At 42.7% G+C, this 72,089-nt stretch overlaps 1 long non-coding RNA gene across 2 annotated transcripts; it reads left to right on the top strand.

Moving 5' to 3' along the window:
• The first annotated feature begins 51,081 nt into the window (after positions 1 to 51,081).
• On the top strand, positions 51,082 to 61,970 carry LOC309537885. Of its 2 annotated transcripts, XR_014222034.1 has the most exons (4): positions 51,082 to 51,373; positions 58,896 to 58,997; positions 60,353 to 60,458; positions 61,824 to 61,970. It is a non-coding gene; the product is annotated as an uncharacterized lncRNA (long non-coding RNA). The 2 variants fall into 2 exon arrangements; XR_014222035.1 differs by lacking the exon at positions 61,824 to 61,970 and having other exon boundaries at positions 60,353 to 60,890.
• The last annotated feature ends 10,119 nt before the right edge of the window (positions 61,971 to 72,089 follow it).

Genomic DNA, 72,089 nt, shown 5'->3' with positions numbered 1-72,089 from the left:
GCCTAAGATTTCAGATTAAAACTGCAGGGGACCTTTTCCTGCTTCCCTACTTCCAGCTACTCAGAAGACCGGAGAAGATACCCTCTTAAGAATATTAGGGGTGTGGGAGGGACTAGACCATGTGAAAAATGAACGTATTTTACCTGCAGTTCATTCATTTTCAGCTTTGTATTCTTGTTACAGCGTGCCTAGACATTCTGTTGTTGTGCCTATAACCTAGGTTTAAGGTGCCATTTAGCTCCTAGCTTTCATATCTCAATTTCTAACACTGCTTCCAGGTGCAAAGATTCAGGCCCACTGACCATTTCCCCTTCCTTCTGATCCATGTGGGCACAAAGGATACTGCCAGACATACCCTTCAAAGTATTGCAAGGGACTATGAGACTCTTAAAAGAGGTCTGCATGAAAATTCATAAGCATTTTGAGCAAATTTCTTCTAATATACACATGTTTATATTCAATTTTAGTCTAATATAAACATTTTTACAAAGCTGTTTCTCCTAATATAATGCACCTTTCTGTATGTTATTTTCACTAAATATGCATTCGTAGGCAATAGTTAATATATCCATTTATGTATACATTGCTTGGCTAGAAACTGCACTGAAAAAAACTGGAAGACTGTGAATTTCAAAGGCTAGCTGAGTTTTGGTTTGTATATTCAATTCCGTTCACCTTTAAATGTGAACCGAATTTAACTTCTCCCCCACCCAGAGCTGACAGACAGCAATTACCTCCAGGATTTCACAGCTGAATGGGAATTTGAACTCAGCTCTTCCAGCAGAGGTTAAGCAGGCCTCCTCACTTTTGACTTCCTGGCCTTTTCCCTGCTGACAGGCCTTTACAGCTGTTTAATTTTTCCCTTGAAAACCTTAATGATTATCTGTATTTTTATCTGTGCCTTTTGTTTTAACATTGTAAACCACCCAAATATTTTATGATATGGCATAAAAATTGACTTAGTTTTGTTTGTTTGAAAATAAACAATCCAAACCAGAAGTGTACTTTTGCAAATTGCTTCTTGCTGCTGTGCTGGAGGATGGGTGACAGAGACCGTGTGAGCTAGGCTCATTCTCGTAACACTAAACTATGGTTTGGTGTTACATTCAAACCCTGGAGCTGCCAGGAGCAGATCAGCAATAAATCATTCGGTGTCAGCGAAGTTAACTCTTTATTCAAGGAATCAAGGTTGACTCAGGAGGCTAGGCCTAGTAAGCACAGCACCTTGTCCTGGTAGATCTTGCCCCTATGAGGCAATTGTGGGGAATGAAGATCCCCACAAAGTGCCTTCCCAAAGTGTCCCCTTCCCCAATTCCTTCCCAAGCAATCTGAGGCTCCATTGTTGTGCCTGTCTTTGCTCCTTCCTCTTCATACCTCTTCTGATTCTGGGAGATCAGTGGGGAGGGGAGCTGGCTTCTTCATCAGCCTGCCTCATCTCTGCCTCTTGGCCCCTCTCCTCTCCTCTCCTCTCCTCTGCCTCTGCTTCTTGACTTGTCTCTGCTATAGCTTCTTCCTGCTCACTAAACACTGTTACTTCATCAGCTTCCAACACCTCCTCCTCCCAGGCTTCTCCCTCTGACTACTCATTGTTGTCCCACCACCAATCCCCGGGCTCTGAGCCTTCTTCTCTTAGGGGTTCTCACTACACCACTGGATCCAGCCTGTCCATGACATCAGCCCTTTAAAATGCTTCTCAAGGAACAACAGGCAACCAGTGAAATTGCTGTGTGCTCCCAAGAGAAACTAGTGTGTGTGTGTATAAGAATTGATATTAAAAGCCCTCAGAAGATAAAATGAAAAACGAGGGAAGAAGGAAACATTTCCACTCGTTTTATTGTGGTTTCTTCCCATCCTGAACCTCCTTAGATATTCACTCAACCTCAGTCACATTGTATGATACCCTTGTAGATTTCTAGGAAATGTTTTTCTTCAGAGTGAAAGGGTTGTTAAAGAGGAAGGGAAAACAGAAGCGACAAAGAAGACGGTGATGGAGACGAAAACGGCACAGCCAGCTACAGCCCCGTCATCCGTGATGCAGCTTGATAGCACCTGAAGCTGATAGTCATGAAGACCAAATACAATCTAACCAAATTGCCCTGAGCTACTGCCACTAGAGAAATCTCCTTCTTTTCTTCACTGGCAACCTTCTCTTTTGAGTATAGCTATTAAGGCAGAGCTAGGAGGGGAAAAAAACGGTGTTTCATTTCAGAGCTTTCAGTCTGAGAAAGGCTGTTTAATATTTATATAAAGCTCATGTGTAGCTTATGCACCTGTCAACATGCTAAATTATATGATCGTGATTGCAAAATGAGCTATTTATCAGATGAAAGGGTGTGCTGGGGAGGGGGTGAGCGAGCGAGAAAGAGACAGAAGATGTTACTTCTCAAAGCTAGGGCCAGATCCAGAATTGATGGGAATTTTGTCAAGTTGAAGACAATGTCCACTGGGATGAGGGGATGTCTAAGAATGCCATCCTATAAGAGCATTTTGCAAAGTTTAACGTAAGTACACAAGAAGAGGCTGCTGGATCAGGCCAATGGCCTATCTAGTCCTGCGTCCTGTTCTCTCCGTTGATGCCTGTGGGAAACTCGCAAGCAGGAGCCGAGCAACTGTGGAGGCAGAATATAGCCATCATGGCTAGTAACCATCAAGAACCCTCTTTAAAGCCATCTAAGTTGAGGCCATCATTGCTTACTTAGGAACATAGGGACAGGATGACAGGTACCTGCACTATACTGAGCCAAGCCAATGATTCATCTAGCTCAGTATTGTCAACATTGGAACCCTTTGCTCCAATTGGGGTGGAAGCACTTCTAGAATAGATCTAGAACCCACCAATGGCAGGCTTTCACCTGTGAACTTGAACATATATGGTAGGCCTAGCACAGCCTGATAACATTCCTGCATGCTTTATATGAGCCAAGGATTTCAGTGCAGCACAGTAGTGCTATCCTTACCACCACACTGTGACTTCTGAGGTGGGGGCAAGTCTAGTGTGGAGAAGTTTCCCAAGCCACCTTAGAAGTTTCCTCAAATATAATGCATTTTTTGCACGCTATTTTCACAAATATATGCATTTTATGCAGTACACGCCTTTTGTGCCCATTATTTGGTGTTGCAAAGTTAGGATGGGTGCTTTTCAATTCTTGCATTGTTTTGGGAAATGTGAATCATGTATGCTTGCCTTCAAATGTGAACTGAATTAAATCTCTCCCCCATTCCTAGCTAGAGGACAGCAGCTAATCTCAAGGGTTTCACAGAGGAGTGGGGATTTGAACCCAGCTCTTCCAACCCAAGTGTACCACTTATCAGTCCATTATATCCTTCTGAAAATGAAGATCCAAGAACAGCGTTCCACCAACAAACTCAAGCTGGAATTACCCAAAGTAAAACAGAGGAACCAGAGAAAATGCATGTTCTTCAAGCATGTCAGATGTGTTTTTAAAAGGCTCATGAATTTAAAAGCCCTTTCCTAAGAGACTTTTATGCCAAAGTTATATTAAAATGTATTAGGTTAATTTACAGGTAGTTTTACACGGCATGCTCATTCTAGGAACTTAAATGACATTGCCAATATTCAGGGAGCAGAAAGACTCGCAAGCATTTGTTTTGATTCCTCTCATTGGATAATGAATTACTACCCTCCTGTTATACCTCTGCTAAAAATGTAATGCAGTGCATGTATAATTATGGCCTGATGTGAATGTGAATTATAACTCCTTGTGATACTTTCTCCTGTGATTTGCTGGAATATAAATAACTGTGATTTATTCCTGTTTTACCTACTGCTCTATCAGTGATGGATCATAAGAGCAGATCATGATAATTATGGAATCAGAAAGGAGCCGGTATCCCCCCCACAACCTGCTGAAACACACGGACTATGATTCTATTGTAACTCTTCCACTGAGATGGCTTTTGAACCAGAATTCATCTATTTTGTTATAAAAAAGGGGGAGACAAATTATTTTTGCACTTATCCTTTTCTAATAGAAGGATCAGATTTTTTAAAAAATTTCAAAATCTGGAATCTTAGGTGAAATTATGTATCAGTTTGGTGGACAGCTATAGCTCAGTGGTAGATCTTCTCCCTTAGCATACAGAAGGTCCCAGGTTCAGACCCCAGCATCTCCAGATAGTGCCGTGAATGTCCCTTGCCTGAAGCCCAGGAGAGTCACTGTCAGTCAGTGTGGACAATGTGGATCCATGGAATGACTCAGTATAAGGCAGATCCCTACATTCCTAATTTGAAATTTGCTTGTCCAGTCCAGAGCCTTGTCAACTGTGCAAATAAGTGCACTTGCCCTGTTCTTCAGAAGGAAAATACAGGGTGCACGTCAAGTGTTGGATCAACATCTTAGCTAAACTTAGCCACAGACCAGAGCTCTCTGCTGTGTTTTACCTGTCTAGAACTCTCCTGGTTAAAGACAGAAGGCTGCCTGAAAAGAAATGTTTTTGCTTGACACCTAAAAGTAGCCAGTCATGGCATCAGTCATGCGTTCCTGGGGAGAGCATTCCAGAAGCAGGGAGCCACCACTGAAAAGGCCTATTCTTGCCACTGTATGGACCTCCCTTGAAGAAGGCACATGGAGAAGGACCTCTGGTGATGAATGCAGCACCACTGATTTGTCTAAGAAGCCAAGGGATCCAATATGAAATCGCTGCCCAACAAAAATGTCTAATTGTCTGTGATCTAGTATGGAAAAACCAATGCTTGAAAGACTTCAGAGGAAGGAGGATGTGCAACACGATATGACGAAGGTTGCATTTAGGCTGTCTGAAATGTAGTTTTCCTGAATTTCCCCCCAAAAGAACCCTTTTTAGGTTGTTAGTTTGCCACAATTTGCAGATGTTCATTTCACTGATTGCTGGCACGGATGAAGTGTGTTTTTGAATTAATTCCTATTAAAGTTTCCTTTTGGATTTTGTTGCATTCTGTTTTGCTCTGAACAGGATCCTGCTTTAATGCACATATAAAGTTGTTTATATTGCATTTTTGATTAAATAATTGAATAACTGCCAGATGAATAATTCCCAACTGCTTGAGATGTATTTTGGAACCAAACTTTAACGAACCTTAGAATCCAAGGGAAATAAATGAATAACAAGCACAAGGAAGGGAGGGGAAAGTTTTTCCTTCCCTAAAAACAAAAGGCTGATTTTATGTGCATCTAAACACAGTGTAAAAAGGCTTATGTCTTGCAACTGAATAAATAACTATTTGAGCAATAATTTGTTTGCATGCTGTTAATTAGAAGCATAATTAATTTCTGTAAATTATAAATAATGGGACACAAAATGCCATTCCCAGTGGATCAAATGGCAACAATATTAAACAGCTTTAAAGAGACAAGAAGGGTGCTCAGTGCAACTTATTTAAATGGGTTGTGATTATTTTTTCCTGAAGTCTTGTTATTAATGAAAGCCATGAATTTGCAGCTGAAGTTAATAATTTATTGGCAAAAGTGTGAGACTTCGTTAATTATTCCTCTCGTTCTTTTTGCTTGGCACATATGGAGGCAAAATCTCTCTGTTTATCACTGCTTCAAATAAACAGTAGCATAACTAGATTATTCCCAGCAGAAAGATTTACCCCATGCCCTAATCTCAGAGCAATCATTCACTGATCTAAATGAGCAGTTACTTAAACAGCTAAGAAGGGATGGTAATTAGCCAAGGAAAACTAGGCAAGAGTATTTAATTTTCCCCAAAATAATATTTTTCCACTGCCTTCTAACATTTTGCATATATCAGCTTCAAAGATCTCCCCCTCTCTTTTCTCCATTTCTGTTCCATAATACAGTGCTAGAAGCCAGCCAGAAGGGGATAACCTATCAGGGTTGAAACATGATACGTTGGGATTCCATTTCAAGGTAGCCACAAGGGGCAGTGGTTAGCAATTATTTGTAGTGACCTTTGGAAGACTTGGGCCATGTTTTCGTGCGGTTTAGTTGGGTGGAAGAATAGTTGAAGGACTCTACAGAAAAGTGATGGAAACATCCTATATTGGTGGGAGATAAATGAAAATATTCACAATGGACAGATACTTATTAACACCCCACTCTCCATGTTGCTCTTTAGACATCTTGGTTTGGCTCAGTTTCAAAGCAATCATATAGTATCGAATCTCTTGCTTTTATGATGTCATTCTCCACCTGCACTGCACTAATGGTAGGAATTTAGGCAACATGGTGAGGGAATGAAGTCTGCATTCGCATGTTCATAAGTATGCACAGAGACATCTCTGCATTCCAACTCCCCCCCCCCCAGCAAAGTTTGCTCTTGAATCTATTTGTCCCTTCAATCATTAGTGGATCTTCACGCTTGTTATATGTCAGCCAGCCTGGCCCTAACATTGTCTTTACTATATATCTGGATGAAAATCCTACCTTGGAGATGAAATAGTCACCCCATATTCTGCTCTGCAGTTTTGCTTTTCTTCGAAACCTGTTTGGTCCCTTTTCAAGAAATAAAAATACCTCTTGTTTGGTTTTAATCTATGAACCAGGGCAGGCTCCAGTTTCTGACTCAGGAATTGGGCTCAGAAACAACAATGCAGAGAAAGCCCTTTATGCTTCTCTTTTAGCGTGTTCCTTTATAGTGCCGTGTTTGGAGGTTATTTCCGAACCATCTCCCTTCACTTTATATTTTCCCTGGGACCTCTTGAAGAGACTTCAAACTGGGCTAGGAAGAGGGTCTCATTTCTATAAAAAAGACTATTTTGGTTCTGACCAAGCTGTATGATGGAAAATTTCTGGCTTAATGTGCCCCACTTGCCTCTAACATTATGATCTAAACATATCTGTGATGTATTTTACCAAGGGTAGTTCTCTGTTTCAAGGCATCTTCTATTTTTGAAGGGCTATCTGATCCAAATCTGGATAAAAGATAAAGAACCTGAAGAAGGGACATCTGTGAGAGCCTTGAAGTTGGCCATCCATAGTTAGAATTAGGATAGCAGCCTGAGCAGGCAAACAGGACACCTGGAGCTCAGCTACATTAGTAAAGAAACAATGATTCGAATGCGCTATAAACATGCAACACCAGATAGCGCAAGAGAGCAGAAAAAATTTATATGCAATTTTCCATAGGGTTTCCCCCCCTTTAGTTATAAAGACATAATTTATGACTTATTTATAGTGTTCTTCCCCCCTGTGTGTAGATCCACCCCTGGTTACAGTCTTCGCCACTAAGATAAGGTGTATTGCATTTCTATTTAACTATATCCTAGCTTTGCATTCATGCAGATAAATGAGCATATGCAAATCTGTGTTCCTTTTTTTGGCAACTTATTCATCAATAGCAGCTCCCTGGGAAGAAGAACTGATTGTTAAACCACTCTGGAATGGTAGCTCAAAGGGGAATAGGGGCCCTCAACAATTCTCAGCTCCCAGAATTCTTTGCAGGACATCAGGGCTGTTTAAACTGGCATTCTGTTGCTTCAAATGTATGGTGTGAGTGTGTGGCACGGCAGGTGCATCACTATTGGGGGAGGGGTGTCCAGTGACCAAATTCTGCTCTCTCCTCATGCACTCACTGACACCACAGGAGGGATTGAGATAGTTCTATTCTGTTCCTTACGTCCCTGATACCAGGCCCTTGCTTTCCTGATCTCCACATCCACGAAAAGAATTATAGGCAAAAGCTGTGTAAACACTTTATCATATATATATATATATATATATATATATATATATATATATATATCCTTCCAAATGCCGCGGATGAGGCAGAGATACCAGGGAGCTGTGAGGCATCATCACAAGAGTGTGCAAACGCCTCCATCGTGACTAAAAATGTTGGATGTTGTAGGAGGTGTACAAATTTGCTTCTGACCTTTTATGAGAGATAGAAATGCTGACTCATTCCTTTCAGTGCCTCGGAGACACACATTCCTGCTGACTCATTTTTTTTTGCTTGAAACCCTGTTCTTCTCTCATCTACTCACTAATGACATTCTCCTAGATTTGTGTCAACTTAAACTTTTCTTTCCTTTTCTTTAGAAGCTCGCCGTATGAGGAGAAAGTGGGTTACTTAAGGGACACGAATGGGATCAGTCTAGTGTTTGATAATTCAGTCAATAGGGGCATAAGAAGAGCCCTGATGGATCAGATCGCAGGCATATCTAGTCAAGCATGCATCAGATGCCTATGGGAAGTCTAGAAGCAGGACACATACACTGCTGTCCTCTTCCACTGCTGTCCCCCAGTGACTGCTATTCAGAGGCTATACTACTTCTGATCCTGGATGCAATTTGTAGCTTTTGCACTATTTCAGTTCAGTTTATTCAGATGTCTATCATCCAGTGCTAGCTTCCATGGATTTGTCTAATTCCCTTTTAAAACCAGCTAAGCTGGTAGCCATCGACACACACTCTTCTAATCACCCTACGCTGGAGATGAGACAATAGGAATAATGTTGCAAATGCCTTAACTAGTTCATTTAGCTTTTCTCTGATAGGTCATTTGCTTTGGTTGTTAAATTTGCATACCCTGGTTCTTGGCAGTTTTTCAGCTTCTGAAAATGTTTAGAGCAAGCAATCCCCATATTCCCCCCCCCCCCAAAAAAGGAAACATTCCAGGCATACGCAATGGCAATGATAGAGCCAAACATTAAGCGGGTTCATAGAATAGTTTAGAGGTGATTATATCAGCTAAGCAGATTATAACTGTTTCTGTCCAGCCACAGTAGGGTTGGCCCATCCCATTTTGCCACCTGAGGCAAAACGGGAAGGTGCAGCCACTACCCCCTGCCCTGTAGCCTTGCTTATTGGGGTTGCTCGATGGAGGCAGCTTCCGGCGATATCTCATGAGACTTCCATGAGATCTTGCTGGAAGCAGTCGCTGCAGGCACACAACTCCACAGGATTCTGCCACCCAAGGTGGCTGCTTTACCCCAGCTCATGGGAAGGCTGGCACTGATCCATAGAAACAGCTTTTCCATTGATCTGCAGAGTCTTTTGACTCCTGACACTGTGTTCTGCAGCAGCCCATGTTACAGTCTCTCTTACATTAAGGAGAGCGTGTTATCCAGAGCATACTGCTGCACTGGCATAGATGGGACCATTGAAATGAATAGTACCCAAAGACTCCAGTGTATTGAGGCATAAATGTCCAACCAGTGGCCTGAAGCCACTTTATCTGGCTCCCAGAAGCCCCAGCAAACTCCAATAGAGATGTAAAAATGATGTCATTTGCAAGGCTAAGAAGCAACAAATGCTTTCTGTGTGTATTTCACTGTACATTATTACTGGATCGCTGTAAGGGTGTGTGTGTGTGTGTGTGTGTGTTCATCCACAACCTCTTCATGTGTTGAAAGGTGTTGTCTATTCAGGAAATAATTTCTTCCATCTCCTTTCTTTGTCATATAAGCAAAAGGCAACAGGCTTTCTCCAGACTCAGGAGAATGTGTAGATTACTTGCCTGGCAGAGAGACAGAGTGCCACAGCAGGAGAGAAAAATAAAGAAGGCTCCATCTCATTCCATTCTTTATCCAGCCCAGGTGTGGTTGTGTTAATGAAACTGGAGGGCTGTGATGGTGGTGGTTGGGGTAGTATAGTCAAAAATTATATCTGTGTGTGTTTTTTTGATACTGAAGAGTTTGGCAGTTCACAGGAAGCAGGAGAGATCTCATTTTGCAGGTGTTTAGAATAAAATATTCAAGGGGAGGTGGGGGAAATTAAGGCAATTGGCACACTCTGTTGATCATGAAAGTGGTGCATGCAGGCAGAAAGGGATGTTTGGATCAATGAGAGAACTGATCGTTGGATCAATATATCTTGCAATGTATTCCCAATATATCGGGCAAGGGATGACTATAAACTGTATCTCAGTGACTTGGTTGTTCCTCTGGCAAGACTGCAACTGAGATTTGGGAGTGGGGAGGGAGTACATGTGAACATATAGGGGTCCAGAGTGGCTGTCCTGCAACTGGGGACCATCGTCATCCATCTCCACGCACCTACAAACACAGAGGAAGTCTAGATGCTAATAGCACACTGAACCCAAGAGATCCTGGCATCAGAGTCTTTACTTTTGGGACAGAAAAGAGGGGAGGATGCTAATAGATCTTTCAGTCCATTACAGAAATGTCATTGTGATGATCTAAAGCAGGAGTGGAGATCTTCTTTTCCAGTTCAAGGGCCACATTTCTTCTAGGAGAACCTTCAAGGGACTGGATAACAGTGGTGGGCATGCCCAAAGGCAAAGGGGGCAGAATGATGGACATGACCCTGACAATAGGCTCCAATCCAGCCCCACAACCCACAAAACGTTCTTCACACACACCACATACATATTTGCCTTCTCTATCTAAGCACGCGAGGGACATTATCACAGTTCAAGGACACCTTCCAGCAGCAGAAAGCACTCAAGGAGGGTGAAGAGCAGAGCCAGTAGCCTGAAGAGAAGGTATGGACAGGGAGAATCCTGAGAACAAGATAGAGAGGCCATTGGGGGCCACATTTGGCTCCTGGGCCTGAGGTTCCTCAATTCTGATTTAAAGGTAACACAAGGTTTTGGGGTTGTTGAGCTGTGAGACAAAAAAGAGCTGAAAAGTGAAGAGCTTTAGCAAACAGTTGAGGCTCTGCTTCCACAGCAAATAGGAAATAATTCTATTATGGTGTTTTTATTGCCTCGTTAAGATGGGGTAAACTTCAGTGCTGCCTTTTTATTGGTGCCATCTGCTTCCTTCCTGGCAACCATCAGCAATGGTTATCACCTGGTGCAATTAAAATAAAAGAGTTGCTTCTACGTTAGGTATACAGTATTCAAAACTTGGATTCCTGGAAGGAAAACTTTTCACTCTGAAGGTCACAGGTAGCCAAAGAAAGCAGTGCATTCAGGTCATTTGATTTTTCTGGTTTGGGTCCCTGGTAAACTGCTCCTCTGCAGTCATTCCTATGTGGAGGAAAATGGGAAATGCCTCTTGACAATTCTGCATGACAATTCTGCAACCTTTTCAGAGTTCTGTTCCACTACCATAGCCCATAGATGCAGCACTGAAGTTCACTGGTAGAACATACAAGTTTCAGGCAGAAGGACCTGTGTTCCACCTCCAGTAGCAGGTGATGTTAAAGACCTGTGCCTGAGAGTTCTGGAAAACTGCTGTCCATCAGAGTAGATGACAGTGGATTTGATAGAAATTACCTTGTATAAGTACTTGATATCTTCCTTGTATAAGGCAACTACCAATGTTTCCATAGGCCTCAAAATGAACACATCAGCCCCTTGGGATCAAAAGGAGAGCCTCTGCTTTGGGTGATAGATGTTCTTGGAAGCATCATGGGAAGCTACCACATACCAGGTGAGACTACTGGTCCATGTAGCCTAGTTCTGTCTGTATCAGGGGAGCCAATGTGGGGGTTATCCAGATGTGGTTAGACTTGCATTATACTTGGCCATTGGGGCTGGGGTTGATGGGAGTTGGAATCCAAGAACATCGAGAGCCCCATGGGTACCCTACTACTGCCTTACAGAAGGCAAGGCACCTACCCAGATATTTCCACTGATATATCCTACCCACTGAAGCTCCCCCTGGAAAGCTTTTCCTGAGGGTTAGGGGGCCATCTGGAGCAATATGTGATACAGTGCAGAAGGAAGACCAGAGAAATCTGTCTTACACTGAGTTGGGTGCTGGTCCATCAAACCCAGTTTTGTCTATGCTGACCTGCAGCCGCCCACCAGGATTTCAGAGAGGGGTCTCTCCCAGCCCTACCTGGAGATGCTGGGGACTGAAACATTGACCTTCAGCATGCAAAGCAGACACTCCATCCCTGAGCTACAACCCTCTCCCCCAGCTTAAAGGGAATCAGCAAAAACCAGGCTGAGTGGACTGCTCTTCCAACGGTGGAAACCAACCCATAATTTTATTTGTTTAATCCAAGAGGGATACTCACAAATGAGCTTCTCTGAATCAGAGATGGATTATTAGCATCTGCAACCATGTGCAAATATAGATATATATTTTAAAAAAACCCACTTTAATCTTATTTTTGTGAAAGCTTTCAAAATCGTTTGTGTGTAAGAGTGAGAGGGCTTGCTTCTGTGTGTGTGTGTGTGTGAGAGAGAGAGAGAGAGAGAGAGAGAGAGAGCTTTGTTTTTTAATTTCACTAGCACTGCTGGAGCAATATAAATGGTTGGCTTTCTTTGTTGCACATTGACAAGGCTTTTTCCAGCTTTAAAAAATCTGACACAGTTCCAACTTCACCTCTCCTCTCCCTCCCCCTCCCTCTCTGCCAGGGTTTCATGTTACTTGAATGAGAAGGATATATGATGGCCGAGTGTTCTGTATTCAGCTGTTAATCTGACAGCTTTTTCTTCTGCCATGAGAAAAGCTTTCAGCAATTTGGATGTGGTGCTGCGCTTGCCCCCACCCCCCCTTCCCTGTCACTGCCAAGAACAATGCTTCTGTTCAAAGGTATAGAATTGCTCTGTGTTTGACCTCTGCCTCTGCATAATGGATAGTGTGCATCGCAAACAGTCTATTTGGGTGCGTGCAGCTCAAGTCAAAGCAGTCGTGTAAATTACAAGAGTGTGCTAGTCAAGTGGGATGCAATTTGAGGCCAAGACGAGTCACGGCTGGGCCGGGCTGGATTGGTGGGTTCTTTGATTTTTTTTAACCTAATAATAGCTCTTCCTTGTGAAGGGAGAGCTCATGTAGTATGGGTGCTATATAGGAGCTAGTGTGGTGTAGTGGTTAGAGTGTCGGACTAGGGCCTGGAAGACCGGCGTTCGAATCTGCACTTGGCATTAAAGCTCACTGGGTGACCTCGGGCCAGTCACTGCCTCTCAGCCTAACCCACCTCACAGCGTTATTGTTTTTTTTTTTGGGGGGGGGGGCGGAAACCATGGCTCCTTGAGCTCCTTGGAAGAAAAAGTGGAATTCAAATGCAATAAAATAAGTAAGTGTAAACTGGGAAGTCACTCGCTCCAATCTTACCTCTGTCACAAGCCCACTTAGGAGACCTTAGTCAAGCCAACTTTCTTCTGGCATCTGTATTTCATATGGAAACAGCCCAGAAAATAGGCTGATAAGTGGAAGCTGGTCCATTAGGGCAAAAGGGAAAGTGCCCCACCAAACTCAGCCAGGCCCACCTTCTTACAACCAGTCCAGGGTCTGGTGCTGACTGTCAACTTCCTCCTTGTTAATCTCAGTGTTGCCCTTGCAAAACTCAGCAGGACAATACTTGAATTCATTGGCTCAACCTTTCATTGACTTTAATACCACCTATTGTCCCTCTCTCTGCCTTCTGCCCTATCAGTCCCATTGTGCACCAGCCACCACTGAATGTATGGGTAACCAAAAGCATGGTTTTACCACATTTCCACTGTCAACTGAAGGATAATTTCCAACTGTCCCCATTTACTGCAGACAACACCTTTTTGCTTGTGCCAGTGCACAATAAAATAAAGACTGTGGTTGAGATCTCTGGCCAACTTCTGGGTAGGTTGCTGGTTGTTGAAATTATTTCTGAAGAATCCTAGACTAGGTGGACCTCCATCTGATTCAGAAGGGCATTCCTTGTGCCCTAAAGTAGTCTTCCCCAACCTGGTGCATTTTATACATTTTGAATTGCAATTTCCATCATCCCTTAGCATTGGCCATGTTGGTATGATGGGATTTGAGTCCCCAAACTTATGGAAGGTCAGGAGAACATTTAGCCCTCACGATGTTGCTGAACTAAAGCTCCCATCACCCAGGCCATTGGCCATGCTTATCCCCATGGTAGTGAATGTGAGACAGCTGTAAAGCAGGACAGGGAGGAACCTGTGGCCCTTCAGATGCTTTTTGGGATGTGAGGGCGATCTGGCTGCAACATCTGTCACCCCATTGATCACCAGGGTTGATTTGGCTGATCTGGCTGGCTAGGTGGGTGTCTCCTTCCTCCCTCACCACTCCATGTGTGTCCCTCCTGAAGCTGCGTGCTCGGTGGAAGAGGACGATCATCCCAGATAGGAGTGTACCATTCCTCGATCAAGGGTATACGATAGCTGCACTCCCCTGCTAGAACCTCCAAACAAGTTCAAGGTCCAGATGCTTTTTGGACTCCATCTCCCATCAGCCCCAGCAATTGGGGCCCATGATCAGAGATGGTGGTAGTTGCAGTCCAACAGCATCTGTAGGGCTTCCCCACTCCTCTTCTAGACCATCTTAATTGGATGTGGGTTGTTGGAAATGGAGAAGCAAAGGAATCACACTCCCTTTACATCCATGAAACTTACTGGATTAACCCAGTGGTGTAGCGTGGGGGGGGGTGCAGGGGGGGCGGGCTGCACCGGGCACAACATCTGGGGGTTAGGGTTAGGGGGTGCAAATCCACGGGTTAGGGGGCGCAAATTACTTGCCTTGCCCCGGGTGCTGACAACCCACGCTACGCCACTGGATGAACCAGGTATTTGGTCAAGCTTAAGTGTGGTTTGCAAACACTATTCTGCAAATAGGGGAAAAGAATTTGTGCCTTGCAAAACAATCAGTGAAAAAGTATTTACGGCTGCTTGCTTCAAACAAATAAAGTAACAATAATAGCAGACTTTATGCTATCACCAGAGGCAAGGACGTTTTGTCCTCATGCTGGTAAATATCCATATCTGTTTTTGGAAGACTGTCTTAAATGCTTTGTTTATTTTCAGGCAACAGTCTTCCCCCGCACTCCTTCCGCCAGTTGATGAACTTTGTTAGTGTGATAACAGTAAAATCAGAATGTTTCTCTCCCCCACCCCAATAAAGATACAATACCCCACAAAACCTCAGCCCTCAGCTTTAAATTTACTTCAAAAACAAAGCACTTTATAGTCTTTATCCATCTGATGATCTGCTGGGGTTTGTGTGGATGATGTGTGCTGACATCCCAGTAATCTGTAGGGTTGCTGATGGCTATTTCCAGAGGTTTGCGCCCTGCCTAGCTTATTTCCCTTCCCTGAAAAAAAAAAAAAACTTAAGCAGAATAGTAAAAGAAAACCTGTGGAATTAAATGTGCAAAATTGGAGCAGTGGCACAGAATGAATTCAGGTTGCAGACCTGGGTGTGGTGCCTTTATTTTTGTAGTGCACTGTATACACAACCTTGCCCATGTCTTTAAAATGTTCCTCAGTCTTTCTGGGTCAAATAAATGACATGTCTGCTTTTCCAGCACCCATTTGTCAGCTATACGGCTGTTTTCTGGAGCTGGACAAACTCTACCCACCAGGACTGACCACTGGATCCTTCTGGACAGGAGAGAGTATAAAAAGCTTCCTGTTCCAGCTAGGTGGCTTCATTTGAGCAACAAGGCCTTTCTGAGCTATGGTGTCCCAAAATCTTTGGTTCTGACTTGTGGCTTATCCTATGACTTCTGGTTCACCAATTGGGTATTTGACCTAGCTAATCTACATCTGCCTTCTTGCTTACATCCAGCCCAGAGGGTGGCACTAGTTGGTGGTTTTCGTCTCCTTACTCTCAGTGTTACTCTTGCAGAACTCTGCAGGAAAAAGGATGGAGACAAAACTAGACTTGGCTCCACCTGCCATTGGCTCTGGCACCATCTACTGTTGGGCTCCCTGCCTTCTGCCCTACCAGTCTCTCTGGGCACCAACCACCACTGGATTGAATATGGAACATTTTACATACAAATTTTGGGCTCTTACCATTCTGCTCGGCCACTGCTGAGGTCCGTCTTCTAAAAGGATGGGAGACTGCACAGAGTCCTCTATCTAATAATTTTTGTAGGCTGCAGTGCTTCGTTGCTTATACAACACAGGCCTTTTACAGAACTCAGCATGATGAACGCCTTTAAGAGATGAGATGCAATATTTGATTCCTGAGTCTCTGGTGAAGGATGTGAAACCCCAGCAGCCTCTGAGACCAACTCAACCCCTCACTGCTTTCATCATAATCCTGGGGAAAAAGAAATCAGGAATCCTGGGATAGGGATTTTTAGATTTAAAAGAAGCCCTGCCTAGATGCATCTACTTTCTCCCAAAGATATCTAATCCCTTACTGAGAAAGCAATAGACTTAGGAGCTTAAAGTCACGTACCTGAGGGCTGGCAGTTCCTTTCAATATCTTAGACTAAATGAAGTGTGCAATATTTGTTTTATTAGGGAGCAGAGGGGGGCTTTAGCTTACTTGAGGAGTTTTCTATATCAGAGCTGTGTAGGCTCGCTTTGGGCAGGGGGGAATTTGCCAAAACAACATGGTGGTTGGAGGAAAACAAGCATCCCACTCTTTGTTCCCTTTATGCACCAGACTTGGGAGCAAGCAAATGGGTTCTCAAGGCTTCTCAGTCTGTCCCTTGGGACGCTTCCCAGACCACCTGCCTCAATGGCCCTTGCCTTGCACCTTGAATGTTTCTGTCTGGTTCGAAAGTGCCCTTGAACTCTGATAATGCCACTTGCTTGCCTGGATGGAGGGCAGAGAGGGGCAGACAAGTGCATAGAAACTAGCCTCTTTTACAAAGGTAAAACATACACTTCTTGCTCCACCCAGTTTTGCCTCTGGTCCTGCTCACCATAGTCATGTGACCCTCAAAAGGTTGTCCAGAAGGGAATATGGCCCTCATCTGAAAAGTGGCTCTCAGAGGGGTTTAGCAATTGAATTGTCTGCCTAGGGAACTATGAGAACGGTAAAAGTAAAGTAAAACATATATATCCCCTGAACAGTTAAGTCCAGTTGAATTTGACTATGGGGTCCCCTCATGGGAGAGGAATAGGGGTCTCCTGTTGTCAGCACCCTTAACAAACCACAGTTCCCATGATTCTTTGGGATGAAGCCATGACTATTTAAAGAGGTATACAGTGGTACCTCAGGTTACATACATACGCTTCAGGTTACAGACTCCGCTAACCCAGAAATAGTACCTCGGGTTAAGAACTTTGCTTCAGGATGAGAACAGAAATCGTGCAGCGGCAGCAGGAGGCCCCATTAGCTAAAGTAGTGCTTCAGGTTAAGAACAGTTTCAGGTTAAGAACAGACCTCCAGAACGAATTAAATACTTAACCCGAGGTAACGCTGTAATACTGTTTTGAATATATAGTGCAGACGGGATCTTACAATCCACTCATGCTGATGCCACTGATCCAAACTTCAGGTTTCCCTTCCTCCAGTCTGAATATTCACTGATTCTATGAATACCAATTCGATGAAGTTGTGGTCCCTCCCCGCCTTCTCCTTGTTTAAAATCTCCCACAACAGCTGCACAGGAAACTTCCTATTCATCTTTTAAAATTTATCTTGACCCTAGCTCCCCATATCAGCTAGTTTGTAGCTGCTTGTTGACTATTATCTCATGTGCTTTCCTGCACAAGATACTCGGGGAGTAATTAAAATAACATCACTTTCTACTTTTGATGCCTACCACCTGTACTCTTTTACTTCTGGGATTTCTCTCAGAGGAAGAAGAGAGAAAAAGATTCACCTTTTGTAAAAAAAAAAAAAAAAAAGCACTGGAAAAGAAAATGTCTATAGTTTTGGACAGAATAAATATATCAGTTCATTTCTTGACCATAGACCTCCCCACATTTAATATGCAAACGCTGGCATTTAGGGGGATCTTTGCTCATACTTTGGCTGATGGGCATTGGAGTCCAACAACATCTGGGGGGGGCACAGGATCCTTCAGCGCTGGTCTAAAGCAGGGCTGGAGAATGTCCTGCAGACCTCCTTCCTGCAAGCAGAAATAAGAACATTTGGGAGGGGTTTCCTGGGTGTAGTTGCTTTAATTATTGTTGTTACTGTAGTTGGCAGGGTTGCTCTTGTTGTTTTGCTTTCGTGGGGGTGGGCATTTGAAAAACTCATACCTACCTGCGCTTTGTAAGTGCCACCATCATGCCTGCATCTTTTTACTCTTAAGAACAGAAGGATGTCTGGGTTTCCCATTCTGGCATCCAAGGAAATGTGGACATGTTTAAGGGGGCGTGTTCAGTGTAAGAAAGACGGAGCCGATGTAAACAGGAACTGAGCAGGAACAGCAAACAATCCCTTGTGCAAAGCAGATGATGATGATGATGATGATGATTACATTTATATCCAGTGCTGGTACTCACCATGAAGTTATTACAGTAATTGCCACACCTTTAACCAGTGCTTTTCTTCTTGGGGGGGGGGAGAAGGTGCTGGTACTGCATACCCTTGAGTGTCCTCAGTAAAATAGCATGGTTTATATGCTACCTTTCTTCCAAGGAACTTAAGGCGGTTGCACAATTCTCCTTCTCCTTGTTATATCCTCACAACAACTCCGTGAGGTAGGTTAATGTGAGAGGTGGTGACTGGTCTAAGATGAGCTTCATGCCAAGTGGGGATTTGAATCTGGTTCAGAGCTCTAACCATCTTTTTTTGAGGGGATGTTTCCTGCGGCCTTTTGTAGGCCCTCTTTTTTCCAATGGGCACAAAACATTCCAGGCTACATAGCGCACAGTTTTCACTGGGCTTTTTAAAAGCTTGCTTAAATTTCCAATTTTAATATTTTTGGGTTCCCCTGAGCATGCTGGTCCTGTTTCTCAGTGGCCCAGTTTGGGCTACAATCCTGTCTGCACTCTGCACCTGGGATTGCTATTATACGGAGTCATGATAGAAGAGGGGAAAAGAAAAGGCCTTTTAAGCAAAATGTTTCCCATATATTTTCATGAAAATGCCAAAACGGTTTTTAAAAAACACAACAAAGCAGAAGGTACATTTAGTTCTCTCAGTATTTATCCCCTTTCCTTTTTTGCGATATCTCAACTGTGCTTTTCTGCTTGTGTTGTTTACATCGCAGTTTCTTCTGAGAAATGTATAATTTAGATAATGACAAATACAGTCTTCTCTAGCCACAGGTCCTAGAAGAGAGAAAACATACATTTTAATGCATTCTGTGCTAGTGCATTATCTTTCGTAAATAAGGCCGTCTGCTTGCGGGAATTGTAATTATTTGCTCGTTCAGAATGTTGATATGGAAAATAATGTCTTTTACTCCTGGGTCATATGCCAAAAACTGTAATTCTCTCTCTCTCTCCCCCCCCCTTTCCTGTTCTATTCATTTTTGGCTGGTGGGGGTGGCGGAAGGTATAAAAACCATTGAATCTTAAATAACAGCCTCTCTCATCTAATTGTGTTGGGGGAGTATCAAGAGCTGCCTGTATTTCTTTTGGCAGTTGCAAACTTGTAAACAAGGTGGACAGGTCCCTATTATCAAGAACAAGAAAGCACAAAGCAAACTTTATGAAACATTTAGTTGTGCAACAAAGTTGCGGTGCTCATGGGTCTGACCTTGGTGCTTTAGAAAGGGGAATTGATTCACTGGAACAAGTACAAAGCTAGTTTTTGGTGCTAAATGTAAAATGTGTGTGTGTGTGTGTTTGTGTTGAAGGAGGAGAAGAAAGAAAGAAAGAAAGAAAGAAAGAAAGAAAGAAAGGGGAAAGAGAGAGAGAGAGAAGAAGCCAGCACTGAATAACATCTGCCTTGTAGTATGCCTTAATCAGCAAAGTGAAAAATGAAAGTTTAACGATCGACTACAGTGGCTTCTAAGTGAAGGATAAACAAAGGATGAAAGAATTTCCTTGCATGGTTTGTAACTGATGGCAGGAAAAATGTCAAGAACCATCTGCCTCAGACTTATCCAAACTGTCATCAAGTATTCTAATCCAGTCAAACAAGATACAACTAGGACGGACCTATGTAACTTGCTGAAGGCTTATCAAAAGAGTTGTAAATAAAGAAGGAAGAAGAGGGAGCAGGGAGGGAAAGACACACACACAGAGGCCCTATCAACTGAATAACCACAGATTGCCGCCAGATTGCCGACGGCTTTGAAATTCAGTCCCATTTCTCAAGTCTGACAAACTGTACTAAATGGTAAAATGGATTTTTATTGCTTTTAGCCATTTTCATCCCAGCTGCTACCGGTGGGTGGGGACCTTTCCCCCCACCTCGTCCAATGCGTGAGAAGATTCCTTGACTTGCCCCTTCTCCTCACCCCCCCTCCACTTATTTGTCAATTTCAATAATGCACAATCACAAATTATAGACACTGTAATGAGGCTTAAAAGGGGGATTTCCATCCTGATGGGGTGGAGAGAAGGAGGGAGCAATGGGGTTTCTCTCCTCCCTTTCCATCAGGTTCCCAAAACAGTTGCTAAATTTACCCATGACTAGATACAACTTTATAATAGGAATGGATTATAGCAAGATTTCAGATGCATCTCTCAAAGAAAAACAAATAGATATTCTCCATTTTGTTTTCTTGAATCTGTACAAAGTAATTATTGGTTACGTATTTGGCTGGATGTGGCCTTCTAAACATCTCTGCTTGGCTCCCAAGACACTTCTTTGATTGTGCTTTGCACTTTCCTTGAGTGTTTTGGGCTGACTAGAATGTGTCCTTGAACTCTCACAATGCCTCTTGTCTGCATGGTTGGAGGACAAAGATATGTGTGGAGAAACTAACCTACCACACAAAGGTAAGATTTCCTTGCTCTGCCCACTTTAATCTGTGGTCCTGCCTGCCATGTGTGGCCTCCCAGAAAGTGAATATCACCTGGCAAAGTTTCCTCAACCTGGAATATGAGTGAATATGACCTGGCAAAGTTTCCTCAACCTGGCAAAGTTTCCTCAAACCCACTTTATTGGGTTAGCTCAGTGTCGGTGCAACTGCTTGCATGCAAATAATCAACCAATGGTGTCTTCAGCTAAGAGGGTTGTGTCGAATAGGAAATAGAAGGACCTCTATCTGTAGCCCTGGAGAGCTGATTCAGATAAGCGATGAAAAAGGAATAATACTAATAATACTAATATAGTTGAGTGTTGAAGGCAAAGCTGCTACATGGGGCCAACCTATTAAAGAAGCAATACCCTTAGGACTTAATTCTCAGAGTGACTTAGCAATTAATCCTTCCTCCCAGAGTACTCTGGGAATTGTAGCTCTGGGAGTGGAATAGATGTCTCCTAACAACTCCCGGGACCCTCAGGGACCAGATAACACTGGTCCTAAAAGATCTACATTGGCTTCCAGTACATTTCTGAGCACAATTCAAAGTGTTGGTGCTGACCTTTAAAGCCATAAACAGCCTTGGTCCTGTTTACCTGAGGGAGTGTCTCCACCCCCATTGTCCAGCCTGGACACTGAGGTCCAGTGCCAAGGGCCTTCTGACGGTTCCCTTACTGTGAAAAATAAAGTTACAGGGAACCAGGCAGAGGGCCTTAGTGGTGCCTGCCCTGTGGAACGTCCTCCCATCAGATGTCAAAGACATAAACAACTACCTGACTTTTAGAAGACATCTGAAGGGATGTTTTTAATGTTTGATGTTTTATTGTGCTTTTAAATCTGTTGGGAGCTGCTGGCTGGGGATTATTATTATTATTGTTATTGTTATTGTTATTACCAGACAAATCTTGAAAGAAATCCTGCCTTTAACCACTGTGAGAACAGGGTTAGATGGGCCATTGGCTGCATCCATCAGGTTCCTCTTATGTTCGAAACCCTAGTGCTTCATATCTGAAGCATATGAATCTGGAACCTTCCAAAGCCCCGTATAAGGGAATTTTTAATGTTTGATGTTTCATTATGTTTTTTATATTCTGTTGGAAGCCACCCAGAATGACTGGGGCAGCCTGGGTGCAGGGTATTATTTATTTATTTATTTATTTATGCAAACTACAGTTCCCAGGATCCTTTGGGAGAAGCCGTGACAGTTTAAAGTGGTGTCATATCCCTTTAGATGTGTAGCACTGCTACGCAACAGGTCAAAAGCAGAACACCACACAGCAACATGGCTTCCCTGGCTTATCAACAGATAACTCACATTTCGTTACTCTGGCAGAAGAAAGGGAAGCAACAGGCTCTTAAACTGGCCAAAACCATCTCCCTCCCACACAAAAATATTTCCAAGATTGATGGATAATAGAAAGCCAGACTTGCAGTACAGATCCCTCCACTGAGATATATGTGTATTTTAATAAAACACGACACACCAATTGAGATTTGCAAACACCCTGATAAAGTTATGCACAGAAGGTCAGGTGGAACTCAGATGGAACAATTGGTTATTTCTGCCTCACTTTGTGCTGCTTAGCAAAGTTTGGGGAAATGTGTAGATGTGCTGCTGACGGGCAAAAGAATCCTAACAACAGATTTCTGTTGGGATTTGTGTCCATACAGTCTTGCTTTGAACAACTATGGTTAAAAAGGCATAGGAATAAATCAAACTGGTGTGGTTTGTTCATTTGTTTTATTTATTTATTGCATTTATATCCCACCTTTACCCTCCAAGAATTTCAAGCTGGTGTACACAGTTCTCCCCTTCCTTATTTAATCCCCACAACACCCCCAAAAGCTAGGTTTGGTTGAGAGGCAATGGCTGGCCCAAAGTCACTCAGTAAGCTTCATGGCTGAGTGGGGATTTGAACCCTGGTCTCCTAGGTCTGAATTCAGCACTCTAACCATTACACCACACTGGCTCTCTTGCGGGTTTAGTAGTTATAGGGTGGTTTGTATCTTCCTTTTATGCTTTACAGAGCTGATGTGCCTGCGTTTCACAGAGTAGATTAACTATTGATCCCTCTTCCCAGGGAACTCTGGGAATGCAGTTCTGGGAGGGAACCAGGGGCCTCCTAGCAAGTCTCAGCATCCTTAACAAGCCAGAGCTCCCAGAATTCTTTGGGTGAAGCCATGGCTGTTCAAAATGGTGACACGATGCTTGAAATGTGTGGTGTTTATGTGGCTTTAGTTTGATACAACTCCTTACGAGGGAGAACTGATTTCTGCAGTGAGACAGACATTCCCAGGGTTTGCTGAGATCAAGTGCCACCGTTTCAGATTTGCTAATGAATTCCATTTCAGTGGTTCCTGCTCTTGGACTTCTTCCACCTTGCCACAAATTATATAAAGGAAGATGTCCTTTAAACAATTGAGGAAGAAATGAACATTATCAGTGTGGAGGTAGCTAATACCGTTTTATCATCCAGTTCAGCTTTGCTTTATATCCTTAAAATGTTCTTGGCGGTCATCTCATGAAAGAACTCAGAAAGCCGCTAAAATCCCTTTTCCTCGTTAATTTTAATTGGCTTGAAAAATAGTCATCTGAAGCCTGCCCCAAAGAAACAGGTGTGCCTGGTTATGCCAGTTCTAGATAAAATGTTAACTAATGTTTGCACAACATTAAAAACTGAATTGTGGAAACTGCCTTTCTGTTCTTCTGGCCTCTGGAATGCAGCAGATGTTGCTAGCCAATGAAATGGTAGATGGAGAAGGGCGAGTACAGTGGTACCTCGGGTTACAAACACCTCAGGTTACAAACACTTCGGGTTAAAGACTCTGCTAACCCAGAAGTAGTACCTCGGGTTAAGAACTTTACCTCAGGATGAGAACAGAAATCGCATGTTAGTGGTGCGGCGGCAGTGGGAGGCTCCGTTAGCTAAAGTGGTACCTCAGGTTAAGAATAGTTTCAGGTTAAGAACGGACCTCCGGAACAAATTAAGTTCATAACCAGAGGTACCACTGTATATACATTATCAAGTGGTTAAACTTTTTCTGGCCTGGAACATTTATGGTTGCTGGTGGGGGTGGCACTTTAAAGATACAGGATGCAACTAGGGCCCCTATATAATATGTACAACCAAACATAAGATCCACAAATGTTTGGATATACTTGCAATTAGGTCTGGGGGAGAAATTCAATTCAGTTCACATTTATAGGCAAACCTACCCAATCCCCATTTTCCAGCACAATGTGCAAAATGAAACATGGCCATCCTTTGAAATCTGCACTTCTCTGAATTTTGCAATGCAGTTTTCCAGCCAAGCAAACTGGCATGCAGAAATGCATTATATAAGGCGGAAATGCTTTGCAAAAAGTGTATATATCGGGCCAAAAAAATGTTTGCGTTAGGAGAAATTTTCACCAAAATAGTGATGAGTTTTCATATTTTTTTCTTTTTTCCCTTTTCTTTTTTAAAATTGCAATCATGTGGAGAATGGAATTTAAGAATGAGAATTTGAGAAGCTGAGAAAAATCAAAACTGACAGATTCACCCATCTATACTTATAATAAAAAATAAAAACACACAAAAATCTTACATTTCTGGTAACATTTTAGTTCTTATTTCCGTTATCAACATTGAGCAATTTGCTATGAAAAGCCTATACAGTGGTACCTCGGGTTAAGTACTTAATTCGTTCTGGAGGTCCGTTCCTAACCTGAAACTGTTCTTAACCTGAAGCACCACTTTAGCTAATGGGGCCTCCTGCTGCTGCCGTGCCACCTGAGCACAATTTCTGTTCTCATCTTGAAGCAAAGTTCTTAACTTGGGGTACTATTTCTGGGTTAGTGGAGTCTGTAACCTGAAGCGTATGTAGCCTGAAGCGTATGTAACCCGAGGTACCACTGTAATCAAAAAGAAACTGGACCAGCTAAAGAAGTTCTACAATTCTATGATTCTTTGATTTCCTGAAGAGAATGCATGACCTCAAAATGCAACTCACCCCTCCACAATGCACAGCAGGAATAGCCCTTGAATTTCCACGTGCACCAATATTCAGAACCATTTTGCATTTGTTACAAATAAAAAACCTCCTGGCATGTAAACATTAAGATTTTTAATAATTTTGGTTTTTCTTTAACCTCCTATATCCAATATTTAGAGAAATAACAGTTAATATAAAATGCATAACTTAACAATTTTTTTATTGCTCCTTGTATATGACTATGCCTCATAAGTTCATAGTATGTGCATTAAAAAGCATTAATGTGTATAACTTTTTTGGGGTCTAGTATTACCTTTATGAGGTGAAATAATTTATTTCATATCTACAGTTCAGGATGCTAAAACAGTTTAGCTAACACTTAATTTGGAAATAAAGCAAGCTTTATTTAATATGTTTTTTATGTTCTGAAGATTCAGACGTTTGCAATATTCTGGATGGCAATCATGATAACATAGAGCTTAGTACAATTTGAAATACAAACAATGAAGTTTTGGAAAATTTAAGAGTTTCCACTGAACTTGGAAAAAATCCCCCCCCCCTCATTCCAAAACTCTGGGGTATTTTTGCTTATTTTGTGCAGCCTCTGGAACATTCATCATTTTAGCTTATCAGTTAGTGTGTCTCTCCCCCCCCCCCCGCCTGCCTGCCTCTCTCTGCTGAAATGGAAAAGTCTGAATGATATGCCCTTGGCAGAGAACTATAAACTACCTTACAGAATATCTATTGGCAAAGGTGAGGTGTGTGCATTTGGGGTTTTTTTATGAAGTCGGTTTTTGACTCAGAGCTTCTGAAGTTCCTATCAACTGGAGAGCAACTCCTATCTTGAGATCTCACTATCCATTTAGATAAGTGTTATGTCAATCTTCCTAAGACTTCCTAAGACTTGTATTAACTACTCTGCATTACATATATATCTCCAAAATTCTCTCCTTACAACAAGGAAGGCAAAAGGAACGTTGGAGCGGGTGGTACCTTACTCGTTGCCAAGAGAGAGAGAGAGAGAGAGAGAGAGAGAGAGAGAGAGACGGAGGGAGAGAGGCAGTGTGTGTGTAAACACATTTTTTAAATAAAAAAGTATACAAAAGAAGGCGGTAGTTGAATAGATATGATTATTTGTATGGATGCAGATGTAGAAATAACTACTACGATTTAAATAGAAATACAGAACAGCTTATCCTCCTGGGGAAGACTGTGAGCAGGTGAGCTGTGGGCCTGTTCAATTTGCTGGCCTGGTGCCAATTGCTGATGGACAACATCAGTGCCCCTGCAGGGCTCCTTTCATAGTGTTCTTTATTTTTAAACTGGTCTTAGTCTGGGCAGCCCTCACAATACTGGATGCCTTCAGAGAGAGAATGGTTCTCTGTAAAGTATGATACGTGGCAACGCTGATTTTTGCTGGATTGTCAAAACCCACTTTTTTAGGCTCATCATTGCTTAAGTCAATGAGCGCATTCTGGTCGGTCTCATCTTGCCCATGATGCTTAGGACTCCCTATTGTGATTGCCCACATCAGTTTCCCAGAAGGTGAACAGGGGCTCCTACCAATCCTGTTTCCTTGCCTTACACATCTGCTTCTTTCTGCTGCTTCTTTGTCCCCTCATTCCTTCCAGTTCTGGTAGGCCACAATCACACCATATATTTAGCATACCACATGCTGCTTTAAACAGTCATGGCTTCCCCCAAAGCGCTGGCATAGTGTGACTGGGGCTGTGGGGGTGGCAGCCCTGGGTGCATGATTCTGAGGGTGCGAGAGGGCAGAACCAGACACCCTCATGACACACACCCTGCAGGGAGGCAAGCTGCACTGGGGCCAGGCCTTGGGGATTGGGACTGCACCTCGTTCTCCCAGAGAGAGAGGAGGGTGCGGCTCTGTATCAGGTGACCGGGCTCCCGCCCATCAGAGCCTAGTGGTAGTGCATTGCGCTGCCTGCCCACCCGACACCCACATAGGGGGAACTTTGGGTAGAGGCCTGTTCATTTTGCAGATCCTAAATATCTTCGGGGGAAGCGACCCCTGTCAAAGTTCAATTCCAGCAATTCCAAAGGATACAGGCTGGACTCCTGCAGAAACGCCAAGCCCTATTTGTCTACTGGACCATGTTTGCCTCCTGAATAAGGAGGACACCTTGTAGGTTTAGCCTGATGAATTTTAACTTGCCCTGGGAGAACAAAATGTGCTCCTCTATGTCTTTGCTAGGAACTGCATTTTTCCTTCACAGATGATTGCCTATAATGCCGGGGAAAATAATCTATTTCAAACCAAGGAGTTAAGGAGCATTACCGTATTTTTTGCTCTATAAGACTCACTTTTTCCCTCCTAAAAAGTAAGGGGAAATGTGTGTGCGTCTTATGGAGCGAATGCAGGCGGGAGGCTCTGCTCAGTGCTCCCTTTAAAGAGCCGCACACAGACTCCGTGCGCTCTTTAGAGGGAGCGCGGATCTTGGTGGAGCCTTACCTGCGCACAGCCTCTCCCAGGCAGGGGATGAAGGCTCCCCTTGCCCGGGAGAGGCTGCTCGCGGCTAAAGAAGAAGCCAGGACAGCGAGCAGGATGCATCCCGCTGGCTGCCTTGGCTTCAGGGATAGCCCCGCAAAGCCTCCTGAGTGAAGATGGAGGAGCGCTCCCTCTTAGTTCAGGATGCTTTGCGTTCCTTTTTTATTTCTTGTTTTCCTGCCCTAAAAACTAGGTGCGTGCAATCGTCCGATGCGTCTAATAGAGCGAAAAATACGGTACTTCCCTTCCTCGTTCCCTCCTCCACCCACCATCTGCCACCTTTGTTATTGTTTTTCTGTTGTTGAAGATAAAGGTGACATGCAAACGGTTTGAAAGCACAATGGTAAAGCAGTGTTGACTTACTCTTGGATGCTCGAATGCACATTTACTGCCAGACCCAAGGATGAGAAATCACACCGGGCAGCTCTGATCTAATAAGCTTAGAAGCCTATGCTAGCATCACCACCGCCATCATTTATGAATGATGTATTTACTTATATGCCACTTAACTGTAAAAGTGGCTCACAAGTATGAAGCCAATTACAATGTATATAAGTCCACAGAAATTAACATGCAAATAATAAAGCAATTCCATCAAAATACTAAAGAAAGATCCACAGTTACAGTGGGCAGCAGAACAAGCCTGTGAAAACAGTGGAGTGATTAAAACAGGCATCTCTTTGAGAGCCAGTGGAATGCTAATCGGGATCTCTTGGATTTCAGCAGGGAGAGGTACTGTATGTTAAGCAGCATATAAGTAAATACATATCTAGCATAGGTTTGGAGACTATGTGGAGAAGCCCTCCTCAAAGTATTGCTCTCAGCAGCATTTTGAACTGAGCTCCTGATGATCTGACCATCTAAATCACAAGACAGATGTCTTGCCTTTCCTGTAGCCTGCAACCTGACTTTTTCTCTGAAGATGTCTTCAAGTGAGCCTGGGACCTTCTTTGTGCGGCAAACAAGGTCCACCGCTGAGCTATGGTGAGAACACCATAGGAACAACAAAGGAAGCTGCCTTTTACCTTGAGATCACGTAGCTCAGGAATGTATACACTGCTGGGCAGTGACTCCCCATGGTGTCCAACTGAAGTCTTTCCCCAGCCTGACCTGGAGATATCAGGGGGTTGAACCTGAGGTCTTCTACATGTAAAACATGTAGTTGCAGTTACAGTTCCATCTTTAATTCTGCAGATCAGTTCCCTGGAAGGGCTGCTATCCAGAAGATGCATCTAGCAGCCCTTCCAGGGAACTGATCTGCAGAATTAAAGATGGAACTGTAACTGCAGCTACATGTTTTGCATGTAGAAGACCTCAGAGGGCATAGAGGAAGATGGTTTGTGGAGAAAGGTTGGGATCAGCCCCCCTGGCCTCTTCCTACAGCTCCAGGCAGTACTTCCTTCGCTGTCAGCTACTAGCTGATTTGCTCGCTAATGGCACATGCACAGAGGTAACCCTCTGTGCCCTCTGCATGTGTGCAGGGTTGGATCATGGCCATGAGGATTTTGCAAACACAATGACAATGAATGTGCATCCTTTAAGTTTAATTTCAAGATAAATTATTTTTCCTTCTGAAGCATCCCCATCTGGAGAAAGGCTGTGATCGAAAGCCTCCACATCAAAGCCTTTGGAAAGTATTTAAATCTGCAACATTTCAAGCGTTGAAAATAGCTGATGGTACGGAAATGGGAGCGTTAAGTGACGTTCCACTGTGTGCATGTGTTTAATCTGCGCCTCTCAATGAAGCTTTAGAGTTGGTTGACCTTCATTATTAATTCATTTGGTATATGTTTTAATTGAGATAAATGAGCAGGAGGGTCAGAGTAGTGGATATTTCCCTGCACCTCGCTTGGATCCTTCCTGGGTATGATGCTCTGTTGTTTGAGCAGTGCCCCAAAGACGGCGCTTTTATTTTTAAACAATTTCTATCCAACCTAAACCTCATCTATCTTGTGGTTTTGATTTGTTCCTGCATCTTTTCTCTGTAAATAGTTGAAGAGTAAGCACTTTTTTATTTTATTTTGGAGAGCTGTAGGGAGCATAAGATGCCGGTTGCATTTTAATGATATGGTGTATTATCCTTCCCACTGTAGCCAATTCTCTTTTAAATCATGGCAGTTCTCTACTTTAGCCTCCAGCTATAGAATTCTTTTCAAGCCAAGAGAAAATCTGGCCTCTTGCCAGGCCTGTGCGGGCAGGGCAGGGCAGGGTGGAGTAAAAATAAAGGTGTTTTGGTCCGCCAAAGCATTTGGAGTGGTTCTTAGTGATACAGTTTTAGTAAGGACATCTGCAAAACATTTTCCCCTCCCCTCTCCTCCCCCTCCCCTCCCCTGCCTTAGTGAATCTTCATGTGAAAAGCCGTCTTAATCATCGCCGGTATTGTTTGGATCAATGCAGTTATTTAACTGCACCCCTGGGCGCTTACAGAATCAACAAGAGAGTCTCCTATAGATGGTTTTTTCTTTTCTTTTTTCAAGTGGCAGGTGCTAAGTCTGTGTTCTATTCACTTCTTGGTTGGCAGTGACATTTTTTTTTACTCTGCTAATCTAGAGATAAACAAGAGACAGGTGATGCTCTGCTCCACAATGTGCTTTAGCATCGACATTTGATTTCCCTGAAAAGGGAGGAAAGAAAAAGGCATCAACTTTGTTTTCCTTTGGATGGTTGCAATGCTGTCGCAACATGGTTCTACACTGTTTACTTGGGGCTCGCATATGGCTTTGAGGAAGTCCTGGATAGGCTAGATGCAAACGTTTGTGCCATTTCACAAAAGGGGACCGGTGGGGGGGGGTCATAGCTTGGTGAGGAAGCACATGCTTTGCATGCAGATGGTTCCAAGTTCAATCCCCGGCTTTTCCAGTAGCGAGATTGGGAGAAACCCCTGCTTGAGTCCTAGGAGAGCCTTTGCCTTTATTTTAGAAAAAGCTGGGCTAGGTGGAGCAATAGGCCACCAATGTAAGAGAGCTTAGATGTCTGTCTTGAACATGTCATTTCTGGCTTTGGAACATGACTGCCTTTTGATCTGATCAGCTCCCTACAACAGAACTGCCTGGGTCTAGTCACAAACAAACAATATGTGGTGAAGGCATTCTCTATCTGAAGGACAGAGACCTGACAAGTCCAGTTCCAGTTTGAAGGTAAAGAACTATGGGCAAGCATGGGCTTTGAGGAGGCCACCAGTACTTACTGCTTGGATAAGCCAACTGAGGAAGCAAACAGACTCAGACCTGGTTGTGGTCTGCCCCGCTATGGTGAGATGTACTCTGTTTCTATTGAAATCATTTCTAAACGTGTACCTATACATATTAATTAGCCTGTGCGAATTGGTGCCCCCTTTCCAGGCATTGCACAAGTAGCCAGCCTGAGCAGAACACAGGCTCGGATGAGGCACCTCCAACTTTAAAAGGGTCTCAGGTAGGTGGGGTTTGAAAGATCTCTCTCTGAAGCCCTGGAGAGCATCTCCAGTCAGGGAAGGCTGGGACAGGAGGTATAATCTCAGGCCTGTATTCCTCTAGGCCAGGGTTTCCCAAACTTGGGTCCCCAACAGTTGTTGGACTACAACAACCATCATCCCTAGCTTGCAGGAACAGTGGTCAGGGGTGATGTGAATTGTAGTCCAACAGCAGCTGGAGACCCAACTTTGGGAAACTCTGCCCTAGACCATGTACCCTCACCAGCCAAGCTTTTGCTACCTTCTGGAGTGGTTTTGCCTATCTCAAATATGTCTTTGAACTGAGATCATGCCTCTTGGTTGTTTGAATGGACGGTGATGGAGAAGGGTGGTGTGTGTGTGTGTGTGTGTGTTGGCACCCCAAAGCAGCTTACAAATCAGCAATTGAAAACATTATAATACACAATTAAAAATCAGTCAAATTGCCATTTGATAGAAATGTTCTTGCTTCTATTGATGTCACCAAGTGATCAAAATTACAAAGCAGAGGAGAGGAGCATCCAAACAGCAGAATGCAATCAAATGCATTTGAGCAAGCAAAATACTTTTCACTCAATGCCTGAATCAGCAACAACCCAGGCACCCACTGAACTACATTAGAACACAGGAACATAGGAAGTTTCGACAGACCAAGCCACACCTATCTAGCTCAGTATTGCCTACACTGACTGAGGACATCTCTGGCCCTACCTGGAGATGCCAGGGAACAATCCTGAGTCCTTTTCTAGGTGAAATATGTGCTATAATGCTGAACCACACCTCACCCCCAAATGTGGGGAGGGATTTCCACAGTTCACCATAGAAGGGTCCCTGACCTCACCTCCAAAGGTGGGAGCACCTGGAACATGGCCTCAGATGAAGATTTTAACCATTAAGCACCAGTTTTAGCACTGATGTATTCACTTGGTTGAGACTGGGAAATTCCAAGGCATATCCATATTACAAACTTATACCAGCTGAGAACTGGTGTTTATTGAGTGGGATAAGAATGTGCAGTTAGAACAGTGGGTGCTGGTCCATTAGGGTGAAAGCTGCCCTCAGCCAGCCTCCACTTACCTGCCTTCTTTCTTACAAACCATTCCAGAGGCACTGGCTGCCAGCTCCCTGCTCCTTAGTTTCTGCGTTGCCTTTGTAGAACTCTGCAAACTACAACTGAACTACACCTCCCAGTATCCATGACCTACTGCCCTTGCTAGTTGGGTCTGAAGGGCAGAGTCCAACAACACATGAAGGACCACAGTTTTCCCCTATAAAGGGATCATTCTCCCTTTTTCTCCAGGGGTGGATTTTGGGTTCTCAAATTTCGTCGGCGTCCTGTGTGACACAAAAATTCAGCGCCCCCTGCCTCTTGCACTCTGTTCTACAACATTGCTGTGGTGCCCCCTGCAGCGCTGCTCCCAGTGTGGCTGTATTGGTCGCACTAAAAACTGCCTCTGCTCTCTCTGGAGAAATCTGCACCACACATTTAATGCATGACTAAAGCTTTGCAGGAGTTTGCATTGATGACTTTTTGGGCCCCTACCAACTCTGTAATTCCATGATTCTATAAGCACATGCCTTCCCCCAAAGAATCCTGGGAACTGTATGTCGTTTAAGGATGTTGGGAACAGTAGCTCTGTCAGGGGGGAACTACAGCTCCCAGGGTTCTTAGTGGGAAGCCATGGCTGTTAGAGTGGTATAAATGTGCTTTAAATATATATTGTGGCTGTAACCTCTCTCTGTTTCTCATATTTATCTGTCTGTCTTTAAATTACACTTTTGCAATTGGATAGTCAACCTTTCATTCCCCCCTCTCTTTTTTAATGGTGTCTCACCATTACTGGGCTCCCCCCCCTTTTCGTCTTCTTCCACCAAAGTAATTAACATGATTTCTCTCTTTCCTTCTGGCCCCCCTGATCTGCTTTGTTCCATTTCCACCCCTCCCCTATCTATTTTGATGTCATCTGCAACCCTGTCCGTCCTGCTGAGCATCCCATAATGAAAGTAGTTTGTATAAATAATTAAAAGCTGGGGTTCACACTGCGATGTCTGCAACAATGGTCTTGTTTTCACCAACTTGATGGAAAAGATTTGATTTACATCTGCTCTGGGTATTTTATTCCCTATCTTATTACAGCTTACAACAGCACTGGCTGTGTGTGTGTGTGTTCATGTGTGTGTGTGTGTTTTCTTCTTTAAGTGGGGGAACACTGCCAAACATCTTTTTTCAGATGACGAGAAATTATCTCCAATTAAGAGATAGTATCAGTGGAATAGAACATTGTCACAGAGTAATGGTCTCCTGCTGTTTTCTTAAATACCAAGGTAAACCTGTGGCATTTATCAGAAATTAATGTCAAAGCAAAGTCGAAAGGTTTATCATGAAAGCTGGAGATGTTAAAACTGTGAAATGATGCCGCTACAAAGAAATATCATCTTCCTTCTCTCTGGCCAGCTACACTTGGCACCAAGTTGAGCTTTCATGCAGATTACAGGGAACATCCACCTTGAAGAATCGGATGCCAGTTTCGGTCTCAGTTTAGCAAGGCTCATAAGCACAGAATGTGAAGCTCCTACTATTTAGAGGCCTTGTAGTATTCCTAGAGGTGGCTTTAAACAAGGATTAGGCATGTTGATTGAGGGTTGTTCTATCCATAGGGGTGGGGGAGAAATTTGATCCAGTTCACATTTAAAGTCAAACCAACCGAATTCACACAAGCACTATAAACTGAAACACAGCCACATCCTTTGAAATTTGCATTTCTCCAATTTTTGCAAGGCAGTAGCATGCAACAAAGTGCATCTACTAGGGTAAAGTGTGCATAGGAGAAGTTGCTTTGCAAAAAAATTGATTCAAAATTGCACACAAAACGAGTATATCAGGAGAAATTTGCATGAGAGTGCTGATGAATTTTCACAAGGACACTTTTTCGTTTAAAAATATTGCAAACTGATGTGGAAATGTAGAGAAAAATGACAAACTGGGAGAAACTGTAATTGACAGATTTGCCTATTTCTATCCATGGATATTGCTAGGAGCTCTGAATATGAAATGTGGTTATAAAGAATGCAAAAGGACAGCTTGTACCCAAATCAACCTGCCAACATGCTATGATAAACAATGGAGAACCTCATTTGCCCACAAGTGAAGTTGCAGGTAGGAGGGAGGCAGCTTTCTCTGAGTTGGCCACACAACTCTGAAATACATTGTCAGCTGACCTCTGAGAAGCTGCCAAACATCAAACCCCTAGAAAAGCTCTAAAGACCTATTTATTTTGGGTAGCTTATGCATAAGTGACATTCTCAGTCATAGTAGGGATGGGTGAATCTGTTAATTCCTGTTACACTTATGTTTTGCAATGTCAAGATCCATTTCCCACATTTTTGAATTAGGTTAGAGTTCTTTCCCAGACCTACCTGGAGATCCCAAGGATTGAACCTGGGACTTTCTGCATGCAAAGCATGTGCTCTACCAATGAGCCTAGGCTCTGACCTGTTATGTGGTTTTGCTGCTAGGGATGGCAAAATACCTTGAGCTTCTGGTGCTGGTGAAGCTGTGAACATAAGAAGAGCCTGGTAGAGCCTATCTTACCATCATCCTGTTGTCACAGTGGCCAACAAGATGCTTAGGAGAAGGATCTGAGTGCAACAGCTTTCTCCCCTTCAGTTCCCAGCCACCAACATTCAGAGGCATATTGCTTCTGACAGTGGAGATAGAAAATAACCACCATTGATTATTAGCTGCTGAGAGGTTCCTCCTCCATGAATTTACCTAATCCTCTTTCAAAGCCCTCCAAGTTGGTAATCGTCACTGCACCTCCATGATCACCCTGTAAAAGAGATTGCCAAAAGTCTCCGTTTAGGGCAAGCTTGTTTTTCTGCTAGACCCAACAGGAAAGTTCTGTTAGGAAACTTGGTTTCTTAAACACCTTTTCCTCTCGAATCTAGAAGCACTTCTCCCAAGTGTGACAAGGTGTCCTCTGCCTTTTAAGCCCCAAATTAAGTCTATAAAGAACCGTAATAACTGCTTAGCCATGTGTCTAATTGCCGTAGAAACAGGCACACCGATTTAAAATTGCTCTCGTGTTGCCTTTTTCAATAATGTTGCAAATTGCATATATTACTTGTCTTGCCGCTTTCCTGGTGGGTAAAACTACCTCTGCTTAGCGAGCTGCTTTGATGGGAACTTGTTTACATGGCTTTAAAACCTCATCGCTGATTTATAGTCTGGTTCAGGGACGCATATTCATTACTTGATGGCTGAAATGACTGCATTTGAAAGGCAGCCTTCACAGGTGGGACCTGCGGTTCAGGGTGCCAGCCAGCCAGTGGTGCCCCTTTCCAGGTGGCTCCATTCCATTTTAGGATGTTCCATTCTGTCTACCCTCCACTCAGTTTCCCACCCCCTGCCCTACATTTAATTGTTAACTGAGTATGCCGAGTCTTTAATGAACTGTTTTGAATGCCCCCTGCAAATATTTTTGTATTTCTTCAAATCTTGGGGTTCCCTTGAAGCTGTTGTGTATGTGTGTATTTTGGCTTCAAGAATAATCAAAGGAACATTTAAACATTTCAGTGTAGTGTAGTGTAGTATACTAAAAGGTAAAGGTAAAGGTACCCCTGACCGTTAGGTCCAGTCGCTGATGACTCTGGGGTTGCATGCTCATCTCACTCTATAGGCCGAGGGAGCTGGCGTTTGTCCACAGACAGCTTCTGGGTCATGTGGCCAGCATGACTAAGCTGCTTCTGGCAAACCAGAGCAGCACATGGAAACACCATTTACCTTCCCGCTGGAGTGGTACCTATTTGTCTACTTACACTTTGACGTGCTTTCAAACTGTTAGGTGGGCAGGAGCTGGGACCGAACAACGGGAGCTCACCCCATTGCGGGGATTCAAACCACTGACCTTCTGATTGCCAAGCCCTAGGCTCAGTGGTTTAGACCACAGTGCCACCCGCGTCCATAGTATAGTATAGTATAGTATAGTATAGTATAGTATAGTATAGCATAGTAGTCTAAACAAAACAATTATTTATTTGCAGAATATGGATGGATATCTTTTCAAAATGAGAGCAAAAACATTGAGTGATACTGCAAGCTCAGACCTCTCATTGAGTTTGTATACATACGTAAGGTATATTTATAATTTTATAATGTTTATAAGTATATGTTTTTCATTGTATGATTCTTTTAAATGCCACTTCGATATTCTCAAATATTAAGCAGTTACAGTGGTGCCCTCGCAAGACGGAAAACTCGCTAGACAAAAGAGTTTTCCGTTTTGGAGGTGCTTCGCAAAACGAAAATGTCTTGCGAGTTCCTGCGGGTTTTTTCCTCTTCCCCCTTTTTCTAAGCCGCTAAGCCGCTTATCCGCTTATCTGCTAAACCGATAAGCTGCTAAAAGCCGCTAAAAGCCGCTAAAAGCCGCTAATAGCGCTAATCCACTAATCCGTCAATGGGCTTGCTTCGCAAGACGAAAAAACCGCTAGACGAAGAGACTCACAGAATGGATTCTTTTCGTCTTGAGAGGCACCACTGTATATGTGTTTTAAATCATCGCCATCATGCCACTCCTTCTTCATTCCTATCTCCCTGATACAATTTTGCTATTGATCTCTTGTGTGTTTGCTTGCCTGGCCTACAATGGCTTGAGAGACAGCCTTACAGCGATCTCAGAAGAAACACTAGAATCCTTCCAATCCATAATGATCACCCATCAATTCCTGCATTATTTGCTCATGAAGCGCAGTTCTTCCAGCTTGTTTCCATCAGCAGAAGCTAGTAAGAGCATAATAGGATTTAATGTGTGCTCTTCATTGATGGCTACATGTAAGTGGAGGAAGGTAGTAAAAAAACGAGCTGTAAAATCATTTTACTGTTGAGCCTCCAATTATAAAGACATATCAGGCGCAAGAGAATTTCAGCCCATTTTGCACAACTGAATATCCCCACGGGAGATACGGCAGTCGGGCAGAAATAAGCAGCTGCTTGCACTAATTTTTAGAGGCTTCAATATTTCATGGCTGAGAACAGAGGATATCGGGAGCAGCAATAATAATGAGGTATTTGGGGCTAGATCATATTTGCTGACATTGAATGAATGAACAGATGATGAAAAGTCACGTGTCTGAGGGCGGAAAACTTAAATTTATTTATTTACCCATTTATATTCTATTTGGAAAATATTTCAAAGGGGTCATGCCTGGATGGACAACCAGCTTCTGTAATTCAGTTCCAATTCAATTCAGGACCTGCTTCAGCAATCTGGATCTGACCCAATTTGATTTGGATCAATATGGACATGATATCACCTGATCCAGGTGTGGAGCCAAAAATCTGAATCTTGTGTTCTCACTCATGTGCGATGCAGAATCAAAACAGCAATAACTTCTTCCTTTTTAATAAATACAGGTGCTTCACCTACTCCCACTCCCTGTAAGCAGCTGTGACCCACCTGCCAGGAAGTGAGTAGCAGCTCTGCTCCACCCAGCAAGTTGTTTTGTATTCTATTGTACAGTATTGTAGTTTCTCTATGCACAGAGGAACACGCATAGTCTTTGTTACACACTGCATAGACATTGCATTGGCTGTCAGTTCGTTTCTTGGACTAATTCAAGGTGTTCACATTAGTGCTTAAATCCCTAAACTACTTAGACTCTAAATATTTGAAAGGCCACCTCCTTCCCTATAACCCCTTGAGGGATGTACTGCACCAGTGGTGTAGTAAATAGAGTGTTGGACTGGTAGCTAGTAGTAGCCCCCACTAAGTCATGAAACTCACTTAGGCTAGTCACTCTCTTTCTCAGCCTAGCCCACCTCACAGGACAGTTGTTTTGAGCTGAAAAGGGGAGAGTGTAATGCTACCTTGCGCTCCTTGGAGGAAACGTTGAGATATAAATGTTGAAGAAGAAGAAGTATTCAGTGCAAATTCTGCTCAGAACAGACAAACCCTTTGAACCTATTAACTTAGGTTCATTGATATCAATGAGTCTACTCAGAGTAGGATTTTAGTTGGAGGAGAAAACTCATCACCATCATCCCTCTTTGGGTCATGCACTGTCTGAAGGCTACATTAGATCTGCAGTAGAGTGGTACCTCTGGTTATGTACTTAATTCATTCCAGAGGTCCATTCTTAACCTGAAACTGTTCTTAACCTGAAGCACCACTTTAGCTAATGGGGCCTCCTCCTGCTGCTGCGCCGCCGGAGCACGATTTCTGTTCTCATCCTGAAGCAAAGTTCTTAACCTGAAGCACTATTTCTGGGTTAGCAGAGTCTGTAACCTGAAGCGTATGTAACCTGAGTTACCACTGGATATTATCGAATCCAAATATTGCAAAATTGCATTAAAAGCTGCTTGATAGTAATGCTGTCACATGAAGAATTCTGCCATGAAGCAAAACTGTGAGAAAAATGTAGCAAGTCAGAATGCTCCTTGCATGGGAGGATGAACTATAGTATGTCAGACTGCTCCAAAATGCTGCCTGCCACAGCCTGAAGTCGTGCATTCCATGCTACCCCCTACTTCTCTCCCCATTTGCTGCATCTGTGGGCTCAGGTTACAGGCAGCGGTAGAAGGTTTTAAAGTGGAATGTGCCACTTCATGCCACAGTTGCAGGTTGCCTTTTTAATGCTCCCCGCTGTTTTGCTTTAAAAAGACTACTTGTGAGTAAAACAGGTAGTGCCTCAGGCCAAAAATCCTTGGTAGAAATGTTCTACTTGCAGGGAGGTCTTTATGGAGAGCTTTCAGAAATGGGACCCTCCCCTCTTGCAGTCTAAAGCAGTATAGTCCACCCTCAGGACTCTACCTCCTTGTCCCCCTCCTGCCTGTGTAGACAATGCATGAAATGTTAGACCGTGCTAGATTCCTTAATATTCTTTGTTGGTGGTTTTCAGTGTGTGTGTGTGGGGGGGAGGATACCTACATGCAACAAATATTGATATAACACTTAGTGACAATTTAGCTGATGAATATCCTTTCCTTCCACAAGGCTGCACAAAACACTGTGTTTTAATGAACACCAGCAACAAAGAACATGCCAGGTGTGTTACTGCAAACGACCTCCAGTGTGGTTTAATTAGGGGAAGTGTTGTGCAGCAACATCTTTGAGGGACCTTGTGTAAATAAGAGAGTGGGACATATCTTTCTTTTTTAAATTGATGCTCACCAGAAAAAGAAATCTTGATTTTATAACTGTGCTTTCACTAGTCACTGCAAGGAAGGTGGGGTGGGGTGGGGAAAACAGGGTCCTTTTAATTAAGAGCAGAGAAGAAGAAGAAGAAGAAGAAGAAGAAGAAGAAGAAGAAGAAGAAGAAGAAGAAGAAGAAGAAATGCTATTAATGTTATCTTGATTTTTTGCACTAATTGGTTGGATAACAGCATTTTACAGGGAAGAAATTACTGGCTAGGCACATGATCACCCTCCCCCCATTAACAGCAACTCCATGTTGCATATATACATGCTGCGTACAGAAATAATTTCTTTCGGGGGAATCTTAGACACAAGAAACTAGCACGGAGCAAGCTGGTGTAAATTATTATTATTTTTTCATTTTAAAAAGATTTTATTAGTCTTTCCATATATATACATTAAATCCGTGTTCCATACATCTCATACTTTTGGACTTCCTTCAACGTCCTTGACATTCATTCGTATTTATCTCTTTATAGCGCATTCCAGTCTTTCGTACTGCCATTAATACCATCTTTCAAACATTGTTTTCCATAAGCAATACTTCTTGGTGTTTTACAGTGCCTCTTTAAATCCTACTAGCGTTGTATTTACTAAACATTTGTTCTCCAGATAGTCCGCAAATTTTCCCCAGTCATCTATAAATTTTTGATCCTTCCTATATCTAATTTTCCCTGTTAATTTATCTAACTCCGCATATTCCGTCAATTTTAATCTCCACTCTGTTATCGTTGGGCCTTCTTCCTGCTTCCACTTCTGCGCCACCACGATTCTAGCTGCTGTTACCGCATACTGGAAGATTTTACAATCCTTTCTTTTGATGTCTTTCCCCACCATACCTAATAGAAAAGCTTCGGGTTTCTTTACAAATGTGTAGCTTAATATCTTTTTGATTTCATTGTAGACTTCGTCCCAGAAGCTTTTAACCTTCCCACATTCCCACCATTGGTGATAGAACGTCCCTTCTTTTTGTCTACATTTCCAACATTTGTTATCTGTTTTATACATCTTGGCTAGTTTAACTGGTGTTATATACCACCTATATAACATTTTAAACATATTCTCCCTTAGCAGTACACATGCTGTAAATTTTATATTCACTCTCCACAATTTTTCCCAATTCTCCGATTGAATATCATATCCAAAGTCCTTTGCCCATTGAGTCATCACTTTTTTAACTTTCTCATCTTTCATGTTCCATTCTAACAGTATTTTATACATACTTGACAGATTTTTCCGATCACAGTTTATTATCTCTCTCTGAAATTTCGACGTCTTTTCATCGTATCCCCTCTCTTTCACTTCTTTTTTAAATATTTCATTTATCTGGTAGTAACTCAGCCAATCGTATGTATATCTTTTTACCTGGTCATATGGTTTAATTTTCCACTTCCTGTCTTCCTTCAATACCATTTCTTCGTACCTACCCCATTTTTTCCCCATATTGACTTTCTTTACACTTATCAACTCCACTGGTGATAACCAGTGTGGGGTTTTTGGTTCTAGTATGTTCTTATATCTATTCCAAACTTCTATCAACGATCCCTTAAAGATATGGCTGCAAAATCCCTTATGTACTTTTACCTTATCTCTCCACAAATAGGCATGCCATCCAAATTTGTTCTTATAGCCTTCTAAATCCAATAACTCTGTATCCTCCAACTTTATCCACTCTTTAATCCAACACAGGCATGCCGCCTCGTAGTACAGTCTCATGTCTGGTAGGGCGAAGCCCCCTCTTTCAGTAATATCTGTTAATATCTTAAACTTAATTCTGGGCTTCTTTCCTTCCCAGACAAATCTAGAAATCACCCTTTGCCATTCTTTAAAAATTTTTGTGCCCTTTATTATCGGGATTGTTTGGAATAGAAAGAGCATTTTGGGGAGTACCATCATTTTGATCATGGATATTCTACCTCAGAATGATAATTTCATCCTTGCCCAAATCTCCAGATTTTTCTTAATTTCATTCCACACCGGGATGTAATTATTTTGGTATAGGTCAATATTCTTATTGGTAAGCCAGAGTCCCAAATATTTAACCTTTTTAACTACTTCAATTCCTGTTTGTTCCTGTAGTAATTCTATCTTATCTTGGTCTAGGTTTTTAACAATCATCTTTGTCTTATTCTTATTTAATTTAAATCCAGCTAACTTCCCAAATTCCTCCATCTCCTCCAGAATTCCCTTTAAGCTGTCTATAGGATCTTCTACCGTTAATACCACGTCATCAGCATATGCTTTAACTTTGTATTCATTTGAACCTAATGATATTCCCTTAATTTGTTTGTTTTGCCTTATTGCGTTTAACAGAACCTCCAACACCACTATAAAGAGCAGCGGCGAAAGCGGGCAGCCCTGTCTTGTCCCTTTAGATATTTTTATATCTTCTGTTATGGCATTGTTTATTATCAGCTTCGCTTTCTGTTCTGTATATATTGCTTTTATCCCATTCCAAAATTCTTGGCCCACTTCCATAATTTCTAGATTTCTCAACATGAAGTCCCAGGTGACATTATCAAAGGCTTTCTCCGCGTCAATAAAAATCAGGCTAGCTGGCTTATCAATTCTGTCCGATAAATATTCTATTATATTAATTATGCCTCTTGTGTTGTTTTTTATTTGCCTTCCTGGTAGAAAGCCCGCTTGGTCCTCATGGATTATCCTCACTAATATCTTTTTAAACCTTTTTGCTAGAATTCCCGCAAAGATCTTATAATCTGTATTTAATAAGGAAATGGGTCTATAATTTTTTACTTGGGTTGGGTCTGTATCTTGTTTTGGAATTATTGTGATAAATGCCTCCTTCCAGGTACTTGGGATCTCTTTTTCCTTTAGGGTCTTATTCATCACCTCAGCTAACGGAGCCGTCAATATATCTTTCGTTTCTTTATAATAGCTCGCAGTGAACCCATCTGGGCCCGGAGCTTTTCCTCTTTTCAGTTCCTTTATCACTTCCTCTACTTCATCTCTGGAGATGGGGGCATTTAACATTTCTCTTTGCTCTGTCGAAATCTTCCTTACCATTTTCTCTTTTAAATATCTCTCTATTTTCCTATTGTTGTTTCTATCCTTATTCCTGTATAGTTGCTCGTAAAACTCCACGAATCCTCTTCTAATCCCTTTTGGTTCAGTTATCTCTTCTCCGTTTATTTGTATTTTATTTATTGTGTTTTGTTCCTTTCTCTTTTTGACTTGCCACGCAAGCCATTTTCCTGGCTTATTAGCGAACTCAAAATTTCTCTGTCTTAATCTTTTAATATTCCACTCAACCTCCTTATTTATCAACATTGCAAATTGGGTTTGGAGGGACTTTATTTCCTGCAATAGCCTTTCATTATTTGGTTTTTTAATTAGTTTTTGTTCACAATCCATAATCTGTCTCAAAATCTCCTTAGTTCTTTTTTCTTTAGTATTTCTTTTCCATACATTTTGTTGGATGAACAGGCCCCTCATAACTGCCTTGCTCGCGTCCCATACCACGTTTATTTTAACCCCTTTGTCTAGGTTATCTAAAAAGTACTCCAATAGTTTCGTCCGAATCTTTTCCACAAATTTTTGATCATCCCATAGGTTATCATTTAATCTCCATCTGAAAGTTCGTCTTTCAACCCCCTTCATCTCCATTAAAATGGGGTTATGGTCGGAGATAATTTTGGCCTGTATTTCAATTTTAGTAATTCTTACTGTTAGTTCATTTGATATCCAAATTTGGTCTAGTCTTGACAACGATTGATTCGGTCCTGAATGAAATGTAAATTGTTTCTCCAGGGGGTGTCTCAATCTCCATATATCTACCAAGTTATAGTTCTTCACCATTTCAAAAAATATCTTAGGTAGTTTCCCTCCTTCTGTCTTAGTTTTCCTTAATCTATCTATTTCTGTTGAGACCACCCCGTTCATATCTCCCATTATTATGATTTTTTGGTCCATATAATCAAATAATCTCTCTTCCAATGATCTGAAAAATTCTGTTTTATTGCCATTTGGTGCGTAAACTCCCACTATTATCATCATTTCCCCTTGCCATTTAATACGGACTGCGATCATTCTCCCTTCCTCATCCTTAAATAGTTGGTGTGTTTCAATGTTGTTTTTAATATATAGTACTACTCCTCTTTTTTTCTTTTTATCGGAAGAAATAAACTCATTTCCTAACCTCTTATTAATAAGGACTTTCTTATGTTTACTGGCCACGTGGGTTTCTTGAAGACATATGATATCTAAATTTTTCTTTTTTAGAATGCGTTCAATTCCATTGCGTTTTTTCTTATCATTCATTCCATTGACATTCCAGCTCCATAGTTTTAGAGACATATTATTTTAAGTGCTACTCTGAGTTAGGTGTTACTCTGTAACCTTTCTGTTTCCTCTCCTTCTTCCTCCTCTTCTTCTTCTTCTAATTCTCCTCTGCTTTGTTCTTCCTCTTCACCTAATTCTAAATCCTCCCTCAGTCTAGGTCCACCTTCTGCGCCCTTCTCCTCTTCCTCTCCCACTTGGAGCTCTTTATATCTTCTTGTGAATTTTCCTATTTCTTCGGGACTAGTCAATCTTCTTTTAACACCTTTATAGAAGAAAGAGACCCCTTCCGGGAATTCCCATCGGAAGTCAATTCTATTCTTTTTAAGTAGTTGCACTAGTGGTTTATACGATTCCCTCCGTTTTAACAGCCTTATGGGGATGTCTTTAAATATGATAATATAATGCCCATCAATGTATAATCTTTTTTCCCTATTTCTTTGCAAAACCAAATTTCTCATCTCTCTGTCTTTGAATGTAACTAGACAATCCCCTGGATATTTCCTGGCTTTATTTGTTTTAATTTTCATTCTATACGCATTTATAATTGTCCTTGCCACATCTTCCTCTTCCACTTCCATCCACTGTGCTATTTCCTTCACTAATCTTTCTTCTATATTCTCGTTTTGTACTTCTGGGATTTGTCTCAATCTTAAGTTAATCTCCCTCTGTTTTAGATCATTCATTGCGATGGAATCTTTAATTTCTTCCTGTATTTTGTTTAACTCTACTATCTCATTTCTCATTCTTTCTTCTTCTCACTTCATTTCTTTCATTTCCTGCTTTGTCTTTTTTAGTCCCTCATCCACTCTTTTTGAAACCTCTTTAATCTGTCCTTTTAGCTCACTTACTGTCTCTTCAATCTTTTTGTCCATTTTTCCGATTTTATTGTCCACCTGTTCCAATTTAGTTTCCAGATTTTTTTCGCTTTGTTTTATTTCTGCGAACATCCTCAATATTTCTGTCCTAAATTCTGTTTCTTGTTTTGAAGCTCTCCTATCAGTTGGGGTACCTCCCTCTGCCCCTTTCTTCTGCGTATATGACATTGTCATTAAGCTTGGTAGTTCCTTTTATGCCAAAAAAAAGAAAAAAAGAAAAAATATATATAGATGTATTCCTTATAGTTAAACTATTCAGCTTTCAATTAACCCCCAAGAGGTCTTAGTCCCTCGGGATAGTGTAAACCTTCTTATATTTAACCACTTGGAATAGCCACTTGAAATAACAGAGTCTGTTTCCCCAAAAATAAAAGGAAGACTATCCCTCCCCTCCAGAGGATTTAAAGAGGTTAATTAGGTCCACCAACCAGAGTCTGATTACACTCTTTCTGCCTCAATTCAGACTCCTCCACCCACTCTTTAACAACCACTTTAGCAACCACTTAACCTATGAGAGTCTGAGTCTCCAGATAATATTTTCCAAAATTTGGGTGCGATGCTTAATTCAGTCCAGCAGGGGGAGTCAGTTCTTAAGCAGAGTTCTTAAGTGTATAGAGAGTTAGTCAATTAGTCAATTAATCTATCCTGTTTGTGGTTTCACGCTGTTCACACTGTTCTTCCCCCGTTCCTTCCTCTTTCCGTGACCCAAATGTTAAGTCCAAAAGAAGATAAAGAATGCATAACAAACGTAGCAGATAAAGAAAGCCCCCAAACAGCGATACAGTAGCAGAAGTGATTCCGAATGTCCAGAGAGTAGTCTTCCCTACCCCCGGAGTTTTCTTATAAGCCACCTAGCGTAACGTCTCACAGGAGTCTTAGTAAAAGTCCTCTTAACCGAAGTCTCCTTTTGTCTTTTATTTTTTGTATAGTTTGCTCTTTGTAGTTTTGTATCTCCGTTGTCGTGACGACTGAGTTTTTTCTAGTACCGCATTTCTCTGCCCTCCCTCGGTTGTTTTCCCTTTCCCCTCTACAGTAGGAGAGGGTCTAATTTCAAAGTGAGTCAATGGGGGAGGGACGGACAATGTAACCACTAGCGGTAACTTACTTTCTCCTTCGGCTCTGCAAACCACACTGCGTCTTTCCCGCTGAAGACAAGCTGACGCTGAACTCGGCTGTTTCTCTTTCTTCTCAGATACTTCCTTACGCTTTACCCTTTACAATTTCCAGCACTCCTTCTGCGCATCTGAGTTTCTTTGTATCGAGAGCAAGGCGCTTAGCCTGCAGGCTCGAGGCTTCGCTAATTCGCCGCTGTAATGGCTGCCCGAGTTGCCGTCTCTCGTTCCGTCGCTCTCTTCGCCTTTATACAAAGGCTACCTGGCGACCAGACGAGTGACACCTTCGCACTGCTGGGCACCAAGACCTCCGGATACCCTCCAGAGGGTTAGCGGGAGTTTTGTCGCCCTCAAAAACTCCCAATTCGGCCGAAAAGCTAGAGCTCTCTCCGGAGAGACAAACCCTCACCTGCAACCGGATCCGCGCCCGCCGGAAGTCCCAAGCTGGTGTAAATTAAGCTGCCATAAAACACACCAGATCCTAACCCTGTTGAGGAGTGGAGCGACTGCTGGCAGAGCTGGCCTACGCCCGACAGAGGGAAAACAAGCCTTTAAAATAGTGTGGTTCCTGCATTGCAGGGGGTTAGACTAGATGAGCTTTGGGGATCCCTCCCGATTCAAGAATTCTATGATTCAATACACCACCCTTTTTGCCAGCTTAATTTACACTAAGTTTCCAGGTCATGTGACTGGGCTGAACAGGTTTAGGATCCAGCCTAAGTTCCCTCCCTCTGTACACACCATGCCCCAAAACATCATTTTAAAAGATTTGTCCTGGTTTAGGATTGGCTGGGAGATACACTGACATAGCCCAGCTGCACTGGAGACTTCCTGGCTTAGCTGGTAATCTGCTAGAGCCTAACCTCACTTATCTTGGCATATCTTGATGTAGGATGCCTCCCTTTCTGTGTATTAAATGAAAGACTAAAACAAGGTGAGTAAAAAGAAGAAGCTCTGTGTGCATTAGGGGTGGGCAAGAAATTTGGTTCATTTCAAATTTTAAGGTGCATCTACATAGCTCACACTTTTCGAAAGAACATGCAAACCAAAACACAGTTATCCTTCAAAACTCCCACTTTTCTCCACTTTTTGTGATGCTGTACCCTATTGTTTACAAACATGCATACCTGAGTGAAAAGCATGCATTAAAACACATGCATTTGTAAAAATAACATGTAAGATGCATCATATTAGGGGAAAGAGCCTGCATATTGGGCAAAATTGCATATATTAGGATAGATTTACACTAAAACACCCATGCCTTTTCTGAATGCAGAGCCTTAGTGGAGGCTTGGGGGGGGGGTGTCTGTGTGTGTGTGTGTGTGTGTGTGTGTGGAGCTCAGAGCAGCCAAGGTGGGAAGGCAGAACCTGAGGCAGCAGAGGCTGAAAAGGAGGGTGCAATCTTTTCCCCAAGAATCAGGCGCTGCCTTCACATATGGGTGCAGACCCACCTATCCCCAAGGAGCGTGTATTTGCAATCCCAGCATTCCTGCAAGGCAAATAGGTCTTGCAATTGAGATGCAACACCTTGTCTTTAAAAGCTGGGCTGGCAGGGTGTGGAAACTTATAGGGGCATCTTTGTTGCTTACATTCAGTTCTGAATCATTTACCCTGCTCTTGACTCCCGGAACAATGATTCCTGAGCCTTGTGTCTACTGCTGTTATTTGTCTCAATAAAGATCTCTTCCTTTCCTGCAGGGGTATCAACTTGAATAAAATGGGGGGGGGAGGCAGGTAAGCCCTTCCTTGCATAAATCACATGATGCAGTGTACATACCCTGTTTGAATGACAATGGCCATCAAATTTGGGGGCACTGGCTCACTCAAATATTTACTGGGGGGCAAAGTGACCTTGGCCTCTAGGAGTTGGCTCATATGCTTAGCTACAAGTAAAAGTCTACGTTGGCATGTTTGAAGAATCCATAAGTTTAGCATCTCTCATCCTCTTCACAGTATGTTGGGTTTCTCCGCCCCATAACATCTTTACTCTGTCTCTGTCCTGTACTTTGGATGTGTGCTTCTTTGGACAAGCACTAAAATAAATACGAGAAACTATTTTCCACATTTAATTGAGTCTGTTTGCTAGGAACATTTTGTTTCTCTTCGAAAATGCAGGCCATTACACAAATTGTAAAAAGCTAGCTGCTCTGATGAGGTATTTATATGTCTTTTTTTTAACTTACAGAGAAAAAGATTAGGTGTGTACATACAGAGTCCCAAATGATCAACATGTAGTTAGGAACACCACTGCGTACATCAATTTACCCCCACATTTTGGCTGTCTTGAAAGTTCTTCTGAATCTGTGTTTATGTTCAGTGGTTGATTATTATTCTTTAAATGGTGCTTTCTGTTTTATTCATTTCTAAGCGTCTTTCGATTGTTTTCTTTAAGCAGTCATAAATAAACCTCACAAACAACAAGATGAAAAATCAATAACACGGAACAGTGTACCATTTTCAACAATTTCTGCTTTAACTATTTATTCTGAAAGGGGGAAAAAGGCTTCAAAAATAGCAGGAGAGTTCTCCACATTTCCACATCAGTCTGCTTTTTTTTTTAAGTTCCTGTGAAAATCCACCAGCATTTTAGTGTAAATCTCTCCTAATATCTATTTTTACAAAGCAATTTTGCCATATTAGGTGCAATTATGTATGCTATTTTAACTATATATGTGTAGGTCACAACGCATTTGTGTGCAAATTAGGTCAACTCATTGCCACCAAGTTTGCAGCAATGCTTGCCTTGTGATCATTTTTATCACAGAGCTGACCAGGTGTTGATTTTGTGATAGCCTGCTTTACTTGGAACTATTCAATCCTTGATTTATTTGACTAACCCTATCAAAACAAAGTCAACTTTTGCCATGACTGCTTGGTGCAGATCATTACAAGGTAAACTATAAAATTCCTTTGCTTTTCACACATCATTTCAGCTGGAAGAAGACAGAGGGGAAGGGAAGAAAATTATACTCAACAGTAAAAGTGAGGGTAACAACGCTATTAAATTTGGATGTGGAACCTTGCAAGATGTGCTTCTTCTGATACAATAGCATATATCTAAGTGCAACTTTCTTCATATCCAAGATATTGTAAATCATCTGTAATGTCTTTTAATTAAGATTGGAACACTTGCACTTATTGCTTTTTATTGCACTACATAAATTACATCCATTCTGCTTTTCATACGGTGGAAGAATGGTTTTTCTTTTCCACTCAGATATTCACCTCTGGAGAATAAGTAAAAAGCTGTTGAATCCCAAAAACATAGCGGGTCGCAATTCAGCAGCACAAGAAATCACAAACCTTCCCCGTTCCTTGCTATATCTGAATAATCATTCACAAATGTGTATCTGCTACTTGATGACTGCACCATCAAGTGGTGAAATATGTATGGTGATCTTTCCATCTCACATTCTAGGGCATGTGCAGACAACTCAGAACAAGGATAGCATCTGCTCACTGGGATTTGCATCAAAGGCATATTCAAGAAGATGCAGAAGAGCAAGAGAGGCTATTCTGTATTTTTCAAAAGGCCTGTGTGAGAACCAGAAATCTGCCAGGTACAAAGCCAGGTGACTGATCCATCAAGCCTCATATGCATTGTCTAATTGGACTTAGCAGTGTCTCTTGTGTGGAGCTGGACAGAGACCTTTCTCATTCCCTTCTGCATGAATCTTATAAACTGGAGGTGCCATGGATTAAAGCTGGGACTTTCTGTGTACAAAGGATGTTCTTTACTATTGACCTATGGTCAATAAGGCCCCAAAGTAAAGTGGGATAAGACCTCTTCTTCTACCGGCTCAGGAGAAAGGAGGACCTTCCACTACCTGGTGTCCTCCATACATTTGGCCAGGTTGAGAAAGGCTTCTTTTCACCATGTCTTGAAATAAGAGAAGAGTTGAACAGATCTGCCTCATCCCTGACAGCTGATGCAATGCTATTCTCTCACTGTTTGCTAAATTGGGGTAAGAAGATACGAAGAGCCTGCTGGATCAGGCCAATGGCCCATCTAGTCCAGCATCCTTTTCTTACAGTGGTCAATCAGAAACTTGTGGGAAACCCACAAGCAGAACTCCAATTTCCAGAGTGCCCCAGCATGCCCAATGTAAATTCACCCCAACCAGCTCATTGTAGGACATTAAAACAGAGGCTTGCAGGTGCTGATGCTTACCATGAGTCTTGGAAGGTGTCAGTGGTGTCAGGTGTCAGTGCTGGAGGACCATGCATGGAAGCTGCCCAAAGATACCAAGTGCTGACACTGGGCCTGTGCATGGTGGAGACCTTCGCATCCCTTCTTCATGGTGTTGAGCTTGTGGACTGGGACTCAGCCAAGAGTATAAGGATGTAAGAAGGCAGCAATTTCTATTCCGACCTGTATTGATCACAATCAGCTCTGTTTCCATTCCGCTGCAATTTGATTTCCACCAAATAGCATGCTATTTATCTGTCTGCTATTTAACATGATTTAAATAATCATTTATAAAAGGTGTGTTTGATGAAATTAATGATGCAATTATTTCCACACCATTTGTGTCAATGCAAAGAAAATGGAGGGGAGAAGTCATCAATTGTGTGTTGTTTGTAGACTGAAAACAACAGCAACATCTGACATGAGACAAATAAATGAACACCAGCAATTTCCGTTTGTGTTTTCATCAGGATTCTCTGACATCCATACCCATGACACCAAGTACTATATTTTTATTTTACTTTTGCACCCTGCTATGTAAATCATCTGCTTACTTAGGCTTCTGCTGGCTCTCCCCATCCTCAACAGTGTTTGGCTTCTCCACTTAGTTCCCAAGAAGTCTTTTCCATAAAACTTATTTTGTGCTCGATGGAAATGCCGAATCCATTAAGGATGCCTCATTTACAGTTGGATGCATTACAGGAATATTTCTCTGGGGTTCTGAAGTTATCATGCTCAATAATTTGATAAGCATATGAAATTTAATAAAGTCTAATTAACTCGTGTAATATAAAATGTTCTGCAAGTCCTGTTTGTATATCTCACGCTGATAAACAGGAAATGTTGTGTCCTAATGCGTTGGCACTTAGCTGTGCGGCTGCTAAATGTTGCTTTTAATTAAACAATAAAGAATGTAACATCCTTTATTGTATTGTTATAAATTTTGATGAGGTGCAACAATTTGATTCCTTTAAAAATTAATTGCCTAGGAGTGTGTTTAAGTAATATTGATTATGTTTGGTGCCTCATGTTGATCAGTGATAGTTAACTTGGCGTTTAAAATATCTTTTTTCCATTATACATTTGTGATGCAAGAATAAAAGCAAAGTACAAAACAAATAGGCACTTGAATTCTAATAGCAATATGCAATAAATGTCAGGCGGCTGGAAATTATGGTCGCAATTTCATCGGAGTACACTTTGTTCCTCTATTATGCCTGCATGAATTTTGCTACTGGCAAAATCTATTACAGATAACAGTTAAGAACCTTTCTAATCTACACAGATAGGCACAAGGAAGGGTACAAAAAAATAAAGAGTGCCAGAAAACTAAATATTAGAAAATGTAATATTCTAGGGGGGAAACTGACACTCGTCAGAAATAATGTGACCACGTTGGCGACTGCAAATGATAATTTATCTAAGATCATTGCAGAGTAGATGTTTTGGGGATGTTTGACCTTTCTGAAGGGCAAATGACTGATAAGGCGGCGTTTATCATTATATGAGTTTGTGTATTCTGTTGAGAGAGATATTTATCTCTCTGCAATGGCATGGTTATTTTCCTTGTTTAATGATTTCTACCTGAAATAGCAATTACAAAGTCAGATTGCTCAAGAGGAGCTGGTGTTTTTCCACTCCCAAATGCTTGGATCTGAATACCAGGTTTTCCTGCTCTGGGGGCTCCTCTATTGAGCTTATGCAAAAGTTGGCTTGTACGGTACACTGCGAACCCCTTCTTTGTCACTTTTTAACTGAGATGTGGCCTACACATGCAGGCAAATGAAGTGTTGCATACCTAGAAGTGGGTAGAATGGAATGTACCAAGTGGCAGGCTGCAGTGCTCCTCAGCCATGTCCCAGGGATTGTTGGATTAGAATACCCATGTAGGCCACATTCACACCATCCATTTAAAGCACCATGATAGCACTTTAAACAGCCGTGGCTCCCCCCCCCCAAAAAAAATATGGGAGTTGTAGTTTGTTATGGGTCCCGATAGTTGTTAGGAGACCATTTCCCCTCACAAAGCTACAGTTCCAGAGTTCCATGGGAAGAGGACTTGACCATTAAACCACTCTGGAAATTGTAGCTCTGGGAGGTAAATAGGGTTCTCCTAACAACTATCAGCATCATGAAGCTTCCAGAATTCTTTGAGGGAAGCTGTGGCTATTTAAAGTGATATTGTGATATTTTACTTTATATGAATGGTGTGAATGTGATCATAGTCCAAGAACATCTGGTGGACCCAGGATTTAAGAGCACTGGAATATTTTTCAGGGCAGGAATGTTGTTATCATCAGCTGGAGCACCAGTGTAACTGATAGACCCTCCTTCATCCATTGAACTCAGGTTAGTATATTTGAGTGTCAGGTATCACACTTAATCCTTATAATAGCTGTGTAAAATAGGCTAACTTCGGGCAGTGACTGGACCAAGGTTACCCAGGGAACTTCATGGCTGATCAGAAATGTGGAGCCATATCTGACATATGTAACTGGCTGACTGACCGAACCCAAAGGGTGCTCATCAATGGTTCCTCTTCATCCTGGAGAAGAGTGACTAGTGGGGTGCCACAGGGTTCTGTCTTGGGCCCGGTCTTATTCAACATCTTTATCAACGACTTGGATGATGGACTCAAGGGCATCCTGATCAAATTTGCAGATGACACCAAACTGGGAGGGGTGGCTAACACCCCAGAGGACAGGATCACACTTCAAAACGACCTTGACAGATTAGAGAACTGGGCAAAAATAAACAAGATGAATTTTAACAGGGAGAAATGTAAAGTATTGCACTTGGGCAAAAAAAATGAGAGGCACAAATACAAGATGGGTGACACCTGGCTTGAGAGCAGTACATGTGAAAAGGATCTAGGAGTCTTGGTTGACCACAAACATGAGCCAACAGTGTGATGCGGCAGCTAAAAAAGCCAATGCAATTCTGGGCTGCATCAATAGGAGTATAGCATCTAGATCAAGGGAAGTAATAGTGCCACTGTATTCTGCTCTGGTCAGACCACACCTGGAGTACTGTGTCCAGTTCTGGGCACCACAATTCAAGAAGGACACTGACAAACTGGAACGTGTCCAGAGGAGGGCAACCAAAATGGTCAAAGGCCTGGAAACGATGCCTTATGAGGAACGGCTAAGGGAGCTGGGCATGTTTAGCCTGGAGAAGAGGAGGTTAAGGGGTGATATGATAGCCATGTTCAAATATATAAAAGGACGTCACATAGAGGAGGGAGAAAGGTTGTTTTCTGCTGCTCCGGAGAAGCGGACACGGAGCAATGGATCCAAACTACAAGAAAGAAGATTCCACCTAAACATTAGGAAGAACTTCCTGACAGTAAGAGCTGTTCGACAGTGGAATTTGCTGCCAAGGAGTGTGGTGGAGTCTCCTACTTTGGAGGTCTTTAAGCAGAGGCTTGACAACCATATGTCTGGAGTGCTCTGATGGTGTTTCCTGCTTGGCAGGGGGTTGGACTCGATGGCCCTTGTGGTCTCTTCCAACTCTATGATTCTATGATTCTATGATTCTAACCAGCCCAAGCCCAACATACTACTATGCTACCCTTTGCCAGCTTCTAATAGATGGGATATTGTGCCATGTACTGTATGTACAGTATATTTGAGGTATGTCAACTAGGGCTGTGCATAAGCCCCCATATCTGCCCCATGGCTCTGATTTGTGCCCCACCCCCAAAATCAGGCCAATCCACTTTGGGTTGACCACTCACCCTTGATCCATTCCTGTAAAAAAAAAAATTGTTTGGGGTGGGGTGCAGGGTGAAGGTTTTTTAAAGCCCTATTTTCAACATATGATTGGGAGGGGGCAGGGAAAAGAGGAACCATTGTGTCTCTTTCTCCCCACTCCCAGCTGTGAGCAAGTGGGTTTGATTCTGAGGGGTGCTTGCTCCTTTGCAGGGAGCCACTTCCGAAAGAGCTGCAACCAGCACCATGCAGGATAGAATCCTTACCTCACAAAGCTGATAAATGGGAGGATTGAATCCTGCATGGTGCTGGTTGCTCCTCCTGAAGGGTGCCCTACAAAGGAGCCGCACTCCTCTGGATCAAACCCACCTGCTGCCAGTTAGGAGGGGGCTGCTGCTCCTTTGATAACTGTCTTCCTGCCCACTCCCCAGACTCTGTTTTTATTATGGAACAGCACTGGCTTCGCCTTTGAAGTCAAGAGTCCCCTTAAAGGTCACAGGATTTTAATTGCGGCCTTGCTGTAAATAGTGAAATTGTTGAAGGCAGCCTTTGTTTCTGAAGAGTGTCCTCTATACATGGAACACTCTTTTGAAACAAGACAGTCAAACATATCTGTTATTCATTCTTTGCACAAAAGGATTTTTTCCCCTTCCCCCTCTTCTTCCCTATTTGCAAATGAAGGGGGGGTGGGGATGAAAAGAAATGTAAGAGTACAAAAAAGAAAAGAAAATTAGCAAGGGCACAGCATATTATGAAGTCGTTTAAAGACTTTTTAAGGAATATGGTGCTTTGTCCAAATCTGTGCTTTGCAGCACAGAGTGTCCAGAAGTACAAAAAGGACTTCTTTCCATGCCAGCACAAAGTGTTTGACATGTCTAATCTCATTTTATCCTTCCAATAACCCATTTACACTGAGCTCAGGTCTATACCTTCATCAGCATGGTGGTGGTGATAGAACGGACTGCATCGATTCAAACTCCAGTTGGGAGGTCATGTTTTTTGAAATGTGAAAAATCCCCTACAAGCAGACAACTAGCACAATGGTGCAAGGTCTTGACTCGAACCTCTTTCTGTGACGTCTTCCCCTCTCCCATGAAAGAAGGAAGGAGAACTTATGGCCATCTAGATAGAACTTATGGCCATCTTCATCACTGGTCTTCAATAGCTGGGTTGGGACCCACTAGTGGGTTGCAGCCTGATCCCTAATGGGAGCACTATCACCATGCAAATATATGGTAAAAGATTAAGAAATGGGTCTCCAAATGCATGTTTGAGTTAATAGTGGGGTCTGGGTCTGAAAAGGTTGAAGATAGCTGGTCTACACAACCTATCATCCCTGACCGTTGGCTTTACTTACTGGATCTGATGGGAGCATACAAGTTTCCCAACTGTGTTTAAGAGGCACCTGCCCAGTTGCTGCTGAAACAGAAGTGGCATACAGTAGACACTTCATCTGAGTCAGTAAGGTAATAAATTTTGCTTTTCCTGCCTTTTAGGACACAGAAGGCCATCCCGTTTTGAGTAGTGCCTTGGAATAGGAGACTCTGTCAATTTCAATTTCTCTTGGTTTCTTGTTTCTTCAGTCTTAAATTCAGTTTTCAACATTTCCACATCTGTTTGCAATAAAACTTGACAGTTTCAAGTGGAATGATTTTGCAATCTGCACTAGGTGGGTCTTCCTTTGTGCTTGATCCAGAATCTGCAGTTAGTGCAGAATGCTGCACCATGATTGCTGTGTCAGCATATAACACCTGTGCTCAGAGATCTGTAATGGTTGCTGATTCACTACCGGGTCAGGTTCAAGGTGTTACTTGGGGCCAGGGTACCTATCCCCTCACCCTGCATATTAACACTTGCCTGCTTCAATCTGCAGAACTGGCACTTTTACAGGTGCCACAAAATACCCGTTTTGCATTTATAAGATACTGATCTTTTAGTGTGGTAGAACCCACACTTCGGAATTCCCAACCTATTGACTCTTTTTGGCACCTATGAAAAAACTTATTCCTTGGACAAAAATATGTAGAATGTTGGTGTGCGTTTAAATCTGATTATCACTGGTTTTAAGTTTTTTGAAAATTTTAAATAGTTGTTGTTAACTGTTTGCACCAATAATGTGATAGTTTTATTCTTTTTGTGAACCATTTTGAGGTTTTTTTTAAAACAACAACAACGAAGACAAATGCTGTATAATTTTTAATGAAATGAACAAATGTAAATGTCTATTACAGATGGGGGCCTGATATGCTGACAAAATTCATGAGCAGGTTTATTTATTTTTTAATAACAGTTTACAGAAATGTGGCAGACACTATCACTATCACCAGTGGGAGAGCATGGATGAACGAGCATGCGGTGACTGCATGAAGAAGGAATGGATGGGAGCCCTGCCAGGAAATGGGCCTTTGTGCATGCCCAAACTTCTGGTGCTGGGCCTGGCTATTAGAAAGGGGATTTCCTGTTTGGCCATGGGAAGAGCAAAGGAGTAAATGGGAAAAAAATGAGTTATAATGGAATGGTGGGTGAACGTACAGAACAATTTAAAAGCATGGAAATCCATAACAAAGCAATTCCTACCGTCAGCAGCTAGCAGATGAGGCTTAACTCTGTGCTGTGACATAAAGTAGTAAAAGGAACTGATCCCTCTGCAAAATTAAAATAGGGACCCTGTTTATCAACCCCCAAGGCATGTAGAAATAAGGTGTATATATTTAATGCATGAAGTATATGCAATCAGTGCTGCGGGTGATGAATGCGGGGGGGGGGGGGGAGATGGAGACTGAAAAAGCATTGTATGGTTTGGTTTGGTTTAATTTTCTTATCACTGGTGATTCCTAACTGTGGTAGCCAATCATGGTCTAGTGGTTGTTGTCTTTTTTTCTTTTTCCAATTTCCTGTTGCAGGGTTGAACAGGAGTGGAGCATGTGCTTGGCATGCAGAAGGTCTCAGGTTCAATCCTCAACATCTTTGGTGGAATGGGGAAAGACTTCTGCCTGAAACCTTAGATGCTAGTCAGTGGACACAATATTGAGCTAGAGGGACCCATGGTCTGACTTGGTATAAGGCAGCTTCTTGATGTTCTGTGGGGCAGGGAAGAACCCCCAGATTCTTAAATTTAGTGTTATAATTTAGCTAATATTTGGAATAGTAAGAGGAGTTAAATACAGCAAAGGAAGCATTAAAATGCAGGCTATACCAGTTTTCCTGTTCAGCTGACAGAGGTGCCATTAAGAAACAAAGAGAAACAAAGAGAGCAAAGTGTTGCACCTGTATGAGCGATTGATAATGTAAATACTGTCCCTCCTCTGGCTCTGAGTAGTGGATGGAGACAGGAGAATTGGGAGGGGGAGGTTGCCAGGGTTATAGGGTGTCAGGCTTCGGGGACTCAGCTTCTTTCCCCCATTTGGCTGTAGACAAAGCAGGAGAAAGCAAAAAGAGTCGCTTACCATTTAAAGAGTCTTTAATGACCACAGCAAAAAAACAAAGCAGCCATTCTTGGAATGAAGGTGTTCCCAATTAAGGTTTCCCCCTGCTTCCCCCATGTCACATCCACTCCTTGCAACCTGATCTTGTAACCACTGTGCTCTTTGTGTAGCCACCTTATCTGCTCTACATGAACTTGGACTGATAGGCCTCGCTGTTCACCCCCCAGTTTGCCCCAACTTTTGTCTTCAGAACTGTGTCCCTCTGCAAACCACTGTTCCAAATCTATAGTGCTCCACTGCTCCTGGGCAGCTTCAGGATCCTGGTCAGGAGCAGGGGGAGGGGGAGGCTCCCACCATTCCTCATCAGAGCAGTACTTCTCAACCTGGTCTCTGACATAGGGGGTGTGATATCCCCACATGAAAAAACATGTCCTTTGCAGGAGGTTTTTTGAAAAGGATGAGAAGGAAGTGGGGGCAGAACTCCAGGTGGGCTGGATGGGAGCATCTGTACCCAAAGACCAGGGAGCATGGCTGGCATCTGCTCTGGATCCAAGCTTCCTGAAGCTAAGTGAGAAGCAACAAGAAGCACTCTTGGGGTGTAATGCTCTGCACTCCCTCCATCAAGGCTAAGGTGTATATATGTGTAAATAAAACCATATATCTTAAGACTTAAAGACGCTGCAGTTTCTGCTGTGCCTTGATTTTCCAATGGAAAAACATCCCAGGGTAAGCTCCTGGAGCTCCCTGGGATCTTGCTACCACAGATATAGGGGGTGGCACATGACACTATGATCCTGCAGAGTTAGGCTACCATCGTGGCTGTACTGCTCATGAGAACCATCAGTATCTCTCAACCTCCCCCCCCCCGTCATGAACCACAAGAGTAAGAAGCAGGTAAATTCTGAGGAAGAATTGCTTCTGAAAACTAGTTGCTGTCAACCACACTTGGACTAGATGGGCCATTGGCCCGAACCAGCAGGTTCTTCTCATGTACCTCTCCAGATATTGCTGGACTCCAATGCCGTATTGGTTGGGCATGATGGGAGCTGGATTCCAACAACATCTGGAAGCTTTCTTATCTGGGCACTGAAAAAAACAACACAGGAAAAAGAAGCATACAGAGATGTTTTTAAATTATAGGGACATTGTGAATATCTGTGATTTTCATCTCCTGAAGTGAAAATCACATTTTTGCAGTTTTTGATAAGTGTTCTAAATAAAGCAATTGGTTTCAAACAGTTGTTGCAGGTCTTCGAAAACAGGAGCAACCGCATGGCAACCTGTTGCATGATAAAGTCAATTACATAGAATAGGGAAGGAAAACTTATCTGATGCACGGTACTTATTTACTGCATTTATATCCCACCTTTTTCTCCAGGGAGCTCAGGTTGGTGTACATGATTTTCTTCCTGCTCATTTAATGCCCATAACAAATGGGTGAGGCTTTCTCCACTTTCCCTGGCTAGATGTCAGCCCATCCTAGGACAGGGAACAATAGGCCAAGGGGAGCTTTGTGAGAGAGTTTTGACTTATGGTGAGAGCTAGAGACACAGAGGCAAGATGTGCTGGAGTGTTAATGCTGTGAGCCCCTCCATTCTAGTCTCAGGTTGTAAAGGTAAAGGGACCCTTGACCATTAGGTCCAGTCATGGCCGACTCTGGGGTTGCAGCGCTCATCTTGCTTTATTGGCTGAGGGAGCCGGCGTACAGCTTCCGGGTCATGTGGCCAGCACGACTAAGCTGCTTCTGGTGAACCAGAGCAGCGCACAGAAATGCCATTTACCTTCCCGCCGGAGTGGTACCTATTTGTCTACCTGCACTTTGACGTGCTTTCAAACTGCTAGGTTGGCAGGAGCAGGGACCGAGCAACGGGAGCTCACCCGTCGCGGGGATTCGAACCGCCGACCTTCTGATCGGCAAGTCTTAGGCTCTGTGGTTTAACCCACAGTGCCACCCACGTCTCAGGTTGTATATGTGTGTAAATAAAACCAGATAACCCAAAGATACCACAGAGTTTCCACTCACCTTCATTCCAAGGAAACTGAACCCTAGATAGGTGCAGGAACCCCTGGAGTTTCTTACCACTCAGAGATTGGTGTGTGTGCAACAATACTTTTATAAAATTATAAGTAAAAGAAGGCAGCTTCCTGTGTTCTTGTACCACTTGCTTCTTTATACATCTGCCTGGAATTTGTGGTCATTGAGGGATACCAACCCTCTCTGAGATGACAATATGTGAAATAATTATGAGATCTAAGACCAACATACAAAATAAGGGTGACATCCAATTGTGGCCTTCTGCTTGAGGAATGAGGCTTATGTTTCCTCTCCCCTGCCTACACCTCCCCTGTACACCCTCCAAATATGCTTTGGGAGACCCTCTGGAGTAGATGGGGGCTATCCTATTGCATGAGCTGAAGTCCACTTGTGCCATATTCGATATCACTGTAAAACTTTGGATCACAAAACCCTTGCAATAATTCCATATCCACTTCATTGAGGAGACAAGCCAGAGAAAAAAATAGGGAAAGATTTTTGCAATGCTATCGCATTTTCACCTGTGGAAATCAGCCTGCTTGAAAGGTTAATTGGATACACCACTCCTTTTTTTTTGTAGGATCAGAAACTCGCTCCCATTCAACATGGGCGAAATATGTTACACCCACCAAACTTTGTGTAAACTCACTCATTCTGGCAAGTGAAATCTGGCATCACTTCTTTTCTTTTCTTTTTATTAGAAAGGCACTGTGAGATGCTTCACAGTTCAAAGACTTCTGCTTTTCTGGCCAGACTATTCCAGTTCTGATGGCAAGCCTCCCAGACCAATTTGAAGATTGCAGGTGCACCAACTTTATTATCAACAGTTTCACTGTGTACTGACATTATACGGGGAGTATCTTGGAGTAAGCCCTTTTAGAAAGACAGCCTTGCTGTCTAAAGCTGTGAAAAGAAGGTTAGGTCTCCCACAGTGGTTGGTCACAAATTTCAAATTGAACCTCATGTAGAAAGAGAGCCAGTGTGGTGTAGTGGTTAAGAGCGGTAGTCTCGTAATCTGGAGAACCGGGTTCGCGTCTCCGCTCCTCCACATGCAGCTGCTGGGTGACCTTGGGCCAGTCACACTTCTCTGAAGTTTCTCAGCCCCACTCACCTCACAGAGTGTTTGTTGTGGGGGAGGAAGGGAAAGGAGAATGTTAGCCGCTTTGAGACTCCTTTGGGTAGTGATAAAGCGGGATATAAAATCCAAACTCTTAAAAAAAAAAGAAGAAGAAAAAAAAAGAAAGACACTGTATACCTCAGAATACCAAACATGGTGGAGGAACTCTAGTGAAATTCGCTAATCTTCTGGCCCTGCTGGTGGACCTCTAGAGGAGGAATGGCTGGGAAGATGCAGGAGTCAGCCTAGGAATTCTCCCATGGGAAATGCTGAGCCTGGATCTGATTCCTCCTGGAGGTGGTTACTCAGAGGTGATCGTGAAACAGGATCCAGCAGGATCGAGCCCATCTGCTCTCTGCAGGGAAGCAGAAGGGGATGCAGCATCTCCTTCCCCCCACCCTTGTCCAAGCAATATATTTTAATTAGGGCTTTAAAAATGCTAATTAAACATTACCCCCACCTAGCCTAAATTGATTTGGGGCCAAATTGCAAGTTGGGTCTTCCCTGGTTGGACTGTTGGGGTGAGGTAACTCTTCCCACACAAAAGACGGTAAGGATGAAGGAGATGGTGAGCAGGTAATGGAAAGGTCATGACCTTCCGGCACAGGCAGAATCTTCCTGGAGCAGCACCAGAGGTTAATAAGACCTGAGATTATGGAGCGAGGTGAGTGTTTCACATAAGCAGATTTATGTAGGCATTATAGAAGGGGAAGTTTTGTTGACCATCTCTGGCACACAGTCATCTTTTCCTTTACCCTGAAGTCACTGTGAATACAATGAAACACTTTAATGAAAGCAGCAATAAAGCTGACAGTTTTATTTAGAAGAACATAATAAACCGTACAAAACATTTGAGCTGAAATGCAAGAGCACTCCCAGTACCCTGATAAATGTTTTCTTTATGAAACACAGCAAAATGGGTTTATTTTAAAAAGTCCCCCCCAACAAACCCCAAAGTCTTCAAATGTGTTCATGTTAGTTAAGGTAATGCTGTCCTGCTGTGTTTGACTCCCTTAACTTCTTCATTTTAACTTGTTGCAGGTGAAACAGGTGCAAAAGAGAAAGTGGGATTCAAGCCCTTGATGGCATGCTCAGTGGGACATCTGAGGTGCATACAGATGTGCAAGTGCGAGAGAAGGTCAGATCTGTCACTTTCAGTTTCATAGAATTGTAGAGTTTGGAGGGAACAACAAAGTTTAGTCCAACCCCCTGAAATGCAGGAACCGCAGTTGAAGAATCCCTGACAGATGACCATCCAATCTCTGTTTAAAACCTCCAGTGAGAGGCACTCTACCACCTTCTGAGATAGTCCCTTCTACTGTCAAGCAGCTCTTAGCACCAGAAAGTTCTTCCTAATGTTGACTTGCAAACTGAATTGAATGGCTCAGGTCCTTTCTGAGCCATTTCTCCTGCAGCAGAAAACAAGCTTGCTCCATCTTCCATGTGGCAATTCCAAGTTGGCAGTTCTCTCCTGTTTTGCCCCATCCCTATCCAAACACAGAGTATAAGGGACTAGCCTGATTCCTTTCCTTATGTAATGATTAGGTGGTGCCACATGAACAAACAGATCAATTTTGTCCTTTTATGCAATCCCAGTTGGTAACGCCTGTTCTATCACAGACAGACACCATTTAATACTGACTTGTAGCAAAAGATTAAAAATGAGAATAACAGGCGTGGAAGGATCTATCTTTCTCCCACAGTCATGTTTGGCTCCATTGCCACTTAACGAGCATTAAAGTAACTACATTATCATAGCTAACGATTCAGCGGTACCAATCATGCCGTTCCTGTAATGCCTTCAGCTGTTTCTTTAGAGCTACTAACGAAAGAGTGCTTTTGAGTTGACGACAATGTGATTGGTGAATGTCAGGCTGGGAGAATACTTGACAGCTCAGCCAAAACATCTGGGGATGAAATGCATTTTGTCAATGAGCTAAACCCCTTGTGTTGAGAAAATGCGTTTTCTCTCTCTCCACACCCTCCCCCCTTGACTCTGATCCAGTCTATCAACAAAATGCTTTTCATCATAAACATCAAAGCCATTCCATCTGCAAATTTCTTCCTTCCTTCCTTTTTAAAAAGAATCCCTTAATCTATTCTGTTGACAAAAAAATTCTGTCAACTGCCTTAAACCATTGTATTAACAAATTTTGTTTTGTCAATCATGATTTATTCTTCTGGCAAAATGGCTGCTGTAATACCTTGGCCCATTCTGTGGAAAGAATGCACAATTCAAAGCCTTGGTTTAATGTATGGTGCTTCTTTTTAGAGGCAAGTGGGAAGGGAGAGTCAAAAGCGAGGGAGGGAGGAGAAAGTTGTGCCAGAGTTGCTAATTCAGTGCATGTAGCCCATGTATGTGTTTTTAAATAAATCAATTTTAATTCAATATTTCCCCCCACCCTGCTGAATAATGCAAGACTAGGTGAAGGAAAAGGAAGGAATTTGCATTGGTAATAAAGCTATATTTCTCTCTCTCCAGATACACACACACACACACACACACGCAGAGAGAGAGAGAGAGAGAGAGAGAGAGAGAGAGATCTATATATCTCTACAGCACCTTGTCTACTCATCATTGCTATTCAGCATCACAGCAGGCAGGAGCGGATCTCCAAAGGGCATCAATCTGACAGGCTCCTAGGTGTTGATATACTGATATTCCATGTAATTTCATTGCTCATAATGAATTCATATCTGAAAGCGAACTGGATGTCACATTGATGCTGATAACATTTGGTGTTCATTTAGTATTAACTAATATGCCACCGTTGCACAGACTTCGCAGCAAACCTGCTTCTCAAAGAACACCTTGTGAAAAACAAAGTATCGTTTAGGAATTAAAGCTGGCATGGGGTTTGGGGTTTGGGTAGAGAAGCGTGCTTGAGAAAACCAGGCTCCAGAGGGAGAAGCTGTTCACAAGGCAAAAAGTTCAGCCTGGTAAGGCTCTAAATGGGAGAGACATGATGAACTGGAGTAGCACTCGATTAGGGGCCAGGGTAGAAGCACTGCTTGATGTCTAGTTAGTTCTTCTGTATCTGATCTTTGTTTCACAAATATTTACTTTTTATTTACTTACCAATTCATTTGTTCAAATTCTATTCCCTTCTGCCCCCCACCCCCAGGGTGGTACTTTCTGCGAGGGAGTGGCATATTTTTCTTGCATCCAACAACATCTGGAAAGCCAAAGGTTCCTCAGTCATCCTTGTGCAGGGTGGGCAATGAAGGAGCCCCATGTGCATTGGCAGAATGGACCTATAGGTTCCTTTTTACAGGACTTGTTTATTTATTGCATTTATCTCCTACCCCTTTCCACCGAGGAGCTCAAGGCAGCATATGTGGTTATCTCCTTCCTCATTCAATCCACACAAAAACCCTCTGAGGTGGGTTAAGCTGAGAGGGAGTGACTGGCTCCAGGACACCAAGGGAACCCCGGTCTCTCAGGTCCCTGGCTGCTACACTAACCACTATACAATTTTGGCCTTCTGGTGGGTATAGAAGATGTATGAAAAATGTGTGCTGTGGTACTGCAGTTTGCTCCTCCCTTGTTACATGTCACAGCCAGCTTGAATGCAGCTCCACATCAAAGTATCTGGTGTAGAATTGCTTCTGGGCAATCTCTTTCCATGCATGAATGTAGGGTCGGTGCAGCCGTTAAGCAGAATTACGCCATGGCCTCAGATGCAAAAGTTGTGTAGCTTTTCCTAATTATAACGCTCACACTTCTGTGCCATTTTTAATGTTCCTTTCATGCTGTAGTATCTGTTGCATTGCGGAGTTGTGGCTTTCTGACCAAGAGACTGGCACATTGCACAAAATTTCATTCCCGCCAGTGGGTGTGGTGTGGCACAACAAGGAATGTCATTGAACAATGTCACTACTCTCCTGCCCTTTCCGTACTTTCCTGCTTCTGTTCCCACATATTTCACCTATGAAAATAGCAGGAGAGAACTGTGTGCTGCTGTGTTGTTGTTGTTGTTATTTAGTCGTTTAGTCATGTCCGACTCTTCGTGACCCCATGGACCAGAGCACGCCAGGTACTTCTGTCCTCCACTGCCTCCCGCAGTTTGATCAAACTCATGCTGGAAGCTTCAAGAACACCATCCAACCATCTCATCCTCTGTCGTCCCCTTCTCCTTGTGCCCTCCATCTTTCCCAACATCAGGGTCTTTTCCAGGGAGTCTTCTCTTCTCATGAGGTGGCCAAAGTAGTGGAGTCTCAGCTTCACTATCTGTCCTTCCAGTGAGCACTCAGGGCTGATTTCCTTAAGAATGGATACGTTTGATCTTCTTGCAGTCCATGGGACTCTCAAGAGTCTCCTCCAGCACCATAATTCAAAAGCATCAATTCTTCAGCGATCAGCCTTCTTTATGGTCCAGCTCTCACTTCCATACATCACTACTGGGAAAACCATAGCTTTTACTATACGGACCTTTGTTGGCAAGGTGATGTCTCTACTTTTTAAGATGCTGTCTAGGTTTGTCATTGCTTTTCTCCCAAGAAGCAGGCGGTAGTGTGCCGCTGTACCACCCCAAATTTTGTCACTGTGCCCCCTACGCTTTCCAGGAGGCTGAGAAAGGATTTTCTTTTCTGCAATCAAACAACACAGAAATGAACACCAGACATGCACTATATTCCATTAGTTTTCCAGAAATGGCTTTTGTGGCATATGAAAGCTCAAATATAATGTGGAAATGAACAGTTTGGGAAACAACAGGGAAATGGAATAAACTGTCATGTGAATGCAGCCGCTATATAAATGTTAATTGGTAATAGCAATTACAGCACATAGCCAGGGAAGCAACATGTTGTTTGTCATCTCAGACAAATAACATGAGCCATTATTTCCATTAACTTATACAATGTGTCCACTCTATAATCTACTATCCCAACTTAGCACGGACCTATCTGGAAAGTGGGGTGGGTAGGAAATGGAGTCGAGCCCTTTTTAAAAAAACAAAACAAACCCCCTTTCATTTAGTTTATCTATCACAGCAAGTTTCTGCATTTTCATTGCTTTTGCTAGGTGAGATCCACCCCACCTTTTAAAGCAGTTGCTACGACGACATAATCAGTTTTGTGTACTGGAGCTGGTACAGGTTGCCTCCATTAGCCTTCAGAAACTCTCGCCAAAATAATCAATAGTGACTGTATTGAATATCTTGTAATTTTTTTTAAAAAAATTACATCTACAGTGAAAACCCATTTTATTTTCAGGGTATGTGTTTGCAATCAGCATGGCTCAATATTGATTTTTATTTCAGTTATGCAGTTTTCTGATATCTACTCAAGCTTGGATATTAGCCTGGTATTCCTGCAGAAAACTAGGCAAGGCTGTCACAGAATCAATGCAAGCAACATCTTTTTCTTTTTAAGAGTGACTTCTCATTAAAAGAAAACCAAATGCTAATTTGGGGAGGCTCCAAAAACAGTGATGAGATGAGAAAACCGATTTAGCCGTTATGTGAGGAGGGACTCACATGACTGATTCCCAGCAAACTGGAAGAGGTTGGGCAGGGCAGCTCCACTGGAGAAGGATGGATTCTCAACCAGTCAAAGGATAAAGGCATGGTGGGCAGCACATTTAGAGAAGGATTCTAAGTAGGGAGGTAGAATTACATCTCTGAATACTACTTGCTGGGAATTGTAGGTGGACAGAGTGCTCTTGCGCTCATGTCCTGCTTAGAGGTTTCCCCACAGGCCTCTGGTTGGTCACTGTGAGAACAGAATGCTGGCCTAGATGGGTCATTGGCCTGATCCAGCAAAAATTCACCTGCAAGAAAGTGTGCCTTTATCAAAACTGCAGTCAAGAATGCATTTATTAGGATATACTTGCACTAAAACGCTGGCAAATTCTCACGAGGATTTCAAAAATATATATTGCAAATGGCAGAAATGTGGAGAACTCAGTTGAGGATTGGAAAATGGAAATCAGAAGACAGATTTGTTTCTCTCTGCTTAGCTTCTGCCACTTCTTCACCACACTATTGAAATGCAAGAGAAGAGTCATCCACAAGCATTCCACAGATTGGTAGATGCTGCATGCAACCCTTGCCACCTACCAACTTGTTGATGGTCAACTTTTGAAGCAGAGGACTTTCAGGTGAATGAGAGTGGAATCCTCAGCATGTTTGGGGACCTTGCATTGTCCATTTCAGTTTTCACCAGTTTCTCCTTTTTCCATTCAGTGCCATTCTCCATGCTTCCACATCAGTTGGCAGTTTTGTTTTTAATCCTCATGAAAATTCAGCAGCAAAATTCTCTTAATATGGACATTTTTTGTATTTAATTTTTCCTGGCACACACAGTTTTGCAACACAGATTCCCCTAATATGATGTCTTTTAGCATGTTATTTTCACTAATATATACCTTCTATGCACACTTAATCCTCATATTTTTGTACACATTGTATAGCTAGAAATTGGAACTGCAAGATTCTGAGAAGTGCAAATTTCAAAGGATGGATTTTTTTTGCTTCACATATTGTTTTGGAAAATGCAAATGAGGCAGGTTAGCCAAGATCTAAAGTGTTGTATATGATTTTTCCATTCATGCACCACAGCTTTCCCATCTCCTTTGCACTGCAGTCCCTTGTTCCACTCCTAAGAGTCAGCAAAACTTCTAGAATGGCATGCAATGCAGTTTAGAAGTGGAGAATCAGTAATCCACCCATTCTTTCCACTTGCATGAAGGACTTTTTGGATCCTGCCCCTTGACCTTTATGATCAAACATATGTAATCTGCATTGTGGGGCATCGGTATGTTTGCTACCAACTGCAACAGCAGTATTATACCTAAGCATTTTTAAAAGAAAACATTTTTGAGTTGGCGTTCCGTTGAGAGTGCCAAATCTGGCATGAAATTGAATCCAATTCAGGTTCATCATGAATTGCAAAGGAAGGTATACCCACTAAAGTCCTATCAATTTTGTTATGGACTTGCAGGGATGGCCATCTTGAAAGCCCAAAAGTAACAAATCTGTCTGTGACTGAGTGGTCATGTATGCCCCAGTGAGCAGACTTTAAAGAGAAGACCCAAAAGCCAGTGGCGATCAGATATACTCCATTAGAAAATCATTCAATTTCCCTTCATGGTCTGAAGATTTTGTATCTTAGGGGGCTTTACTCCCCAGTCAATAGCTGTGTTCCTGATAAAGTAAGGGCCTTGGTTTCATAGCTGAAAGATTTTGCAAGTCATATCTTTAACTGCCAAATACTACTTGCTCATGAGGAATGCCTGATACCTCCAATGAGGGAACCAAAGAATGCATGGAAAGATTTATTTTCAAGAGTAATTTCTCAAATGCAAGGTCTACTAGGAGCTGAGGGGTATACAAACATGCTACAAAGGCCAGAGAAAAGACATGCATTCATGCATTGCTCCTTAACATTCCAGTGAAATCTTTTATGCCCAAGAGTTTCATTTCCTTATGGGCATCCATTACTCCAGCCACTTGCCTCTGGCCCACCCACCACCGGCATGTTGGAGCCACTGAGGATTGGCTCCTAGAGTTACTAAGGAGAAGGCATACAGAAAGAACACTGAAGAGGAGTTGTTTTGTATGCTCCAAAGCTAGGCATTTAGGAATGCTGAAAACACAAGGCACTTCAGTTTCGGGACAATGGCATGCAAGTTCTGTTATGTACAGTGGAACTGCAAGGAAAAGACAAGTTAAGTCATTCCCAAATAATGTACCAGAGCACTCTAAAGCATTTATCCATGTACGTGCACAGAAAATAGTAGGTTTCACTAAAGGAAACACATGGAGATCTGCACTGATTGTTGTAATACATTCCTAATTATTATTAAGGTAAAAGGTAAAGGACTCCTGGATGGTTAAGTCTAGTCAAAGGCATCTATGGGGTTGTGGTGCTCATCTCACTTTCAGGCCAAGGGAGTCGGTGTTTATCCACAGACAGTTTTCCGGGTCATATGGCCAGCATGACTAAACCACTTCTGGCACACAGAGGACCGTGACGAGTGCCAGAGTGCATAGAAACACCGTTTACCTTCCCGCCACAGTGGTACCTATTTATCAACTTGCACTGGCATGCTTTTGAACTGCTAGGTTGGCAGAAGCTGGGACAGAGCAACTGATCAGCAAGCCCAAGATGCTCAGTGGTTTAGACCTTGATAAGGTTATTGTATATTCTCAGAAGGGGGCATAGCTGTGAGGGGGAGTGGCTGTGAGGAGGCAGGGCTGTGAGTATCTAAAATTTGCCAATACACGACTGCTCATTGGACACCTTCAAGAAGACACTGGATGCTCTAGTTTTGGATTTCCTGCTATGAAATGTCTCTGGCATAGAGGCAGCTTGTATTACAGAATCAGCCCTTGGAGTATTACATGAGCAGAGGAGTTGCTTTGCTTCCCCTTATGTTTGGCCATGCAGGGATACAACCATTCATTTCATATGTATTTGTGCCGGCCATTTTACTTACCTTCTCCCCTGCTTTATTATGTACCAAGGCTGACCCACCCACAAGGCAAGATGAGGCTACTACCTCAGATAGCAGGATCCACGGGGCAGCAGATCCTGATGTAGATCTTTATTCCTCCCTTGTACCAGATGTAGATCTTCACTCACCCCTGTTCTTCCCTGGTGGGGATGCCATTTTGTGGTTCGCCTCAGGTACCAAAATTAGGGCTGCCATAAAATTAGGGCTTTCCTGGACGTTACTGGGATTTCAAAGGTGAAATTGACATCGGGGGGGGGGGGGGATTTCCGAAAAGCAGCACTTCGTCCTGGATCTTAGACAAGTCAATCGAAACGTTGCATTTGGGATTTGTCTAAAAAAAGCCAAACAACTTTTGGGTGTCCTGGTTTTTATTTTTTGAAATATGGCAACCCTAACCAAAATGCCTTGGGTCGGCCCTGTTATGCACATTTTGATATAGCACCATATACTATGTTCAAACATACTATTACCATGCTGAGCCAGAGTGGTAATTTCTGAGAGGGTGGAAAGACATCCCTCATAAGATTTGTTCCTTACTTCTCCGATTGAAATAAGGGATGATAAATTGCCAGTTTCTTCTCTGAGCAAATGTCTCATTGGGTACAGCACATTTAGTCTTAATAAAGACAATGCTCAATTTCTTTAAGCTTCTCTGATAGAAATACTATGCTCCACTGCACACCCAGTCCTGATGGGCCGTTGGCATTAAGATACTCTCTGTACTGCAGCGGAGCTAGTGATACAATCTCAATTTCCCCTCTGCTTTTCCTAGGCCATGAATTACTTCACTTGATACTTCTCCTTTTGCCGTGTGATTCTTTGCTCTGAAAGCAGCGGAAACGTTTGGTGAAAACCTCAGATACTGTTCTCTGGGTTTCGTCCTTAATACTCTGTATAATCACATTTTCATTGCTGTAAAGATGGTCCCTGCACTGTAATTCCAAACCTCAAGGCTACTACTTACACTGATCCTCCTCAGTTAGTGAGAAAATACAGTGGTGCCTCGCAAGACGAAATTAATCCATTCTGCGAGTCTCTTCGCCTTGCGGTTTTTTCGTCTTGCGAAGCATGGCTATTAGTGGCTTAGCGGCTATTAGCGGCTATTAGCGGCTTTAAGAAAAAGGAAACAAACTCGCAAGAACTCGCAAGACGTTTCGTCTTGCGAAGCAAGCCCATAGGGAAATTTGTCTTGCAGAACGACTCAAAAAACGGAAAACTCTTTCGTCTTGCGCGTTTTTCGTCTTGCGAGGCATTCGTCTTGCAAGGTACCACTGTACAAACAATTGGGGATAGCAAGATGGATGCATCATTTGCTGTTGATTTTGAATCTTCTTTTTTTAAAAAATAAATAAATAAATCGTATCCTTTTTAGGGATAGTTGCTGGTCAGCTTCAGATACAGATTCCTCCACCCTGCCCTCTAAAGAATGCCTGCAAAACAAAGTCCCCAGGTGACCCTGCCTGGATCTTACTCAAATAAACTCTGTGATAAAGGTGTACTGATGCAAACTGCATTATAAACACTCCTTGATTCTGCTGATGGCAGTGGAACCACTCTGGGATAAACACTAGCATTAACTCCAAATGTCTCCAAAGAATTGTGAAAGTATTTCATCAAAAGATTTATCTCCGGGTTTCTAAGGCTGTGCAGTGACCCCTGGGTGGAAGGCCGGGTGTGATGGATAACCCTTCACCATATCTTTATCATTCCCATCTAACCATTTACAGACGGGGTGGGGTGGGGAGGAGAAATTAAAAGGTTGATACTTGTTAAAGGTTGACACTTTTGTCATTTCAAGGTCCCTCAGCACTGATGGAGATGGCAAAATATAATACAATGGATATTATATGTGCATATATACTATATATACTGTGGCTCTCTCTCTCTCTCTCTCTCTGTGTGTAATATCTATGCTCACCCATGCAATCTGTCTAAAAATATGATGCTACATTATATAAAAAAATCACGTTCTACTTTTCTGTGGAGGAGTGGAATAAACATGAGAGAGAGAGAGAGGGAGAAGATTTGCAGCATTCAAAGTCAGGGGTCCTCAAACTGCCCTGCAGCCCACAGAACCTGCAGGCTGGCAGCAGATGTAGCCACAGGGCAGTTGCATCCATTTCAAGTCAATGGAGCAGACTGGAACTTTAGAGGATGCATTCTGTGGTGGTCACAATACCAGTTTCTGCTAGCCATATGCAACCCCCATAGCCTATTCAAGAACAAAATAAGAGCTCACTGGATCAGGCCAATAGCCTATCTAGTCCAATATCCTGTTCTCACTGTAGCTAAACAGATGCCTATGGGAAGCCCACAAGCAGAACTTGAGCACAACAACACTCTCCCCTCTTGTAATTCCCAGCAACAGGCATTCAAAAGCATACTGCCTCCAATATAGCCACTGTGGCTAGTAGTCAGGGGGCTAACTCTGCCCAGGAACCCACAAAATTCCCCATGAAGGGGTCAGGCACCTATAAATTTTGGTGCCAGGGCCATGCACGCTGCATGGCACCCACAGTCCTGGGCACCCTTGGCTGTGGGGTCAGGTTGGCACTCCTGCTAGTAGTCACTAACAGCTTTATCCTCCATAAATTTGCCTAATCCTCTTTTAGCACCATCCCAATTGGTGGCCATCACTACCTCTTATGGGAGTGAACTCCAGAGTTTAACTAGGCACTGTGTGAAGGGGTAATTCTTCCCCAGGTAGAGGAAGGCTGGAGTTCAGTGATTACATATTGTTATGCCTACTGGCGTGGTTGCTCGAGAGCGAACAGGCAAGATCCCCACTGGCCTTTTCAAAAGGCTTTATTATCAGTGCAAAAACATTTCCAGTGCAGAACGTCTCAATTCCATGTCTTGCTCAGTCACTAGCAGAATCTGAGAGTGGGTGGTCCCCAGCAGAGTAGTCTCTTGACCCCCATCTGACGCCTCCCCTCTCTGCGCGTAAACCTACAGCTGCCCTTCCACCTCTCGCCTCTGAGCTGATGGCAGTTCCCTGACACACACACACACACACCTCAGGAAGTTACCACTTGGTAACTGCTCATCCCGAATGTTTCCGAAACTTTAGGAGAGATGGGAAAAGGCTTCAGGGAAATATGGTCACAGTCTGTTCATCTTTATTGTTTCAACAGGCTTTATTTGCAGAACAAAAGCCTAACAACTGTTGTTCTTTGTAGATTTCTCACTGAAGGATTGGTCCATCAAAACAATCTTGTCATTTATAAGCTGTGGGATGGTCACAGACAACAAAATCCTGCCGTCTCCGCAGAATGATAATAACAAAGGCTACATCTGGCATAGTCTCACATTTATTCCAGAATTAACTATCCAAATTACTTCTAGGCAACTTATTGCAGACTGTAATTTATAGGTAAGCAAGAAGCATCAACATTTGTAATTGAGATGGTGCCTGTAATCCCAAATACATCACACTAGGTAATTGTCAGTTTTCTGTTGCTGAATTGATAGCACTATGTGGTGGCAAGTGGCTTACCCAGATAAAATGAAGAGATGCCTTTTATCATTTCTGGTTGTGGATATTTCTCCCACCCCCACACCCCACCTCACCATATGTTTCCAGTTTTATGAAGCTACATACATGGTTCTCCCCTTTTGAATCTTAAGGGAGAGGTTTGCTTCTTGAGTGGTCAGCTACTGACCATGTCTCAACAGTATGAGGAACCACAGGAAGTTGCGGATTTAAACATGTCTGTATGCAGTTTTGACAAATACACGCCTTTTTGCAAGGAATTTTTCAGAATATAATGCATTTTTGTATGTTACTTCCACTAATATACCCTCCCACCCCAGTATATGCATTTTTGTAAACATTCTTTGGTTGGTGAACTTCACCGCAAAATTCAGATATGTGTGAATTTTGAAGGATGGCTGTTCTTCTGTTCTCACATTGTTTTAGAACTTGTGAATTTGAAAGATCGGGCTTTAAAAAAACCATCAGATTTGTCTCCTGTCCCTACTGCTACCTGACGCTTTTGTAACGGATAGACACCTGTATTGGACTACAGACCTACTGCATGTAAAATGCATGCTCTGCCACTCAGCTGAGACCTGGCCATGTTTCAAATATGTCCTCTTCCAAAGCTGACTCACACTTGTTTCTTCATCACTTATCAATGGGCCATCAAGAGGTCACTTGCATGTGTGAATGTTCCATCACACATGACTTACCACAGAAAGAGAATAGGAACATAAGAAGAGCCTGCAGACAGAGGCAAAGCAACCTGTTCCGGTACCCGGAGCAGTGCGCATCCTGGGGGGTGCCACCGATCAGGGGTCGGCATTTTGTCACCCTCC

This window comes from Podarcis vaucheri (assembly GCF_965113315.1).
Source record: "Podarcis vaucheri genome assembly, chromosome: 7".
Lineage (NCBI taxonomy): Eukaryota > Metazoa > Chordata > Lepidosauria > Squamata > Lacertidae > Podarcis > Podarcis vaucheri.
The sequence above is the reverse complement of the archived record's forward strand: the minus strand, read 5'-3'. Positions and strand labels throughout refer to the sequence as shown.